General features: G+C 35.9%; 1 protein-coding gene across 1 annotated transcript; it reads right to left on the bottom strand.

The window, feature by feature from the left end:
* Positions 1-33,457: 33,457 nt before the first annotated feature.
* LOC131042305 (dynamin-2A) lies at positions 33,458-55,455 on the bottom strand. Its single transcript, XM_057975645.2, has 22 exons — positions 54,626-55,455; positions 52,347-52,397; positions 52,095-52,215; positions 51,552-51,629; positions 47,748-47,809; positions 47,461-47,578; positions 47,011-47,350; positions 46,022-46,169; positions 44,501-44,602; positions 44,267-44,386; positions 43,837-43,920; positions 40,247-40,374; positions 39,612-39,696; positions 39,385-39,523; positions 38,302-38,378; positions 38,152-38,208; positions 37,101-37,269; positions 36,821-36,984; positions 34,621-34,734; positions 34,462-34,529; positions 34,195-34,358; positions 33,458-34,049 (listed from the first exon to the last, which is right to left on the bottom strand). The coding sequence occupies exons 1-22, from the start codon at positions 54,758-54,760 to the stop codon at positions 33,793-33,795; spliced, it is 2,781 nt and encodes a 926-aa protein (XP_057831628.2). The 5' UTR covers positions 54,761-55,455; the 3' UTR covers positions 33,458-33,792.
* Between the last annotated feature and the right edge of the window lie 16,634 nt (positions 55,456-72,089).

Here is a 72,089-nt window from a genome sequence, read left to right on the forward strand (position 1 = left end):
AAGGAAATGTGACAGATGTCAGCGTATGGGAAGACCTACAAAATCTGATGAAATACCATTATATCCATAAATATCAGTAGCACCATTTGATAAATGGGGTTTAGATTTTGTTGGCCCAATTGATCCACCTTCTAATGGCAAATCCTCTATTTTGGTATGTACAGACTATGTAACCAAATGGGTGGAAGCTCGTGTCATGACACATGCAAGAGATAATAAGGTGGCTGATTTTCTTTATGAAGAGATATTTACAAGATATGGAGTACCAAGGGAGATTGTCTCCGACCAGGGACTTCAATTTACTTCAATATTGATAGCAGCTTTGGTCAATGAATATAATATAAGGCACAGAAAATCAACTCTATATCATCCACAAGCTAATGGACAAGTAGAAGTTACAAATAGGGAGCTTGAGGCTATTCTTACCAAAATAGTATCTATTCATAAAAAAGACTGGTCTCATAGGCTTTCAGAAGCAATTTGGGCATACAAAACAACTTGGAAAACACCAATTGGTTTCACACCTTTTGAGATGGTTTATGGAAAAACAGCAATGATGCCTATTGAATTTGAGCATAAAACTCTGAGGACAACTTTGGAATTAAATATGACATTGTTTGAAGCACAGAAAGAACGTATTCAGCAATTGAATGCTCTAGATGAATGGAGGAAAATAGTTGTCCAGCAGACATAACTGATTCAAAATCAAAGAGCAAAGTGGCATGATAAGTATATCAAAGAGAAGAAGTTCAAAGCAGGTGACTAGGCACTACTATATGATTCCAGATATAAATATGCTATGGGGAAGCTGTAAACGAGGTGGTTAGGTCCATATGAGATAGAAGAAGTTTTCAATAATGGAGTTGTTCGTTTGACCATAATTGATCCTATTCGGTTTAAGTTTTTGGTGAATGGTCACCAACTACGTCTGTATCATAAGTCGGACACTAAAGAAGAGTCCCTACAGCAATTTGACCAAAGGGATGAAACAAAGGTTCCTGCAGCAAGTGATAAGGTTCCTGCAGCAACTGACAAAGATCTTGCAGCAACTGATCAGCTTCCTGTTGCAATTGAGCAAAGTAATAAAGGTAAAGTTCCTGCAACCACTACAATGAACATGCTTGCCGCTTCATAATTCTTCTTGCATCATTTCACAATAAATATTTCCATATCTTATGGGAATATTCTTCTTCGTAAATAAAATTTGATCCACGTCATTCCATTCCACTTTCTTATCTTCATTTCACTTCATTTTGCCATCATTTTTTGTACGACTGTGGATATGTACATATTGTGTTTTGTTTTAATTATGCATTTATTATTTCATTATGATTATGCCTTTTTAAATCCGCTACACTCCCCAAAATCTCGTCAGTTGTGTGGACACGTGCTAGGTTAAGTTGGGAGGGTGCTTTATGGTTTGGTTTCCAAAGTTATTGATTATCCATCCTTTTTGGTACTTAGAATTGATTTCTTGTCATCATTTTTTAATAAGTTACTATTTCATGCAAGGAAATAATAAATTTTGCTTCCAGAATTGAAATGTTATGGAATTTTCAATTTAGCAAGTCTATCAAATATTTTGGTCCTCTGTTTCTCAGTTGCAGAGTGTTCAATACTAGCAGAGTAAGAGATGGGTGGTGATCTAATCCACCATGAGCCAACAGTTCATGAGGTGTTGTTGCAAGATGCTCTTTGTGAGCATCATTTTAGACACCATAGCTGGTTGGATTACTTCTTGAAAATCAGAGACTTTAATGAAGAAATAGCTGCAAAATTTATGCATTCCTTCAATGAAGGAGAAGCTATGGTTAAAGGCTTAAGGGTTATTGCAACGGAGCAGCGAATAGCAGAAGTAATAGGGTTGCTACAGGAAGGGGATTTCCAGAATCAAAAGACGCAAGGAGCGCCAAAGCAGAGTTCACAATTCCCACGGATGGACCTCTAATGGTGGACAAGCAAGGAACTAGAAGGGTTTCCCTGTCAGCAGAGTGGCCTCAAGTAGCTTTGTATGTCATGAAATACATTACTTGTGAAGGGAGATATTCAAATCTACATTCACCGCATTTTAAATTACTTAGTCATTTACGACATGGTTGGAGGGTGGATGTTCCTAATTTTCTATACCACCTCATTTCTACAAGCGCTAAGGAGACACGGAAAAATGGAAATTGTCTTGTTAGCCATCATGGATTAATTAAACTGCTTGTAGAACATTCTCTTAGAGACGTTTCACAGATGGAATGGAGAGTATTTGAGGATATATTGTAGTTTAGGGTTGAAGATGCCCCTATTGAAGATGCTCCTATTGCAGAGAATCTGTCGGTTGAAGAAGAAAATGTTGCAAAACCTTCTTCCCCCGTAGTTGCTGTAGAGGATGATTTGCTTGTTGCTGAAGGAGCTACGGTTATTGTGGAGGAAGATATGGCTGAAGCAAATGAGGAACAACCCTCTACTTCTCTTCAAAGAGAGTCACCAATTTCTAGGAGAAAAGGGAAGGAGTTGGAAAGGAATGAAATAGATGAAGAACCCATGGCCCAACCCCAGGCAACTCAAATTTATCCTGCGCCCAAGAGACGTAGGACAAAAAGAAAAACTCCTGCAGTAACTGAAACGATTCCTGCAGCCACTCCAAAAGTTTATGTAAGAAGAACACAGAGTAGGACCCAGAAGGCTCATCCAGCATGTGATCCAAAAGAGGTTATTGAAGTGGAAACATCAAAAGAAGTAAGCCCTACAAATATTGAAATACAAGAAGAAGGAAGCCTTGCAGATGCTAAAATCCAAGTAGAACTTGATGAAGATAGATTGTCAAATCTTGCTTTTATGGCACAACATCTTGAGGAAACCATTGAAGAAAATCCACAGCAACTTGAAGAAAGTGTTGGAGATATTTCACAGTAGCCTGAGGAAATAATTGGAGAGATTCCAGAGCAATTTGAAGAGACTGTTGGAGACACTTCACATCAATTTGAGGAAAATGTTGGAGAGATTCCAGGATAGATTGAGGAATTTATTGAAGAAATCCCACGGCCTAAGGTAACACCTATAAGACCTCCTTCATCCCTAAGCAGTTTATCTATTGCTTTAACATTTTATAGACAATGGGAAATAGAGAGGGCTAGGTTGCAAGCGATTATTGATAAACAACAAAAAGAAATTGAAAAGAGGGATAACAAAATTGAGGAATTAGAGGTTAAGGTTGAAACAATTTCTAGTATGGCCCCCAAATTGATGCAATGTAGGGCACCTCCAAGGGTTTATTTTGTGCATTTGAAGGAGCGGTATTTAAATTTCAAATTGAACCACATTGTTAGGGACCTTAGCCCCTCTTTAGAAATCCCTGAAGAATTCTTTTATGCTTACCAAACCTCTCCACCAGTTGTGAAGAATTTTCTATGTGAATTCTATTTACATAACTATGTTGTACCCTCAGACAGTGAGTGGAACCCTTTATTATATATTGGGGATATCCATATCAAGGCTTTAATGTCATGGATCCAGAATGAGATTAGCATGGGGACACAAGCCAGAGCATATAAAGATTTAGAGTTTGACTGTCCATTTCCATTAAGGAAAGAATCAAAAGAACCAAGAGTTCTTTATTATGAATGGTATAAATTATTGGTAAGCGATGATGTTAGAAAACTAGTGCTTTCAATGAGAGAAGAAATCTATCAAGTATATGAGCATCTAGTTCAGACTGATAGAGCAACTGCAATAGATGGGTTAACTCAATGCCAGAATAACTTACCAGAGCAATTAAAGTAGGGGGAACCTTATTCATTGCAAAATTTTCAAGCAGTTATGCAAAGAGCCCCCAAATATATATAGCTAGGCAGAGAGAAAACCAACAACTGGCTACCACTAATCTTTCAGCCTCCTATTCTCATGTGGCCACTATTGGGATGTCAGCCTACAGATCAGCCCTATTATGCAGTCACAAAAGAATCAGCTAGATGGTCTAGGCTAGAAAAAATGAAGCGATTTTATTGGAATTTAGCTTCAGGAGGGATAGGTCGGGGCACCATTGGTGATTTGAGAGTTAGTGCAAGAGTTAGAAATTTTCCTTTTGTTGTAGGATCAGCAAGCTCTTAAAGTTGGGGGGAATGATGAGTTGAGACTTTGTCATATTTTTATCCTTAGAACTCTTGAGTTTTTGTTATCTTTTGGTTTGCATAGTAGTAGTGATGTATTGGAAGTCGACTATATATATTCCATATGTTAAGCTTAAACTTATTAAATCATGTTTTATCTTTGCCAGTCTATTCCTACAGCCATGTGATTTATTCCTGTTGCCATGTGGATTATTTAGGGTAATATCATATGTGAAATAATAGATGTGTTAATTAAATAAAATGTGTATGTATGTCCTTGTATGTTAACTTTGTTGTAGTGCAGGTAATAAATGATGTTGCGGTGGATATTCTCCTATCACGCCTGATGAAGGGAATGATACGTAAGAGATAACTGAAGATCAAACTATAGAGGACCTGAGCAAGCATGAGGTACGGCATAAGCAGAGCAGTCAAGTGACACTACCAATGTCTAACGCCAGTGGGCATTGAATTTTCAAATACTGCCACAGCATGCAAAGACTGTGGTTCAGTGTAGATCCACGTTTCCTGCAACATAGCTCCAGTTATCTTCTTTATCGGTCAATCATCTGCCTCTTCTTCTAGGCGTGATTTGTGTGGTCTATTGTAGTTGATTTCTTTTTAATAAAGAGCTCTTCTTCTTCTCAATGTTAGTTAGACATAAGGGAGAAGGATAGAGCAGAGGATTTTTTATATTCATTCTTGAGTTTCTTTTTCATATTAAAAACTATGTAATCACTTTCAGAAAGCAATGAATAAAGTTATGTTATTTTGATCTGTTAAGACTTATTTTTCGAGAAGTCTGGTATCACTCATCCAAGGGGGCCCACTTGGTGAGTGATCCCATGTGTTCATTAAAATTAGTTCTCTTTCCTTAGATGTAGTAGAAGTTCTTGCATTGACTGTTCCTGTAGCCACTGGAAATAGATCCACTGATTGTTCCTACAACCAAGCCAGAACAGAGTAATTCCTGTTTATCCATATTGAATTTATCTAGCATTGCTTTTATGAATTTATGCAGAAGTCTTCATGTAGCCTTTCCATAGTTTTCATTATTGTTTACATTTTCCCGCATAATGTTAGTTATTGTAGTAATGCAGAATAGTTGTTATAGGAACTTAGTGCAGACCCATTTCAAGTATTGCGTCTCTGGGTTGACAATCAAATGAACACTAGCTATGGAAGTAGTGACTTTACCAAATGAATGTCCAAACTTTGGACTGAAACTTCAATTAGAGTTATTATTCTTATTGTTGGGGTGAACACCCATTATAATGGGAAATGAGAGGTGACCCCCACTGGGGAATCAACAACAACTGAAGTGGGGACAACAAGATGATAGAGTGGAAGATATTCATTGACCATGGGAGAAGACTGGGGCTAAGAGGAAGCAGTTGACACAACAAGAGTTGAGCACATAGTAAGAGTAGCCATGGAAGAAAGAACGGTACGGGGTTGGCATGACAAATCCATACCAAGGGAAAGACACTCATTTGAACCTAGGAAGAGCTACCATCAAAAGAGGGTGGAGTCTTCACAATCAAATTATCTTCTTTAGCATTCTTCCACCGAGTAGCAGTTCCTTTCCAACATGAAACAGGTAAATTTCAAGCCAAGTGACAAGTAGAAAAATAGTGATGACATCTAAAGGGTAGGTTGTCATAATAGAGTGGCTACATCCAAGGCTTGTCCCCTACCATCAAAACCACATCCCCATGGACAAGTTCAGAGGTGTCAATGTCTACCAAGATGCAAGCAAAGGTGGGACATCCATGTGTGAAGTGGAAGAATCAACTTTTAAAAATCAACCAATTGAGATGGCCTCATAACAAGAATCATCACAAAATTAGAGGGGAACATTTGAAATTCAAACCCAAATTGGACACACATATAATGGTCACATAATGGTTTAGTGAGGGGGTTAAAAGAAGAAGACCAAGGTTTGACTAAGAGAGAGTGTTCTCCCCAATCTCAAAGTTGACCCAGCACCAAGTTTCTATCCTTAAATGAGGAAAATTAATCAATGAAAAAACCTTTAGCACAAGGGAAGAACTCAATATTACCAGCCAAAATGGGCTTCCAAGAACCTGAGACACAACTTTGCAAGTCAGAAAGAGAAGGCCAAAGTTTGGAGAAATGACACACCAAGCCTTGACGCTAGTAGAAATCTTTATTATCAGCAACATCCACACCACAAACAACTACAAGAGATGGCTTGGCACAAGTGAGAGGCATGTGCACTCACTGAGGATGAATAGGACTAGACTTAGTAGCTTGGAAAAAAATATTAGTCCCTATCAAAGAACGACCAATAGGGACAACAACCTTAGAAACCTTGCATAGAACTAGAACAATAGCAATAGGAAAGGTGCCAAAAGGGTGAATAAGAGCCTTCACACATGAAGAATAGGTCCAACAACCTTAGTGGGATATCGAGGTTGAACAAGAGTAGCACCAAACAAATAAGGCTCGTGAAGAGGGGAATCCACCTACTTAGCCTTAGAAGAAACTAACCTAGGAGCACCAATAATAGAGGAGACCATGAGCATAAGAAAAGAAATCCCTTTTGAACATGCAGCAGACCCTTTGACCAACATGGAAGGCATAGAGACAAAGGTCATGCTTAAATTTACTAAAATACACATTCCCCATGTAGGAACAAAGTCTGTCTTACTTGACTGAAATGCATCAAGTGTAGCCAAACATAGAGTTGGAGTAGGAGAAACATAGTCTACTGAAGCAGGCATAGACACGTTTGAAGGGGCAACATGACTGGGAGAAAGAGCAAGAATTTTTTTATTTGGATACCCATGATATTGAGAGATACTTATTATCAGTTCTCCTTATTGACTTGCAATGGAATTAATTGAGGTAGCTCATAATTGTGGTAGATAAAAACTCATCTAAAGACATTCATAATAATTTTGAAATCTTAGGCACTAGGAGAGAGTTATGGAGTGTATTGCATTGCTCAAGAAGGTCCCATGCATGTTGGTGGAGGGAGTTGGTCATCTAGGATTGTTTCTCATATGGAATAGTTATGAGGCAATTATGTCGTCCATTATTGTGATTTACTATTTTCAAATAATGTTCATGTTGGTTGTGGGTTTTGGTTCTCCTCTCCCATTTTTCTATAAATTGGAGGCAAAGACAATAGTTTTATATTTTATTTTAAAAGTTCATGTGTGTTTCCAAAATGCTATCATATTGAAGAGAGAAGTGTGTTGTTTTTGTACTCTTGTTTGTTAAATATAAATACATATTTGAGCCTCTCTTTGATGCTATATTTTATTCTCAAAAGGGTTTCTCTGCATACACTAGTGTTGGGTAATAAAATATTTTGGTTTTCTAAGTTTATGCTTTCTCAATATTTATTTACATATTGGTTAATGTAAACACAATAAAGTTGAATATTATTGCTACAAGAGTTAACTCTATTTTTTACACCTTCCATATGAAGCCCATTACAAGTGGTTCTCAAAGTGCAAAGAATGTGATGAAATTAAGGTGTACCTTATAGATGAATCTCACTTAAATATTATTATTCAGGAAAGAGTTATGATTAGATTCCTAGATGCATGTGTAAAGGGGTCCAATATTATGTTGTGTATCCTTGATATTGCACAAAACCTATTATCAATGAGCACATTGAATTATATGTATATGAAAGATACTTTTTATGGTGAAGGGTTCAAGGCGGTGTAAGGAGCTATGGTGATCATAAAGGGTTCCCATGTGCATAGTATGTTTCAACTAGACACAAGCACTATCCAATACAATCATTCATTTGTCTTATAGTGAAGAGATCCATGGAATCTACACTCGGCATCAAAAATAGGACTAAAGATGAGTTTGTATCCACTTTTGATGACATTCTTTCTTGGTATTCAAGCAATCTTTTTATTTAAGGAGCAATTTAGCTATGGAGAAGATAATGCTATGGAACCACGGGATGGGTCATACAAGTCAAAAGGGTCTCAAGACTCTAAAATCTAAAAAATTGTATATAGAGGTGGAATTATTGTGCTCCTAAGTTTTATTTATATGAACATTGCATGAATGGTAAATAAAATCCTCCACAATTTTACTCAAGTTTTCATAAAGTTTTGGTGTGCTTCATTTGATTAATTACAATGGATTTGATCCTCTAAATATTTATTCTATTAATATGTCTTTTCATTCTATATCTTTTATAGATACTTATTCTAAGATGACATAGGTATATTTTCACATAAATTATTCAATTATTTCAAGGAGTTTAAAGCCCTTGTAAAAGATTAGACTTGTAGAAGGATTAAGGTTTTGAGAATTGATAATGATCTTGTTTTGTTCAGTACATTTTGATAGATTGTGTCTGAATGACATAATCAAAAGACACAAGATAGCTCCATATACCCTTTAGCATAATAGATATGTCAAAATAATGAATAGTACACTAATGGAGAAAGATAGGAGTGTGCTTGGTAGAAGTAGCTAACATGTCTCCAAAATTAGCTCTTCTTGAAAAGACACATATTGATTATTGCATCTTGCATATATTGAATGTAAGGCATATGTACATGTTCCTAGGGAAATGAAATCAAAAGTAAAGAATGAAGTAGTGAAATGTATCTTCATCAACTATGGTGTTAGTTTGAAAGCATATAAAAATAGAGATGATATGACCAAGATATTATTAAATAGAAGTATGATTTTTACATGTAAATTCAACCTTTTTCATAGTGTTTCAAATAAAGGAAGATGGAAATAAATATGTCATTCATCTACCCCAAAAAATTGAGAACATTGAACCAAAAGCTCATTAAGGACCTAAAAAGAAAGAGAGATCATATAGTTTACAACTAGGTATGCTCCCCTTGATTAGAGATGTATTTCTACTTTTGAGTAATATAGTGATGATCCTAGAACTATGAAGGAGGTAATGGATGCGAGTGGTTCTGAGTCCTAAAGAGTGGCTATGGATTTAAAGATGACTACATTAATAAAGAATGACATGTGGAACTTGGTACCATTTTTAGAAGAAATTTGTTGGATGTAAATGGGTATTTATAATTGAAGATAATTTTAGATGGTAGTATTGAAAAGTATAGGGAAAGGATGGTTGTAAAAGACTATTATCAAGTTGTGGAGATAGACATTGATGAGATATTTCTCCAGTTGCAAAGTTGACATATGTTGTGATCATGCAGTAATGTTTGATTTAGATATAAAATAGATAGATGTGAAAATAGAAATTTTACATGGTGACTCAAAGAAAGAGATACAAATGACATGACTAGTGCATTATATGGAGAAAGATAAAGAAACTTTGGTTTTTAGACTAAAAAAATTTGTGTGGTCTAAAGAAATCTCCTAGAGTATGGTGTCAAAAGTTTCATCTTTTCTATTGGGATTGGGATTTCTGAGATCCAAATTAGATTGCTATGTTTATTACAAGATATATAGTGATCATTTTCTTACTACCATATTTTAGGTAGATGACATGTTAGACTTAGGTAACAGTAAGGAAGTGATCTTGATATAGTCTCATTTGATAAGTAGGAGATAAATTTCACAAGAAGTTAAATTGTGATATTACTATCAAGATTCAATTATGTAATTTTTTAGTCAAACTCATTGACCCATGATTCATGATTAGTGGTTCACAAGAACCCATATCTCATGAGAATGAATAGAACACTTAACACTCATTGCATCTAGGTGATGCTCATAGAGGTGAAGCATTGGGCCTTCCCAAGAGGTCACCCATCCCAGTACCACTCCGACTCAAGCATGCTTAACCATGGACTCTCCTCCAAGGTTACGCCCACTTAGCTTGTAACCCCATTTGCAAAACCTTCATCAAGTATTGTGCCTTATGAACCATTCAATATAGAGCCCCTTTAGCTCATCATTGATAAGTAGGAGATATTTTCCACTGCAAGACAAATATGATATTGCTATGAAGATTCAACTATGTAGTTTTTGAGTCAAACTCATTAATGGACATGATTTAGGAGTAGTGATTCACAACAACCCATCTCTCATGAGAATAAAGTAAACAAATTAACAAAATAACTTGAAGCACTCAAGATCATCCAAGTACATTTTGGACATAGAGATCAAAAGAGATAAAGTAAACAAAATCTTTGGTTAGATCAAATCCAGTATATATATTCAATGTTAGTGAGATTCATCATATCAATTTCAAAGTCTTTGAGTTTCCATATTTTACTAGGGAAAAAATTATCTATAAAAAATGACTATCTATACCTAGTGAAATAGAGGTCACGTTTGAACTACCTCATGCTAGTGCTAATGGGTGTTTGATGTATGTTATGGTCTAAACAAGACCAAAAACTGCACAAGTAGTAATTCATGGCTAATCCTAAACAATATCATCGGGATGCAATTAATATGGTCTTAAAATATTTGTGTGGTACATTTAAGTAATCTATTTATTAGCATGGTGATTCTACAAGGGATCAACACTTTATGGATATTAATGGATTTGTCAATTTAGATTGGCTATGATTTTAATAATAGATGATCCACCAATTACTATGCTTTTAATTTATTTGGTGGTGTTATTAGTTGAATGAACGCGTGGCTAGCTATGATTGTTTTTCACTACAAATGTTGAATAATGATAATTATTCACACCTAAAACAAATACATTTGGCTCCCTCTCCCTCTGGTTTGAATTGTCTCATTCCCTCCTCGTCTGGTCCGCCTCCTTCCACTTCTACTCGCTCGGTTGTTTTGTCTCCTGTCCTACTAGACCCTTTTGTGTTTCACTCTACTTTAGCTCCCTTGGCTTCAATGGAAACAATGGGCTCTTCCCTCCCAGTTGGAGAGTCCCCCTTGGATGCCTATTCTGGTGCTGATGTGACCACTTCTCTCACCAAGCGCCCTCCTCCCATGGTTTCTATGTCTTCCGTTATGGCCCATGGTGCAGTGGCTTCTTCTGGAAAGAATACTTCTGATGTTGACCCACGAATGCCCTCACCTGCTAGCAAGCGTAGTTTTTCTCGTGTGGCAAGATCTGCAGCCCAATCCTACAAAGGTGTTTGTCCTCTCCCCTATGCCAATTCATCCCATGTGATTGTATGTGGGTAGGACATTATGGACAACATTGGTTTCTATCAATGCTTTTCCCTGGTGTGCATATTTTCTAGGCTTTGGCCCTCCTTATCGGACACACATCGCTACGTAAGTGACTCCTACAAACCCTTGGTTTCTTACAATATTGAGTTATTTATGTGCGCTAAAGGCTTTTTCATTTCTTCCTTTACCTACTCGGTTGATCGAGATTTTCTTTTGGGAAACTTGTGGACTTAGGGTGTCCATCCTCTCTCTATCAGTCCCTTGACCACTACCATCAACCCTCTTACAAAAACACTTAACGTGCGTCCAGTGTGGTTTTATCTCTTGAATATTCCACTTAATTTTTTGGAATAGTCCTTCTATAAGGCCATTGGAAACTCCATTGGTTGTTTCTTGATGGTGGACAATGACACGTCCTTTATAGGCCACTCTACCTTCACTTGCATCTTGGTTGACATTGGCGTTGTTTTGCCTCTACCTAGAGATGTGGTGCTCATGGTTGGGGATAGGCCCTGGATGTAACCGCTTGACTTTGAAGGCCTCCCCTTTTTCTGCCAGAAGTGCTTCAATGTTTGGCTTTGCATTGTTCAACTTCATTACACAAGGGGTTGCAACCTAGTGGAAGGATGCTACACTTGATTATTTAACTATATATGCTTCGGAGGAGATTTCGGATGGCTCAAGTGAAGAGTCACCTACTAATCCTATCGACCTTTCATCTGAGCCTTGCTCTTTGGCTCTTGTGCAGCCTTCAGATGCTACCAAAGTTGCACCTAATGCAGTACTTGTTCAATCTTTCATGGCTTCTCTACAACATGTTGATGTCTCTACTGGTCATTTTCCCATGAACCCCCTTCCAAATGATCTCTCCCTTGATGATCCTAAGGATTGTATTGCATGGACAATATTTTGTTGTAGGCAGAAGGGCAGGTCCTTCCCCCTTCCCCAAACCTTCCCCAATCAAGGCTTGGATGGCTTTTTGCCTCCTTGATTCAAGTCTATTTTGTTTTTGGTCTTGTAGGCCCCTTTGTTTGCCTTCCGAACAAGTTTTGTTATTTTTGAGTTGTTGATAGTCTTTGACTATGTTAAAGGGTTGGTTCCATAGTCAACGCTGCTTTTTAATATTAAAAAAATCCGTTTGGCTTGAGAGATTACATTTAGGTGTGGGGCTGAGTCAATGAGTTATTAGAGTTATTTATGATGGTCAAATTATCATACATATAGCAAGGAACCAAACGTTTCATGTGAGGACAAAGCATATGGATGTATGTTACCACTTTGTTTGTGATGTGGTAAAAGGATAGGACAGCACGATGATGGAGAATACTGATACTTTGGAAAATGTTGTAGATGCATTGACAAATCTCATTACCGCAAGGAAGTTCAACAGTGGTCAATGAATCTATGGTTTTCATATGCCCTCAAGGTTAATTGACATTATTAGTGTTCTCCTTTACTCTTGTAAGGTATACCAAAAGTGAGAGAATGTTGAGATAGGTTTTCATACATCTTATAATTCTAATGTTTAAACATTTGTATTTAAGTTAGAACAAATGGATGCAAAAATGGTGTTTGTGCATAGTAACTTGGAGTGAGATAAAGATAAGGAAACTTTGGTATGTAAATTGAAAAAAATTATGTGATCTAAAGCAATCTCCTAAGGTGTTCTATCAAAAAATTTACTCTTACATATCGTGATTTAAATTTTTAAGATACATATCATATCACTATGTTAATTACAAGATGGATGGTGATCATTGCATTGCTATCACATTTTAAATATAGGTGAAATGTTATTTTTGGGTAATAGTAAGGAATTAATTTGTGATATAAAGCCTCAACTTTTGACATAGTTTGGTATTAAGGATTTGGGAGCACCCAAGTACATTTTAAGGGTGGAGATTATAAGAGATTGAAAATAGAAAGTTTTGGTGGGGCCAAAATAATTATATAAACTTAGTATTGGAGGGATTTAGCAGGTTATTTTTCAAGCCTTTGACTTATTCTTATATTGATGGAGACAAAGTTATTTGTAGAGCATTATTTTTCTAAAATAAATGAGATGGAGGACATGGCTCAAGTACATTATGCTAGTGTTGTTGGGAGTTTAATGTATGTTATGATTTGTACAAAATTAGACATTGGCCAAGAAATAAAATTCCTCAGCTGATTCATGGTTAATCTATGATGGGATCATTGGGATTTAATTAAGAGGGTCTTCTAATACTTGTGGGGTGCCTCCAAGTACTCTATTTGTTATCATAGTGAGACTACAATGGACCAACACTCAATGGATATTCTTGAATTTTTGGATTCAAATAGGATAGGTGATGTCAATAGTAGAAGATCCACCAATGATTATATTTTTATTTATTTAATGGTTCTATCAATTGCTTTAAGAAGTGGCAAGTCATTATCACTTTTTCCACTATAGGGGATAAGTACATGGTAGATACTCAAACTTGTAAGGAATCCATCTAGTTCAAGAGTGTTTTTATATGTGGAGCTAATTCAAGAAGCTATCAAATATTTTTGTGACAATCAAAGTCTCACATGTCTAGCAAAGAACTAGCCTTTCATGCAAGGGTGAAGCACATAAATGTCCAATACCATATTGTTCATGACATGGCAAAGGGTGGTAGTGTGATGCTGTAGAAATCAAATTTTTTGCCAAATATTGTAAATACATTGACAAAGCACATGAGCAAATGAGTTGTGTAGTAAATTAATGAGACTTACAGCTCCTAGAAATTAGTTGATTGTGTTAATGTTTCCTTCAAATATATATGACAAGTAGAAAAATATTGGAATGGGTGATTTATACACCTAGTAATTCTAATGTTTGAAATTAATTAATTAATGTTGTACTTTTTTTCATTGAGCTCACATAGAAAAGGGCATCCCACCTAGATGACTTGCCCATTATGTCATATACATGACTTATTATGATGTGTATGATTGTGGATAAAATAGTATATTAGGAGGATGTGTAAGATCACCTATCATGAAGATAGTGGTTTAAAAGATATTATGACACATAAGCATAATTGTAGACAAGTTAATATTGTTGACTAGGAACCTTGACCAACTATATAACATGTTATGAAAAATGATAGAGCTCTTTTAAGGGATATAATGAATCCAAATAGGAACAATCAATTTAGTGAGTGTATTATGGAATTATTGAGCATTGTAAGAGCATCTAATATTCTTAACATGTTGACTTCTCATAAACAAGGCATTGGATTGGATTTTGAGTCGTAGCTTTGGTTCCCAAATTTGATTCATTGTACTAACTGTTGGGTGAATATTTTGTCACCAGCGTACTAATGAAAAAATATATGATTCACACACAGCTATGTTGATAAATTAATCTCTCCTCTCATCAAGGGGAGGTTCCCTTTGAAATTTCTTCTCTAATTAATAAGAAATCAAAATCTGTGGGTTGGTGTTGGGCATATAACTCTCTTTTTTCAGAGTCTATGTATTCTCCCTTCACCTTGTTACAATTTCTCTACCTCTTTAGATTTTTAAAGAAAAGAACAAGGAATCTAACAAACTACACTTAAACTTACAGTCAAGTAGCACAAAGTCTCTCTTGAAAGTAATCTTAACTCAAACTGATTATTACAAAAAGTTAGAAATTTAACTTGCAGCTCAAAGTCTTCAAGTATGAATTCCTAATTCTTTAAAGTAAAAGTAAGTGTCGTAATACAAAGCCTACCACTAATCACCTAATTTATTAGAAGATTTCCCAAATATGCTAGGAGCACACAGTCTACTTGCACAATTCAGGGGCCCTTTAACCCACATAACAATATCTTCAATATCAAAGAAGTAAAGAACATATATAATTAATGGACATAAGAACATTAAATCATATAAACAATTTTCTTGATACAACACAAAGTTTGAGATCAACAAAATTGTTCTCTTTATTTGCTTGATAGAATTTTCACAACAAAAGCCCAAAGTCTTAGTTGAGGTTAAAATTCTGCAGAGTTTTGCTAAGCATGAAAAAGATAAATATTTACAAATGAGGTCCTCCTTAAATAGGAAAAGAATGGAGAAAAATGTGGGCACAGTTGACTTATTCAACTGCACAGTCTCACTTTACTACAACTACAGCATAAGGAAAACGTGCAGCTGCAAGAAAACTAGCAGCATCTAATGATGCAACTGTATAAAAAGAAAAAAGCCAAAAAGGGGACGTTTTATTCATCTTTCTCCTCTCCTGGTTTTTGGAAATCTTTGAACTTGGCCAGGATGGCTTTCATCTCTGCTTCGTCCGGCATTGGGATAGAACTTGTGATCACTCGAACGCAGGAAATTGCATCTTCAATCTTTACCTATTTCTTTTGCCCATCCTTCAACATGGATGCAAGGACTTCAAAACTAACTTGGATCTCCAATAGCTTATCAAATGTATCAAGTGAGAAATCTTGTCCCATAGAGTGATCTATTAAGGCAAGGAATCCTTGTGTGATAGCTTCGCTAGTAACGAGATTCTGATTGCCATCATATAAGTAACAAGGAAGATCTGCAACTTTGGCAAAAATGAGATCAATCTTGTCTTCAACGTCTTTCTTTTCTCGGTCCAGCTCCACAATCATCAACCTTATTGTCTCTTGCTTATGAGACAATAATGACAAGATCTGGATGTACTTTTCCCTTGTAGGAATTACCTTATTTTCAGCAAGGATATCTATCCTGAAGTCCTCCATTTTTCTCCAAAAGGTAGTACTTTTCTCAACTTCCTCAATCTCCTGTGATAATGAAGTTTTGAGTCCTTACATCTGACTCTGGATTACTTCAAAATCTGCCAATAGTCCCACTGTTGAACTTAGAAGATGAGAGCCTTCTGACCCTAGCCCTGAAATCCACTCATCCATCACTCGGCCTTTAGCTCCTACTTGTTCAATCTTCTTTAGAGCTTTGGTGTCCATTGAGGATCCTATGGGCTCAATTTCTTGAGAAGATTGTGTGACCTTTAGAAGAACATTGGTCAATTGTTCACACTTCTTCTTTAATTCATTTTTCTCGTCCCTCTCCTGGTCCAATCTTCTTAACAAAGAATCAAAGGTTGTCTGAGAATCCAATTTAACACTCTCATGTGTTTCCACCCCAAGCTCTACAATCTGCATGGTATAATCCTCAGATCATATGTTGCCTTTGTCCTTATCTAACAATGGCACCATGACCTCAGCATACTTTCTCTTAGAAGTCGGGTCTACTAACACCTGAGATACCATCTTTGGCTTCTTTGTTCCCTTAGGCTTTGGAGGAACCAACCGCTCAAAGTCAAACTCATCTAGACAAATTACCTGTTTTTTCCTCTTAGGGGCCACTACTTCCATCCAAGGGGGTAATTCTAGATTGGCCAAAGGAGTAGTAGCTCCTTGTTTATTTTCAGTTAAAGTTTTAGGAGCAGGCTGACTGGAGCAACTTCAGTTACTGATAGGAGGGTTGAAGGCGTTGTGGATGCAACTTCAGCACTTACCAATGGTGGAATTTATGTTATGGTTGTAGTAACAAGTAAGTTCACTATATATTGTTCTTCAAGTGCCCCTTCCAAGGCTTCATTAAAATCCAGCATCGTAGATTCAATGGTGGATGAAGGAAAATCATCCAAATTGGAGAAATTGGTTAGTGTGAAAAACTGCTCAACAGCCTCTGACTGCTCCATGCCCATACTTAGATCTCCATCTTAAGAATCTACATCCTCCTTATCAGAGTCAAAATCAATAAAGTGGATGATCACCTCAGAATGATTCAGTACCTTTGAAGTGATATGGGCATCAACTCCACCTGGATGTGATGTTTCTTCAACCTGTGCTTCCTCTTGTTGAGGAGTTTCGCCTTCTTCAACCACCTTCTCTTTTTCAACTTCAATGGCAGGCGATTGTTCTGGTTCTTTTGTCACTGCTTCCTGTACTGCTGATGATGATTCACCCTTCTTGGACCCTTTAACTGTGAATTTAATCTTGGGCCCTTTCCCCTTAGATTGTATCACCAGAGTTGAAGATAGTTCTTGTGGATATGCCCTGCTCTTTGTTCTTGTCTCAGTTGTAGTTGTCTTGCCGACCGGGCCATCACTATTATCATCATCCCCTGAACTAGCAGGAAGTTGTTTCATCCTAAGATTTTTCTTTATCATCCAAGCATTGGTGTTTGCCAGGATGGGAGCAATCCTTTTAGTGATAGATTTACTTTCCTTCTTTGACCATTACACAGGAGGAAGCAGAGAATCAGCAATCTTCTTCTCATAATAGACAGGGTCTATTATGTCATCTGTGTCTTCCATGGTCATTGGGATCTTTACTAAATCCAAGTTTTCAATTTGTTCCAAGGTAACACGGTTGAAATCCATCCTTCTTATATCCTCCTCATTTTGACAGTCTGCCCAAACATCTTCAAACCTATAGACATGGGTATAATTCCTCTTGAGTTTGTTCTTTATGCCACGAAAGTCAAAAAAATTTCGTGCCTTGAATCTTTGCATAGTATTCCATTGCATTTCTTCCTCCATGTTCTTGGCTTTAGGGTTGGTTAGGACTGAGTACCTATCGATTGACTCTGAGAACTTCAACCTAGTCTTATGTGCTTGTGATTGTTTTTCATGCACATAAATTATATGTCTACACAACTCCATGAGAATGATCTTGTCAGAAGGAAATCTTGGTAGAATAAAAGGCTCACCTAAGAAACATCCAATTAGTATGTAAGTGAAAGTAGGAAATTGAAGGAAAACACATCCAAAATGAGATACCATGTTATAAGGAGCCTCTAATAATATCTGCTTCTGTAAGCCCTTATCAAATATGCACTTCCATACAGCAAAGAAGTCATCATTAACTCTTATGTAGTGGCTACCTTGATTCTTGATGGTAAGTTGATCATAATATTCCCAAACAGGCACCAATCTTCTATCACCCTTGGTAGGCAAACCTGGATATTGCCTCATAGAAGCAGCTGCATAAACCAGGTATGAGGTCATGTAGAATTTCAGTGTTACTTTGACCTCCTTCAATTGAGCATAGAGCGCATCACTGATATGTTCACCCCAATCAATTCTTGCAGCCCCTTTCCTGATTATATTCATATAGTAACACATCCAAGTTTGAAAGTAATGAGAGTCTTTTAGCCCCTTTACTCTTGACAACATGGTAACCATGTCATTGTATTCCTCATTGAAGTCACTCCTATAGAAGGACTTGGGCCATCATGAGGTAGTAGAATGTCTGGAAGCAAAGAGGTACACAGTGTTGACCACTTTCTTGCATTTAACTTCATTTTTCTCATAGTACTCTTGAGCACTCTCTTGAGAAATGTCAGCTACCTCTTCAACTGGAGAGCCTTTGAAGACACTATTGAAAAATACATTATCCAGAGTCATGATGATATTCTAATCTGCATCCTTCACTTGTCTTGTATTTGGATCAAAGTGATCCGCTATTGCAAGTACAAATTCTGGGTCATGAGCTACAACTGGGAAGGATGCATATTTATGCAACTCAGATTTGATCAAATTGGTTAAGCGAGCGGGAGCTTTCTCAACTCGGTCAATAAATTCTTGCATACTGACATGTCCAATCTCAATATCTTTGATTTCCTTAATATTTGAGTCTACTGAACTCTCTGGGTACATATTTAAGTACTTATCGTACTTGTACTTCATCTTTTTTGTTGATGTTTTACCCAGAGAAGATCCCAATTGACTCGTGGAAGGCTCGGGTTTATCTTGAGGGAGCTTTGACATTCACGATGACTGCATTCAACACTGAGGATTAGCTCTTTTGATAGTTATCATCATTATCAAAATCAATTATTCTCAATCGGATCGAAAAACCAAACTCAAAACAGGCTTAGGAGTAAAACTGCCAAAAACAGCAGGTCGGGGAAAAAAGTCCGACATGCTATTTTTAAAACAAAATTTGCACATCGAACTTTAAAGTCCGATGTGTAGGGATAAACATCTTAATTAGCACATCGAACTTTAAAGTCCAATGTGCAAATTCGGGGTAAGTTTATTAGCACATCGGACTTTAAATCCGGGGAAGATGAACAACACATCGGACTTTAAAGTCCGATGTGTGAGGGTAAAACCTTTTGGAAAAACTAGCACATCGGACTTTAAAGTCTGATGTGTTGTTGGCAGAAAAAAAATTTATTGACATGTCGGGTTTTAAAACCCAACATGTCAATCAAATCCTCAATCCTTCGCATATCGGACTTTAAAGTCCGATATGCAAAGAAGTTTCTATCCAACTGCAGATCGGGTTTCAAACCCCGTCATGCAGGTTGGAGAAGGATAAGACTAGGAGGGCAATCGGAGTTTAAAGTCCGATTTCCCTCTTGACACACCAAGCAAAACCAGAAAAAATAAAACAAGACAGAAAAGGAAAAAAGAAGACAAACAAGAAGAAAAAACCCGAAAAGAAAACACAAAACCCTACCTTCTCTGCCACAATGATCGAAAAAACCCGATGGTGATGTGATCAAATCTGAGTTGCGGCAAGCAAAAACAGAAGAGGATGCGTGGAGAAGAAGAAATCACAAGCAACAATGAAGAAAATGAAATGAAAAATCAATTTAATAAACCCTTAAGTAACCATTAATGCTGCATTAATTGCTAACTCGCAGTGAATGTCAGACTTTAAAGTTCGACATGCAGGCTAAAAAATTGTGCAAGTCAGACTTTAAAGTCCAACATGCACTCTCCAGCCAAACAGTCTGCAGTTCGGACTTTAAAGTCCGAACTGCAGGCCTAAAACCAAACATGTGCACATCGGACTTTAAAGTCCGATGTGCACAAAATTTTGCAAAGAAGGACCCTACAGTTCGGACTTTAAAGTCTGAACTGCAGGTAAAACTGCAAACTTAGAAAAGCTTTGAAAACACTAAAAATGAAAAGCATGAAGCTAAATGAGCTAACCGACGGAGTTGATCAAGCTCTCCTGAAGGTCGTAATGTACGAAACGGATCAGTTTCACAGGGTTGCCTCACGATTTTGGTTGTGTTGAAAAGGACAACACTAACCCATGGTTTATGGTTTACCACTTACAAATTCATCTATGAATCTCCTATATATCGGGTTCTTGTGTTGGAGTTGTGTATGCCTTGTATGTTTGATTTGCAAGTACTTTTTTGCTACCAAAATTGCTCTAGTTTTACATGTTGATAATATTCTTGAAAAGGTATGTACTTAGATATTTAATTGTAACCTTTGTTGCTAATAATACAAAAAAAATATGATTTGCACAATAGACTTTTCTCAAAAAAAAAGGTTTTCACCATGTAAATCATTTTTTTATGGTATAATCTTTTGTATAGTATTTTAGGTAGCTATAACATTGATTGTTTTTGCACATACTTCCTCCCAAATTTTAATATATGAGGTGTATTATTCGCCCATACTTCCTTTGAAATGAAAACTAAAAATGAGGCAAAATGGGAAGATATGGTCCATGATCCCTCACTGGTTATCTTTATTCATTATTGCATGTTGATGATTGATCTTGATTGAAAGAATATTGTTGATGGTTTTCATGTGGCTCAAGTCCCAATTAAAAAATTTGAAGCCTATTGGAAGAACCTAAAGGTTCATGCAATCATTTTAATAATGTTAGCTTTGATCATTCTTTTATATTAAGAAAGCAGCAAAAAAAAAGGATGCTAACCCTTAATACAACAACCTGCAAGCAGTAAGAGAACAACAAATGCTAGGAGAAAGCCCAAAAAAAACAAGGTTGGATAAGCGAAAAGGAAAACACATGTCTAACCATCAACAACCCAGACCCAACTCAAGGAGGGGGAGAGAAACACCTAAGCCTTGACAATGAGGAGTTTGGGGGATGGAGGAAACCCTTCCGCCTATGACAAATCAAAGTCCAGGCGATAATGTCATTAGGACCATCAAGAGATAGATCAAGAAGGAAGGACGCCTCAAGGTTGCAATCAGTTGCGCAGTAGAGTGTTTTTGTAGAACAACAAAAGGTTGACCTAGAACAATAGCAAGTTGTTGTAGAGGAACAATGTCAAGAGCAAAATCAGTAGGAGTAGAGTGGAGTTGCAAAATAGGGGCAACATGAGTTGAATCCTCAAGGATGGAAGACACCACAACAGTGGCATCAATAACAACAATAAGAGGCACTTCATCTCGAGAGGAGAACACATCCTCCTGAGAGGAACCAATCAAATCAAAATCAAAAGCATAGATAGTCAACTGATTAGGTGTAGCATCCTTCCACCAAGTAGCAGCACCTTTATTGTGCGGCATAGAGAAATCCAAATCTAAATGACCTATAGAGAAGCATATTGAACAACGAAAGAAGCCCTCAAAATACAATGGTTGTGTCCAAGGATTGTCCCCAACCATAAGAACCACATCCCCCATGAGAGGCTAAGAGATGTCAAATCGACTAAGATGCAGGCAAAGGTGGAGTGGCCCATTAAAGACGTGGCATCATCAACCTTCAAGAAACAACCAATAGAGTTACCAATGGCCTCGTGGCAAGACTACTCCTATAAATGAAGGGGAATATTCAAAAGGAAAACCTAAACCGGATGCACATTAAGTGGTTTAGTAAGAGGGTTAAAATAAGTAATGATTTTCTTGCCAAGTAGGTTGTTTATCAAGTATATTTTTTTCCTTGTTCAGTGATTGCATAAACACATGACAAGATCTTGAGAAATATATTAACCGTACACATCCACCATGATTTTGTGTTTTTTATGTTATTTATTGTTGTCCATCCATCTACTTAGTACTATGTTGATTTTGTTAGTGTATGATTGTCTTGTGTTTAAGGTTGTTAATTGAGTATGTCATGTGTAGCTTATTCTCAATGTATTTGCTATGATTTATTTCCATTGGTGATGGTTCTCTTTAAAAGAATTAGTTGGTTCATTTATTGCATGCCAAAGATCAACCCCTTTTAAATGACTAGGCATCCCAATAAATAGTGCCAACACCAAATTTGATATATGTTGAAATTGAGAATTGATGTAAGTCATTACCTTAAAGTGTGGCTAAGAGAAAATTCACTTTGCAAGGAAGAGATGTGCAATTTGCATTTAGAAATAAATCATACCTAAATAAATGCATACATGATATTTCTTTGACATTCAAAAATGAATGAAACATAAAAAAAAATCTAATAGTTATTGTCCAACAAAATTTTCCCAAGATTGATATGGTTTTGATTCCAATATCCATTAATTTTTCAAAGCATATGCATGTAAATAAGTTGTGTAGGTTGAGAACTTAGGGTGTTGAATAATGTGGATTGTGTGAGGATACACAAAAGCTAGAGCAAGGTGTCAAGCTAAGATGCACATAAACAATCAACCACCAACCAAGAAGATCTATGCAAGGCCAATGTGCACATATAGAATACATGAGACATCAAAACTAACTAAGAAAAATCAAACAATAAAATAACACATACATACGTAAGGTCGTGTGCAAAAAATTGTCATAAAGATCAATGCATAAATTAAGCTTGCATGTGAGGAAATACAAAGAACACAATAGATATTTATGTATGATACAAAATTGCACCAACATAGATGCTCTTACATTGACCAACAATTATTTATTGAACACTTAGAACCCTCACCTAATTTAGAGGAAAACCTTAACCAATCATTCCCCTCACAATAACTATCTTGAATTTAAAGGAACATATTTTAATAATCCATAAAACTGAATTTAGATAATTTTTCTGATATAATATAGTAATTTTTTCATGTATTTGTAATACTAAGCTTGTTTAGATTACTAAACATAACAATCTTGTTTTTGGAATATTAATCTATATTGTCCATAAGACAACATTTGCACACTTTTTGAATATAACTATGTAGTAATCTTTCATCAATAGTTTAAATAGTTAATTTCTTATTATCCAACAATAGATTAATTGCTCAATAAATTCACACAAAGAAGCAAAACAACTTTAGTCTATCTGATTTATAACAATTAATACACTAGGATAATTAATAGCTAATAATAGCATAAGCAAAAATAACAAGCCAATCACAATAACATAGATAACACCGATATACCCAGGAAACCCCAATTGGGGGAAAAACCTGCAAATGTTGAATCTTCTATTCAGCCTCAAGAGCCAACTTTCATTCCAAATCCTTCTCCCTAGTTGCTACAATGATATTACATATATAGCCTTCTTGATGAAACATCAATTATGCAAGAGAAGAGAAACTTTCCTCACATGACATGTCCTAAGAGAAACATTCCTTACAAGATGCAAACTGGAACTTTCCTTACATGATGCAAGAGAAAGGAAACTTGTCTCACATAACTGAGACTATCTCACACATAAAACCACTATTGGTGTTAACCTCACAACTCTGAGAAATATTTTATTTACAAAATAGAAAACATTTTCTTGTTGAACATTCAACCTGAGCTGCACTTCAGCAACTTCCACAACCACACTTTTTGAACTATAGAAAACTTAACACTCCCTCTTAGCGAGGAAGGCGTTTTGCAAAACACACAGCTTATCCCTGAAGAATAGAGACTTAATCTTCATCAAGGCCTTCGTCAATATGTCTGCTATTTGCTCATCCGTAGGAATGTATTGTAACTTCAATGTCCCCTTCTCCACACAATCTTTGATGAAGTGGTACTTGATCTCAATATGCTTTGACTTGTCAAGAAACACTAGATTATCAAAGAGTTTGATACCACTAGCTGCCATATACTCGGCCTCCACAAGCTCAATGCAACTGACTTTTTTTTCCTGTTGTACCAAGGGATTGCTCTTGATCCCAAACTGAAACAACACCCTGAAGTGATCTTCCTATCAGTTGTATTGCTTGCCCAATCTGCATTGGTGAACCCCCTCGAACTTCACTCCACCCTATTGAATATACGTCAACCCATAATCAACTTTTCCTAGGAGATACCTCAAAACATGCTTCGCAGCTATCCAATGCACACGTTTAGGTTCCACCATAGACTGACTAAGTGAATTCACTGCAAAACAAATATATGGCCTTGTGTTGACCAGATACATAAGAGAGCCTATCAATTGTCTGTATAAATTTGGGTCCATTGCCTCTGATTTAAAATCATTAACCTTCTTCCAGTTGGTTACAAGTGGCGTGGACATGGGCTTACAATTTTCCATCCTAAGTCGCTTCAAGATATCAATTATATACTTCCCCTATCCAAGGAAGATTTCTCTTTTTTTTTGCCACAACTCAAATCCCAAAAAGTAGTGCATCAATCCCAAGTCCTTCATCTCAAACTCTCTTGCAAGATCTCGTGTGCAGTGTGCTATGAGCTTTTTTGACCTTGTAAGAAACAATTCATCAACATACAACACCAATATGTGAAGCTTGCCCTTCACCTGAACATAGGTACAGATTTGGATCAGCCTCACTCTTGGTGAAGCCCACACTCTGCAAGTAACCATCAATATGTGCATACCACGCCCTAGCAGCTTGCTTGAGCCCATATAGTTCTCTATTTAACCTACATACATGGGAATCCCTCCCATGCACCTCAAAACCCTCTGGTTATTTGATGCAGTCAAGGGACTGAAATCCAATCATGCACAACATATCGTTAATCAGTAACAAGATGCCAGAAACAATAAAAAGAACAACCGGTAACAAGCCAGAACACATAATCGGTAAACAATATGAATGAATCTTATTACAATCTAAAGAGTTATACATGCCACATGTTGAATCGCAGTCCAAGATACAATTAATGCTTACAACACAATTATAAGATCCATAGATCATCCACATATCAAATCGACTTTCGGGAATAGTCTACCAGTTCCACCCTAATCCGGACCTCAGCCTTTCGACCTCAGTCCTACCAGATCAAAATCCTACTGAATCTACATCTTCGCTCGATCTCATAACTTTGTCCTCTATCTTCTAACTTTTGTATGTCCAAATAATTCACAACTTCCATATATATCATCCACAATTAATTACAACTTAATCAAGTCGGCCCAAAGACCAACCGGTTTATGAAACGTGCAACGATAACATGGCGGCTCAAATTACTAAGAACAAACATGAAAACATAAAACGATGTGCATATCTCTAAAAATACCGGCCAAGACCCAAAGAAATATCTTCAACGATCTGCAAGTCATGGAAATCAACTGCAACTCGAAATCATCTTCGCTCAACATATTGCTAGACTAACCGGTAAGAACATATCAACCGAGACAATACCGGAAACCACATCTCACCGGAAACAAAGCCAAATACTATGAATCTCGAACATGATAATGACCACGAACGCAAGGGAATAAACCCAAAACCACAATGCTAAACACTCAAACATGAAGAAATGCCACACTCTCAAGCAATTCCACTAAAAATTGCACAACCGGTAAGAACTAGACCGGTGCTCATGCATCTTCCTCAATTACTCCATTGAGAAAGGTTGTCTTCATCTGGTGAATCCTCCAACCCATCTGTGTTACTACAGAAATGATAGCCCTTATGGATGAGTACTTGGTGTAGACACCTAAAATTGGCACTGCTAATTAAATGGATTTTATTCATTTAATCATCATTAAATCGTCTATTAATTAAAGTAAGACTTAATTAATATCCAATTTCTTCTAATTGAGTTTTTTTGTTTTATCGGTAATTGGTTGAAGCCTGAATAGCTTTTGACTGGAGCTATGAACCAGTGGGGACACGGTAGGGGGGCCCATCCCCATTACATATCTTTGAATTATTATTATTATTATGTTTGATTAGATTGACCCCAAGACCTTCCCCATCCTATGGAAGGCCAAGAGTCACAGCTTAGAATTCCGCTTCAAATGTCCCTATTGGGAATTGAACTTGGGTCTCCACAGTGAGAACCCAGTGTTTTAAGTAGTTGAGCTCAACCCCTTGGACTCTAATTAAACTAAGATTTAATTAATATACCCTTCTTCTATCTAAGCCATTTAATTAAATACCCCCTTCTAGCCATTTTAATTAAATTCACATTTAATTAAAAATATCAATTTATTCTCTTTCCCATTTTAATTAAATCTACATTTAATCAAAATCCCCTTTGCATCTAAATAAATCAAGATTTATTTGTAAATTCCCCCAACTTGCAAAATCCTACAAATGCAAGTTGCATCCCTTTTGGCTAAATTAAATTATTTTAATTTTACTAAAATTCCTATTTTCCCTCACCCACTTGCAAAATCCTACATATCCCACTTTCCTCCTAATCATCCTTCTAGAACCTATCTAATCCCTTCATTATCCTAATTATTCCATTTTGTTTCTTCCTAGGTTGCTCACACATGTGTGAGCACATATCCCCTTTCCCAAGGTGGGACCACAATGACTTTTCATCCCACTCCCCTTTGTGACATTTGTCACAAGGCTAAGCCTTTCAACTTGGGACCACATTCCTCCTTCAATCTTAGCCTTCCATTCCTAAGCCTTCAACTCTATAAATTAAACCCCTATCTCTTATCAATGAATCCACTTTTGATGCATCCTTATTATAGTTGTTTTGCAGGTTATCAAAGAGCTCTCATTGTGCCTCTCTCATGCAGTAGGCCATCTTAATTGCATCATATCTAGATTAATCTAACATATGATGGAATCTAGAACCTTTTTAAAATTATCATTTCATAACATTATCATTTTCATCTTAGCTTAATTAGATCACTTACTTCTTCAATTTGGAAACACAACTCCATATTTCATGTCATTTTCATATCAATAGTTCATATCATTTGATCATATCACTAAGATCTTAGTTGTATTCCATTTAGATCTTAGAATAGTCATCTTAGGGATCAAGTGCTCTTCCAAGCTAAGAGCCACCTTGATTTGAAGGATCCTTAGAGATAGAGGAACATGAGACGAGCTTGGGGTTTTTGATTTCGAAACTTAGTTTAGTTTCTATTTTAGATTTCTAACTCTAACAATGTTTCATGTGTGCGCTTGTTGGTTGTTTTCTCCTCTTGCAGGTTGATTTCACAATTTGGAGCTCACACTTGGCTACCAGCGCAAAGGTCTCATCATAGTCGATCCCTTCCTTCTAAGAAAACCCCTTAGCCACAAACCTTGCTTTGAACTTTTCCACACTACCATTTGTAGCATGCTTGATCTTATACAACCATCACGACCCCACCATTGATTTATTTTCAGGTCGTGGTACTACCTCCCACACACTATTCTTCATGATGGAAGAATACTCTTCCATCATGGCATCCCTCCATACCTAGTTCTGGGACGCCTCCTGAAAGTTGGAAGGCTCCACCTCAATCAGTTCACTCATAAGTGCCATATAATCAAAAAAAAAAATTGGGACTCTTTCTATGTCTGACCTGATTTTGAGGATCACCAACATATTCTTGGGCTTCTCTTAGCATTTACTCAGTTAGCCCATTTCTCCTCCTTCCTGTAATAAGAGTTTGAGCTTGAGGAATCCTTTGTTCCTCCTCTTGTTCAACTTGCTCGGCCTACCTACCCTACTCTCCAACTTGCATGACTGAAATCTGAGGAATTTGTGCTACCTCAACCTTGGGTGCCTGCTCCTCCTAAACCTTCATCAAGCTTCCAAACTTCTGAAGAGCCTTTTTCTCCTCAAACTTCATGCTTTTACGAACAACTATTTTCATGAGTACGGGAATGTAAACACGATAGGCCTTAGAAGTTTCATTGTACCCAACTAGGATACCCTTCTCTACAATTGGTTCCAACTGTAGTACCCCTACTCGTTTGAACTCATTAGACTCATATTTTTTATTGTTTGTTTTCAGTGGATACATTACCATGATGTGTTATTCATAATGTTATGACATTATTTCATGCTTTATCTGGTTATGAGATGCATAATTTATTTGCAGTATTTCAGTACTTATGATTTATGGCATTTTATGGATTATTGCTATGTACTGACATTTTACTTTATCTATGCAATGTGTAATTATATGTTGTGTGTTTGCAAGTGTATTGGATGCAAGGGGACGATTTTCCTTCACTCATTTCGGTGAGACAGGGAACACCGTGATTCTCCTTCATCGATGTGTATGTCGTGTTTTCTATATTGTATATATGCATGTGTGGTTCGGTGATGCAGGATATTGCAGGTACAAGTATCGGGTAGGTACGGAGTATCATCTCCACCTGGCTTCACAAGTCTAAGTGTGCCTTATATTTTTCGATGGAAGTGGAGGAGATAGTAGTTGACCCTATTTTACTCATTTACACTTGTGTGAGTGTCGTCAGTTAGTCGTCATGTCAGTTAGTTTGGCCTTCGTATTTTGCCGTTTTATCTTTTTATGAGTATTTGCTTGAGATTTGTTCAGTTTGTGTTGTTTTTCTTTAGGGTTCTGATGGGGCATTACACCAACTTGGTTCTCTTCTCCACAGGAATATGACAATACACAAGTCATCCAAAGATGTGAATGTGTTCCAAATCTAATTTCTTCCCGGTCAACACCTCTTCTGGAGTCAATTTGCCCAACACTTTGTGTGGGCTCCTATTCTGCAAAGACACGGCTATATTGCAAGCTTCTGCCCATAAAAACGAAGGCAAATCCTGATCATGAAGCATGTCCTCAGCTACGCCAACTATAGCCCTATTTTTCCATTCAACAACCTCATTCTATTGAGGGTTGTATGAAACTGTCAACTCTTTCTTGATACCTTTTTTAGCACAAAAATTTAAGGTATTCAAGTTATACTCACCTCCATTATCAAAGCTCAATATCTTGATCTTCCTCCCTGTTTGGTTCTCCACAAGAGCCTTAAACTCTTTGAATCTGCCAAAGACTTCATCTTTATTCTTCATTAAATATATCCATGTCTTCTTGGAGAAATCATCAATGAAGGTAACATAATACTCGTACCCATTCAAAGATCCTGTTCACATCGACCCACACACATTTGAGTGTACAAGATCCAAAATCCTTGTGGATCTAGTGTCACTGCTTGGAAAATTGGTCTTAGCATATTTCCTAAGAGCACAGCCCTTGTGGACCTCATGGTTTTCGATCTTCATCTGAGGTAGCCCCATCACCATTTCCTTGAGCACATTAAGTGCTCCATGGTGAAGATGAGCCATCCTCCTATGCCACAATTATCCAAGGCCTCTACAATTGCTTACAAACACATGTGTTGGCTCAAACTGTAACTGAAACAAGCTATCATGCCCGACTCCAATCACTCTTTCTACCTTGGAAATCTTACGACGGATATAGACTTTGCCCTCTTCAAAGGTCACAATGTAACCCTTGTCCTCCAGAGTAGAAACGGAGATTAAATTATTTATCATGCTAAGGATATACAGCTCGTCCTCTACCAATAGAGGTTTGTTAGACTCCCTCTGAAACTTGATTGTGCCAACCCCAATTGCATGGTACTTGGCATTGTCTCCAAGCTCAATACAAAAGTCCAACTTCGTCTCCTCCAACTTGGTGAAATAGTCTCTTGACTCCCGTCATGTGGCAAGAAGCTCCAGTATCAATATACCATACACTTTTGGCAATTGAACTTGAGAGACATGCAATGAGTGAAAACTCATTCTCAAACCGTGTTGCAAACTCGTCCACCTCTGCAATAGCCACAACTTGCTTCTTCGACTTATCCTTGTTTTTCTTATTTAAACACTAATTGGCATAATGACCCATCTGATGGCAACAAAAACATTTTATCTTACTTAGATCTTTCTTCTTCCCATCCTTGGAAGAAGACCCTCCAGTTTGCCCTTTATTGAGCTTATGCTTACCCTTGCTTGCAACAGCAAAATTTTCTTCGTTTTCAACCTTGTCTGGCCTCCCCGATGAGCATTTTCACGGATCTCCTCTGAACGAAATCATCCAAAGCCTCGCCCAATCAAGTAGGCGATCTCTACCAACAACACACTTGACAAACACTTCCCAATGCTTTGAAAAACCATTCAAGGCTATCTGCACCAGCTCATCATCAGTAATCGTCTCTTCAACACCGTCAACTCGTCCTTGACCTGTGTCAATCTGGACAAGTAAGAGGTCACGCTTTTGCCCTTGGACATCTTGGTGTTATGCAATTTGTCTTTGAGCATCATCTTACGACTTACGACTCTGATAATTGCTCTAATAAAGTTTTGTGAGTGTATCCCACATTTCCTTAGTGGAGTCTTTCCTAGATAAATGAGGAGTCAAATGGTCTTTTACCCCATCAAGGATAATCCTTTCTGCCTTGGCCTATTTGACTCATGCGAATCTAGGGCAATAGGATCATTTGTTGGTGGAGCCACTTTTGTACTATCATAGCCTATTCCCCTTGAGAATGGATGTAATTCGAACCTTCCACTGTAAGAAAGTTAGATGCACCCGAAAGCATGTCCTCATATCAAACGTCGGTTAACATTACGAAATAAAACCCTTGAAGAAACTGGAAAAATCTATGTAACAAATCTAGGCTTCGTATTTAGAGTTTAAAGTTTTGATACCATTTTAATTTCTTATTATCTAGCAACAGAATAAATGCTCATTAAATTCACAAAAAGAACCAAAACAACTTTAGTCTATCTAATTTATAACAATTAATACACTAGGATAATTAACAACTAATAATAGTGGAAGCAAAATTAGCAAGCCAATCACAACAACATAAATAATACCAATATACCCAAGAAACTCCAATGTGCAAAAAAACCTACAAATGTTGAATCTTCTATTCAGTCTCAAGAACAAACTTTCCTTCCAAATGCTTCTCTCTAATTGCTACAACGATCTTACATATATAGCCTTCTTGACAAGAAGGCAAGAAAAGAGAAACTTTCCTCACACGACATGTCCTAAGAAAAACATTAATTACAAGATGCAAACTGGAACTTTCCTTATATGATGCAAGAGAAAAAAAACTTGTCTCACATAACTCAAATTATCTCACACATAAAACCACTCTTGGTGTTAACTTCATAACTTTAAAAAATATTCTATTTACAAAATAATAAGCATTCTCTTGTTGAACATTGAACATGAGATGCACTTGAGCAACTTCCACAACCACATGTTTCGAACTACAAAAAACTTAGCATAAATCACAAATTTCCAAATGTGAAAATCAAAATATTTAATTTCACCTTTACAATACTCATGACTTCAAATGGTTGTTCAAGAAGCTAAGGAGATCAAATGGTATATTTGACTTGGAATATCATAAAAAATAGTTTTACGATATGGTGTTGAGTGGTTCAAATGTCAGTAGAAAGATAATAACTAGCACAAGAGAGACAAAAAGCAAGGTAGAAAGGGAAATGAGGATAAGTAATAAAATATTGGAAAAGGAAAATCAATGAAGTGAGGATCAAATATTGGAAAAGGGAAGAAAGAGAAAGGTGAAAAACATATATATAAATTGTGGGGTGAGGAAGGAAGAAACAAAATAGAAAGAACAAAACAATGAAAATTGACTACTAAGAACCCAAAAAGTGATTTGACCCTAAATAAGACGTAAAACTATGAAGACCTCAAGATAAGAGCTTCATTATGAAGTTTCTTTGGGTATCAAAAATATACCTTTCCAAAACTTTGTTTGATGATCTTAAACTACTACTCACAAACATCTTATAAATAGTTATTCACATCTTAAAGTGCTTGTGATTTTTTCCTTTTTTTAATTATCAATTTTTCATTCATGATGGTTTAAGGGGGCAGAATAGTTAAGCAGGTTCTAATACTTAAGCATGTTCACATAGTTGTAATAACATTCATTAATCTTACATCCAACACTTCTTAATGTGTCGCACTAATAAGTTGTAACTTTAAAATTGCTAGTGTTAATTCATGAATACTCATAATTGAATAAAATTTACTCATAGGATTTAGAGTCTTGCTCTTGCAATTCTCATTCCTTTTAGAGTCTTGCTCTTGCAATTCTCATTCCTTGCATACTGTTGACACTGCTGCTTAAAAAACTTCTAACCATGTTAGCAGATTCCTTACATCCAACACTTTCTTAATGTGTCGCACTAATAAGTTGTGACTTTAAAATTGCTAGTGTTAATTCATGAATACTCATAATTGAATAAATTCTACTCATAGGATTTAGAGTCTTGCAATTCTCATTCCTTGCATACTGTTGACACTGCTGCTTAAAAAACTTCTAACCATGTTAGCAGATTCCTTGCATACTGTTGACGCTGCTGCTTAAAAAACTTCTAACCATGTTAGCAGGTTACTTCTATGGTTATGTATTTTAGCAGGGTTCTGAGCCAACAACTATAAAAACTGAAATTTTTATGACATTAAATAATATGCTGTTTTCTCATTTTTTTTCACATTCATGTTGCTAATTAGTAATTCCCCAAGTTCTGAAAGCGAGTTTGATTAGTAAACATAACATATGCAACAAGTTCTAAAAGAGAGTTTGATTAGTAATTCACCTAACTTCCTTCACAAACTTTCGAATATGCAAGAGCTTTTATTGTGCTTCGCCATTCACTTTTTTCTACATTCTCAATTTAAAAGTAGAATATAATGCGTGACAAAGTATACACTGATGACGTCCCAACTCCATGACTTAAACCCATTATCCTCACCCAATGCATGAAAGATCTTATCACTTCTACATTGGATTCAAGCAGCAACACTTGAAACGTAAAACACTTCAACTGTTTTTTGAAATGTACATATATCCGACAACTGTTATCAAGAGCATAATATAACCACACTGGATTACATCATGTTTGGTAAAGAGCATATTTTACAAAAAATTGAAGATAGCAAACGTGAAATATTATCAAGTTTCAACAAATAGGAAATGACAGCATAGCTCGCTAGCATATCAGATTCTAGCATAACACCGTACTAAAAAAACAAATATTATTATGTACATAAAATCAGCATAACAGAGAAATTTTAATGATGTAAATTTCAGTTAAAAAGGCTCCAATAATGTCTACAACACAAAAATCACTTATTGCGTAAAAAGGGCCATCCTGCGACCCATAAGTTGCAAACATGTGACAATCCTTCCGTTGATTCAACATCGTAGTGATAAAAAGCATCAAAGACTACTTTGTCAAACTGTCAAAAACATTAAGAATATGTGATTCAAGAATAAACATCTTGTTCAAAAATGAGATAGCTTGAGACAACAAAAAAAAAAAGCAAAAAGAAATTGTATCGAGTCTTGTAGAGTGCAACTAAAGTCAGGGATATGTCAGCTTTGTATACTGCACTCAAAAAATTGTTATCACTTGACAAATTAGAATTGTTTAGGATTTAAAAAAAACCACTCAATGCAATTAATGCTATCTATGCAGATAAAGAGCATGCAAATTGATATTCCTTGATATACCATACATACACTAAATACATCTATAAAAATTCAAGTAGTAAAAAATTGGATGGATTGAATAACAAATGCAGGAGGACAAAAGACCTGCTAAATAACAGCCAACCTGATAAGATTTCAAGGAACCTTGAAATCTGTAGTGCTATAACAGATGAAACCCTAAGTACCGCTATCTTGGATTAATTTCACACAGGAAAGCTCTGATGTTATATTCAAATGTTCGAGACTAGGGGTATTACTGTGGAAAACCCACTCAATGCTTAGGGTTATCTAAATGAATCACAAATCCCAAAAATGTCTAGTATCTATACATGGAACTGGTAGAAGATGGTGGCGGTGGAGGGAGTCTGTTCGGAGTTCGTCGACTAGAATTTATTTCACCATTTTGTGCCGGGTCACTTAGCCTTCTACTGTGACCATTCATCCTTGAAGAATTAATACTTGGTGAATCTGCAACAGAATTTGAATAATCACTGGGCCCATTTGCAGCGGTATCAAATGCAACTCTCCAGTCCTCATTTGTTGAAACTGGTGTGCTAGGTCCACTTCCCGAAGCTGTATATGGACATAAACAATATAAGAAAATTAAATCTGTAATTCTAATACGATGAAAAGAAACATGCCGCTTACCAAAACTAATACATTAGATCCACTTCCCAAAGATTTAATACAATGAGAATTAAATCCGTAATCCTCATACCTCCATTTGCAGAAAAATTATCACTTGATGCTCGAACATCATGGACACTTAATTGACGAGTAAGCCTCGACAATAAAGATGCCTGTTTTTTGAATCTCTCACGTTTCCTTTTCGCATTCTGATCTTCTTGGAGAAGTTCTTCAATCTTTACTGAACTCTGAGAGCTGATTGAAATAGAATTGAAAAATCATAAATGAGGAATGCAGAGAAAGGTATATGATATAACTAATACCATTATCATATAAGCCACATGCAATTAACCTTCACCTGATAGAGCTATAAAGTTGGGTCAGCATTTCCTCCTTGGCTTTCTCAACTTGGCAGAGTACCACACACTGCCAATCATCGAAGGGAAAGTTAATAAACATGAGAACTGTAAGAAGAGTTCTTGTTTTCTTAAGTACATTAATGAAAGAATGTTCTTACTTTGGGAACATTTGCAGCAAGACTATTTAAAACAGCTTCCACATAACCACGTACTTCCTGAGCCATCATTCTCAGCTCCTCCTCTGGATCAACTGGACGCCTGGCCATTGTATCCTAATTACAAGGAATAAGAATAAACTGAATATTACCTTTGCCTCAATTTGTAATTTATGTCTTGTTAGATACACTTAAACCCATCATAATCAACTCTGCTAATCAGACAAAACAAAACAGACATTCCTAACTTTTCACTAAATACCTAATAGGGACCCAGCACAAATCTCTTCTACTGCACTACACAGAGTAAGTTTAAAAAATGCAGACTGTTAACTGAAAATAAGGTCTCTGGACATCAAACTTTGTAGAGGTGCTGCAGTTTTATTATATAGCAGCTATGAAATAAATAAATTGTTATATGGCTGAGAATTGATGCAAGTTCCATACAACAGATGCAGTCATCAACAAATATAAATGGATATCCCGAATAGTACATTAATCTGTGTGCTCATCTCGCATTCAAACTCAGTGAACTTCATAGCCGAACTTGTTCATTACCTATCTTGTAGTGCTTCTAAGATGTAGCAACTATGAAATATAAATTTTTAATGGTTGAAAATAGAGCACATGCAATCTTCAAGAAATATAAAAGGAAAACCCTATTAATAGGTGAATTTGTATGTCCATCTCCTGTTCAAACTAGGTGCTGGATCCACTTTGATGGTTTCTGTTTATTACTTTGGCTAAGCATCGCCATCATAAAGTTGCAGGGATCGTAGTCTAGGTATCTAGTCCATTACAAAATTTATAAACTTAAATAAAACACTTAAAAGAAAATAAAACAGTTAAAAGAAAGCCACCTTACACCTGAATCAAATTCAGAGGTTTGTCCTGGAAAGGATAAAAGAATAGCAACTCTATTTGGACATATTAAAATCTTGAATCCTTAAGTAAAGTTGAAGATCCAACAGATATAAATGATTTTGTTTGTATTTTATTTACACAAGGAATTGTACAATATAAACAGCACAAGTAAAACTGCAATTAATTCGGATATATGCTTATAGTGAGCTATCCTATAATTATCTTAAATACCTATGTTATTTGCAGTGAAAACTGTGTTCCAGTTGACATCAAAAGAACTGATGAAATATAAAAGCTCATCATTTTTTGGAGCAAATAGCTGCATTCCTTTAACATCATTCTTAGGTAGACGAGGGAATTCCCAGTTTTATATATATCATTTAGATATGAGATATGCCCATAGAAAATGTGATGAGGGGAGGCAGTTATGGGAGGGCTCGATATCAAACCATAGTAGAAAGATTTATACCAAAAAGGTTTATTAAGACTCAGATAATGCCTGTCACCAGAACATGGTGAACTTACCTCAAATGAAAATCAGAATTCTATTTATTACATAAGAGTCATTTTTCTTTAAACATTAAAAGGTGTCAAATTATTAGATATCAAGATGGATTTATTTGTTCTATGTTGCCAAGGCTCAAACAATACTAAAAAACAGAGCACAGGAATTATCAAGATTTGAATCAGAAATTGTTATTGCCTCTGAGAAGTGCATTTCATCCATCTTTAGGTAATATAGATAAACAATCAACACTTGTATAAATAATTAATGATCCAGTCTATTAAGAATAGCAATCCACTTGACCGATCAAAAACACAATAGCAATCCACTTGACATAATTTACTACTACAAATATTAGGGCTTGTGTCATGCAACTTGATTTTCCATCGACATCAGTTTTTAAGGTGTAAGTATTAACAAATATACTATTAAATAAATGTCACTTAAACTCAAGTGTATGCTGCAGGGACTTACCAACTTAAAAAAAAATTTAAAACATTTATGAAAGCCAAAATACAATGCAAGTATAAATCATGCACAGACACAACTCAGGAAATAAGAAAACTCGGATTAACAAGCAATGGGATCCACATAAGAATAAATGGATGATATGCAGTAGAGATATTCAAACATCCAATAACAAACATTTATGGAATATTTCCTGAATTAACTTTGAATACGATAAGAATCCTATAATTCAACCTATGCAGCCAAACAGAAATAAAACAAAGATAAAAATTCTGAATTATCATGCCTGACAATGACACAATTATGGTATCTACTAATTAATTCCCTCCAACCCGATCTCTCAAATTTAAAACACCAGTTACTTACAAGTGAACCATCTGAATGACTTGAGCGCATTGTTGAACCAGAATCAGAGGGTGACAGTCCTTTTGTCGATACGTTTTTTGATGGCTGAATAATATTCCTGATTTTGCTAACCCACTCTGTTTTATCAGCTATACTTTCTGCTTTCAGCAGCAATGCACTATGTGCTGGAACAAGAATGCCATGAAACCAATCAATGACCATTTAAGAATAGAAGGTGCCAATTGAATTTACATGTATGTGCATCTCCTGTTTGCAACATGAACCCCAAAAAGAAACACACCTTTTAGTACTGTTTTGTATGAAACCTTGTTGGTGATTTTGAATGCCAGACTTACAGCTACAGCATCAGCACCATTTGCCTTCTTTGAGTCTTTAGAACTTGATTTGGCTGGGGCTGGAGCTGGAGAATCAGAAGTACCATCTTCTGTTACCTCCTCGATAATACATTCCTGTAAAGTGAAAATGTTCATTCAGTAACAATTGCCAGCAAAACTTAGGAAAGACGTTAAATCATTAAAAAAGTAAACAGTGCATCCTAGACAATCAGGAAAAACTAATACTTGAGACAGTTTACGCAATACATAAACAGCCAAAAATATTATTGAAAAAGAGTCAACCTGTCTAATTTTTACACTTATTTGATTAGGAAGATTAAAGGTTCCAATTACAGAACAATCTTTGTATCCCAGGAGGAACTTCAGGAAAGAACCAAAAGTCCTTACAATCACAAGAAATTAAAACGTGGTAGACTTAAATGTTAATATAGATCTGCATAATGGATTTTCCTGGAATTTAATGGTGCACTCATATTTGCATTCAAACAAGTAAACTGTGAAATACATGGCAGGAATTGTTTAAATGTACAGCACACAACAATCAATTAAAAATAGAAACAGAGTGGCATAGCTGTAGTGACTGATCATGCACACAATCATAGTGCACCTGTGATCAATAGAGCTAATATGAGTATACACTTGCACAAAACTGATCCCGGTAGTTTGACTCTACAATTCCAAATCCAATTGTTCCCTTCATGTTGGCATAACCAGGAAATCCTACTTAAAGGTAACTATAACTACTAATTAGCAAAAATTTGACAATGCTTTCAAAGATGAAAATTATCAACCGCCACTAGAATGAAAACAAATTTAATTTGGGAGCTTTACAGACACATTTTGTATAAATTATACTGTTCTTCCAATGCCCTAAATAGAAAACTACTTGAATGCATATAATATTTTGGCCTTTCGATTGGTAATGCATTCAGAAATTGATAAATTTTAAAGCAAAATTCTTATTTAACAATAAAAGATTCCTTCGCAATTTTGTACCTCCAAATTAATGACTCCTCTAAAATGCCTTTCTTCTGGCTTTCTGGTGTAACCAAGCTGCAAATAAAAAGTTAAAATCAATTCACATATGATATATGACTTCCATTTTAACAATTGATAATTTTATTGCATATATATAATGCAACAAACCTTTCCAGATTTCTCATTCAGGACAAACCACCGCCGACTCCAACCATTTGTTTTTGCACTTTTCTTCAGCAAATAACCTGAAATCACCATTCTTATTTAGAAATCTTAAATAAAATTCAAGTGTATAACAAGAAACTAAATGCAGATTAGAAGAGTGATGGAGAATTTATTTTGATTCATACAGTTGTACACAAATACACACTTCTATAAAGAATGGGATAAACAAGCCCCCAACCTACCAGAACTAGATTACTAAGGGAAATTTTTTAAAATGAGAGAAAAATATCAGAACTCGAATACTTTGTATGCAGATCTAGTTTTCCAAAGCATTTGCTCTTTGGGGTTCTTGTTGCCCCTTGTCTATTTGTACTAGTTTCTTGACCACGTGTTGGTAGTCCCCTATTGTCTAGTATTTTCTTTATTTCTGCTCTTCCCCTTTGTGGGGTCTTTCTAAGTTTCTCTTCCTATTGTGAACTGCTGTACTCTTGAGTCCAGTTAACCTACTTTTGGTCATACATGGACATTAATATAATTTCTTTGTTTCTTTCTTAGCATATCCACTAAAAATCATCATAGAAAAACTAGACTTGTATCCCTATAACCTACTTTTGGAGTAGAAAAAAAAGGTAAACTGCTGTCCTCTTGAGTCCCATTAAGCTACTTTTGGTCATCCATGGACATTAATAGAACTTATCTCTTTCTTAGATATCCAATAAAAACTATTCAAGAAAAACTACACTTTTAATCTCTTGCTTGCTGAAGGTTTTGCAGATGGGAGGGGAGCTAAGTGGGCTTATTCTTGGGGTACACTCCATGGTTAAGCACACTTGATCTTGTATTGGTAAGGTTGATATCCCGAGAAGTCTCAATGCTTCATCCCTATGAGAATCACCTAGATGCAGATCTAGAGTGCTAAGTGGACTATTCAATCTCATACGAGATAGGTTAATGTGAACCACTATTCATGACACCTTGTCGATAAGTTTGACTCAAAAACTACACAATTGAACCCTGATAAATATAATAATTTTACACACCAATGGAAAGTACCTCCTACTTAACAATAGACACATAGTTAAATACCTGCTGTAAGCTCTCCATCAGGACCAGCAGTCTGCAATACAGATGTTTCCTTATTATCTTTATCTGCCTGATTGGACTTATCTTTCATTGATTTTAAGGTCCCACCTGTCTGTTGGTTACCAGGTTGAGGACTTGTTGCCTATAGAAAAAACATGGATTAGTTTTAGGTATCAGATAAAATAGCACATACCTACACATGCAATATATGATACCAAAAAAATACTGACCCTATTAAGCAAAGATTGCTCTGCATCATGGCCTTTTTTGGAAGCTCGATTTTTCATCTCGTCTTCCCTGCGTTGCCTATCTAGCCTAATTGTCATTCCAAAAATAATTTTAAAATGTTAATTAGTCGTATTTCATGTAAGAAGAAGAAAAATTATCATAGATAATTAGAAATAATGTTAACAAATGAGACAAATAATTAGCTCCTATAGCAACATGATGTATATCACACTACAAGTCAATCACATAAGTCCAAGAGTTGCCCCATAAGGACACAGTGATGTAACCAATTCAGCACAGCCCCTTAGAAAAAAAAATGAAAATAGAATAAAGTAGTACAGGAAAATAACACTACAGAATTTGCATGCATTTTTTTTTTGATGATTTACACTGGAAATAGCTTGGTTGAATAGGAAACTACAAAATCCCAAAAATTGTTTGTACACCAACTCGCATTCCCCATCATATAAAAAAAACAATAACATAAATGATGATAAAATGCATACACCTAACACGTTTATAAATATTCAAAATGAAGTTCACACCTGCTGACAATGCCAGACATATTCTTAGGACAAAATGCATTATCCAATTGCCTTAAATATCTAAGGCTTCTCACGTTGGCATAGAAAATTACCTTCTTTGAACAAGCCGAATGAAGTGTTGAGGGGGAACAAATGCCCGTTCCATATCAACAAGGGATACCACCATTTTTTTAGCTTCTACTCTGAAGTTATCCAACGCAGTAGAAGCAATTGCAACAACCTGCTCAAAAACCCAGATAAAATGACAATAGCTCATATCAGAAAACTTATTCTGAAGTTATAAAAATTATGTCAACACTATCAAAACTTTAAAACAAGGAAGGCCGATATTGAGCCAAAAGAAGTTGCTCTCAAATTTGAACATAATTTGGTTGTAATAGCTAATGTCCTCCCCAATTGTGATGTCTACTGAAGGTTGTGCTCTAAAACATCCCAGGGAGTTGATACAAGTTGAGGAAATAGAGTATATTCTTGCCCACATGAATGGTAGCTTTTTAAATGTCACTAGATGTGCATATTGAATTTCCTGATGTGCTTTGTTTACAAATGAAAAAAAAATCTTTAAATCTAATATTAGGAACTCCGCAGGAATACCTTTCTGATGTATATGATAATGCTTTTCAGAAAGGTTTTCTTGGTGAGGATATTCATAAAGGAATTACAAAACTCCTTCCTAAAGATGCATAAAAACTACAGACCTCCGAACTTGCTCAATGTCTGCTATTGGCTAAAGAAGCTCTACAGTTTCTTCTCAAGGAATCTTCATTTGCCCTCCCCACCCCCATGAAAGGTTTTAGAATTTTATTTTTTTACCTAGCAAAGATTTGATTGACATTCAATTTGCTCACAAGACATCCATCTTTCTATTAATTCATGAAAATAATGTTTCAAAATTGAAGAGCAAGTTGAACTTGTACTACAAGGCTTCTGATTCTAAACTATCGGATAAAAAATCTATGGTCATCAACAATAACAACCTTCCTCCTGATTGTTTTACAAATATTGGATGAGCCTGGCATGAACCTAATAAGGTTGAAAGATATTTGGCTATACCTTTTAATGTGGCTCACTCTCTAAAAGACATTAAATTGGGCGGTTATGGAAATTGAGAAGAAATTTGACAAATGTCAAGGACATATGCTGTCTACTGTAGGCAGATTTTAAAAATGTCGGAAAGTTTATTTTTCATTCAATCTCTACCATGCTTTGGAATGGTTAATTGGAAGCTATCAAGTGGATAAGATTCATAAATTGATAAGCGATTTTCTCTAGTATGGGGAAGATCTCTGGTCCGATGGGGAAGAAAATAGGAAGAGCATACTGAGTCACGGAGGGTGGAATGGAGTGTAAAAACCTAAAGGTGGATGGTATTGCCTGTAAAAAACTAAATTGATTATTAAATCTTTTTGACTGTCATGAACCATGGAAAGTTCTTACCCGAAATAATATTAGTAATTCAGTCTCAAAATCAAAAAAATCCTGTAATGGATTTTGCATCCACATGATATTTTGTTTTGTTAATTTTCAAGTTAAACCTTCAAAAAATCCTGTAATGGATTTTGCATCCACATGATATTTTGTTTTGTTAATTTTCAAGTTAAACCTTCAAGGTCTACTGTTTTCACAGCATCCTGAGGACCTGCAAATCTATCAAGTGGTTTTATGGGGTTAGGATCCTTTCATAAAAATTGGAAATTAAGGCATATGTGTTTGGGTGTATATGGTGGTCTCTTCGATATAAAAATAAACCTTTAGCCATTAATCAAAAGATGCTCTTCAGGGGAATGGTTCTCTAAGGGTATACAAAATTTTGATGATATAGCTAAAAATAACAAAATGGTATCTTAGAATGAATCTTAAAAGGAAATTAATATTCCTGACTCGCCAAAAAGATTTTTATTCATTTTCACTAGACCAGTAGAGGATTGTTACAACAAAACTCATATGCATTTTAATACTTAAATTCTTGAATAAGATTTATTGGTATAATGGTACTACTCTACCCAAGATTTCTAGTAAGATCGCTTATGACAAGTTAAATGATACTCGGGAGATATTATTGACTCACCTCAGTGTTAGATGCGATGAGGAATTTAGTGATTCTAAATGGTATAACCAATAAAAGCCTGTCTCAGACTGTTGTTGCTGCTCAAAAACTTGTTTTGGCAACTTCAGAAGCCTTACTGGTTTTGTCTCTATATAATGCAATATTTATAATGTTAACGAGTCTTACAAACACCCATTATTTTTACCATCCTTATACAAATAAGGTTTGGAACTTATTTATTGGGATTAGAGATAGTTGGGATAAAGATATTTCTATTGCTTGCGAGTATTGTCTTTGATTATGTCCATGGTTAAATAAAGCCTGAGTTGTCTTATCCATAGAAATTTTATGGTTCGTATGGAAAGCTAGGAACAATGAAATTTTTCAAGGTGGAGTAAGAAAGCTTTACCGATTTCATACATGAAGTTGTCCTACTCCTTATTCTTTCACAGGTAACAATGACTTTCCATATTTCAAAAGAGGAGTTCTCCAAACAGATGAATATAGGATTCATAAAACTTAACAAAAAGGATGTCATTCATGCCAAGTGGTGTCCTGAATTTGATTCAGATGATGACAAGAATGATACTCAGAATAACTATGTTATTCCTGGTAGTTATAAACTTATAATGATAATGCTGAAAATGTCCCTTAATAGATCTGAAAATCAGACTGCTAAAAAGATAAAAGAATGGTTTCAAAGGAAGTTTATTGACCACCAGACTGGACTTTCCCTTGCTGAAGATGTCTCTCTGGACAAGGCGACTCTAACTTTTGATCTGATTCCAAAACTGTGACTGACCCAACCGTTAATATTATTAAAAATAATTAATCGTTTGGCCTCTGTTAACATAACTTTATAATATGTTGTCACAGGAGTCCTTGATAGCATAAACAGTTACTTTGAGGGTTTGATTCAGATGATGTTTGATCTCGTAGTCTGCTTTGCTAATCTAGTCCATAATAACTGGGTATAGCTTTTGCTACCATATTATAACTCCTTTTTTGTAAACTTTTTGTAATATAAAAAGAAAAAACTTCAAAACCAGAAAATCGTCACAAAAATAAGTTAAGAGCTGGTGCTAAAAAGTTATTTTAGTTATAAAATCATGTGAAAAGTTTAAATATCTTATAAACCTGATAGCAGGAGTTACAAAAATCAACCAAACAAACAAAAACATTCCACACTTAATATTTTTTAGGAGGATCTAAATATTCTTTTCCAAACTGTTTCCAGACAGAATTTCCAGTTGCCCCACTTCATTTCAATAAATATATAAAAAAATTAATCTTGCTTAAAAAAGTTTACTCAACAATCCACAAATTAACACAATAAACAAAGTTTTCCAGATATTCTTCATCATAAACTCTAATAAGATACTTCAATTAACATGAACCACCACCTGCTTCAAAAAACAATAGCACAAAGGTGAAGAAATAAAGGAAGTGGATCATAATTTTAACTAAATCTGTAAAACTACTTTGGAAAAATTCATCCAGAGCAAATGCTGAAAATTCTATCATAACCAAACAAATCATTTTTCATTAAATCAACTATAACAGTCCACGTCCATTACCATGTATGCCCAGATGAAAATAGCACAATCCAAAATCTTGCATTATAGTTTCTTTTACCTCTCGCTTGAATGGTGGATATCTTCCAAGGCCTGGAGTTGATGATGCCGCTGTAGACACTATGTCAATGAGTACACGATGCACCTATTTCAAAAGAAATTCCAACAAATGATTTAGAATCGACCTTTTAAATGGGATTAAAAAAGATAAAGGTCATCAAGACATCCCGGAATGCAGACAATCAAAAAATGCAATCATTAAAATACCAAAGTAACTCAAAAATCTACAAGCCTTTCAGATCAATTATTAAAACAACAGTCTACAACCCACCTGATACTCTTCTAAAAAATATTTCAGAAAGAAAATTAAGTTTTTGGATTTCCTAAATTAATTTCAACTTAGCTTCCATGCAGCATTGATAGATTTGCTCTCAAATTCAGCATAAATAAAGCCAACTGAGATTAAGTAGTGTCTGCGACTGGAAAGATACCTCATCAACACACATTCGTGCAGGTTCCTTTGCTAGCTCCAGAACTCCCTTTATAAGGGCCCTTAATCCTTTTTCAGGGGATATAAGATATGGTTGGTAACCATCTGCTTCTAAAACAACCTAATACATATAGAAGGACTAAATGTCATTTTTTTAGATTTTCATGCAAACTTATTTCAAAAAAGTGTTAATTTTCTTAACAAATGTTGTAAACTACCCAAAAACATGCATTACCTTTTTCACATTTACGATATCAAAATGTCTATCTAAAGGTAGTTGTTTGATCCTGTTTGGAAAATTTCCCTCAAAACATGCTACCACTTTCCAACCCCCACCCTGTAAAACAGAACATTAAAAGAAAAAAATCAAGATGGTTAATGATATCAATTAATAGCTTTCAAAATCAAAACGTATACAAATTACAAAAGATTTCAAAAAACTTCCCCAAGGAAGGTGGTTTCTGTAATATTCTCTTCCTTGGAACATTTTTCATTACAACAATTTTCTTAAATTGACCAAACCCAAAACCTTCCTCTTTTGTGCAATAGATTTATTGTTTACCCTAAAAATAACAAAGTAAACTTCAACTTGTCAAGTGTACACATCTTTTATCACTTATAATAAATGGCAAAGTTTAAACTGTGATAATGTCCATTGCTCTTATACTTATAATCCTTTTTTTCATAAAAAAATTAAAAAACTGATTAAACGTTAAAGATGAACAGGATTATCCAATAACAAGAGAGAGAAAAATATCTGCCAAGTTTGATCAGTTTAAACCTAGTGATCAGTCTATTGATATTATTAAAGGAAGGATTAGCATTAGCATGAATTTTGTCAGATGGCCATTAGAATCAGGAGGCAATTTCTGTGCCAAAATAAATGAGCCAAGATCACTAGGTTTAATTGATATCAGTGATTTACAACTTACCAGCCTTTTTAAAATCAAGATTTCTACAGTAAGATTTTCGCACATAGAGAAAGCATCTAATCCCAAGCAAACTCAGCTAAACCATTTAAAGTCCTAATTCACACAAAAAATCTCAAATTCCAAGATATTGATCTTGCTCCACAACTAGTATTTAGATGGGCAACTCATTTTTGTGTCACAAAGATAACTATTCACAGTATAGAACATAGTGGTTATGTAAGAGTATATTTTAAGTTCCTTCAAAACAAGTAATCATCTAGCTGAACAAACACTGTTAACAACTTTAATTATTTGATGCCAACTTGGAGGCATCCAGGTACAAAAAAATTACTCTTTTTTATTTCTTGGAAACCATACAGAATGGTCTCTTCTGACTTATAGCTTATTATTCACATAATTTGCAAACCTATACACAAATTATAAAAAGAAATGTGAAGGCACATACAGTGAATTCCCTTTATACAATAAAAATAGACTGAGAGTTGCATACTCTTTAATCCAATAAAAAAAGTTGACAGAAGAAAGAGAAAATTGTTAGCTAGTAATACGGTTAGGAAAGAACAAAGGAGCCAAAAGCCCAGAACACAAAAAACAAACAATAAGATTCAAGATAAGTAACATGAAGCCACAGGTCAAAAAGAAAACAAAAAGGTTTAGGATAACCACACAAAAACCCAAATGATGTGTCTTGAAAAGAATTTATGATTCTCCATTGACCAGGATTGTTAGAAGGGCAAATAGTGACATAAGATCAAAACCATACCTAATTTTTAGAGGGGGGGCAAATTCTAAGAGTTATCTTTCTACTTTAAATGTTCATGTACCTCTCCTGTGGCAATGTGTTGAAGAAATTTATCTTCAAATTCTCGACATAGTTCTAGTGCAATAGCTCGAGTTCCTTCAGCAGATTGAACCAATTGCTCGCCAAGCCTTACTAATTCATCTTCAACAACTTGTGATCTACCCTCCAACCTACACAGTTTATGATCACATTTGTCAAGTTTATTTCAAATGACATGTAGTTGACTCTGACCAAATAAATTTTCAATACCTTTAATAAACTTCATGCCACAACTTCCCAACTAAAATATTATTTTTTCTTATAATCCTCTAGCCACAATATCTCTGTGAACTTTGATAATATCTAATTCAATGTGAACCACATCAAAAAAACCAAGAATATGTACAATGTAGCACAAATTCAATGACCGAGAACCATCAGGTAACAACTAATAGCATCAATTATTTATAAACCTATCAAAATGCTTGGTAAGAAGAAATCTGTAACTCCCTAAGGATTTTGAGCTCACGTACTATGGCAAACAAATAAAATGTCTAATGTAGTTGGGGAACATTCAGGAATGTTGACCAGCAATTAATTAATTCTTCATCACCAGTTTCAACCTCCAGGATTAATAGAAGTGAAATCATTCAGAGATGCAACCAGATTCATCTTGCATTGGAAATCAACTACAGTACTAATACAAATTCACTATCAAATATTACATTGTGCCCCACTAATACGAAGGCTCACTTGACATTGGCATCCATGACACAACAATAAGGTTAGGAGTCTTGTTGAAAGATACACGAAAAACAAATTTGCCACTGACCAATATCACATATTGACTAATATATCTCCCCATTAAAAGCTACCCTTGTATCTATATGCAACCAAAATAGCAGTAAGTAATACTTGCAAAATAATTAAGAACAATTAATAAGATCAAAAATACATTTAAGTGCCATACTACACTTGAAAAATACATTTTAAACAAAGCTAGCATCAAAAGAATCAGTATCACAAACACACCCTGAGAGAATGCTAGGCAGTCTTAATTTCATTCTCTTACGAATCTGCCGAGCAAGTGTTTCAACCAAAGCTATCCTGCCAAGCTTTGTTTGTGGAGCCCCAGTCAAAATTGCCTTCAAACTCTCACTCTCTGCCCTCCAAGCAGTTTCCAGTGAACTTTCACCCCCTACAGACCCTTGTGCTGAAGCAATAGCTACAGATTGTCCAATTAAAGCTACCCAGGGTATATCTTGAGTAGTGCGTGGCCCCTGGCCCAACAGCAGTGCTTGAACAGCAGCAAGGCTTTTCTGGTCAGAAGATGCTTGATCAATCTTACTGATAACACCAATGGTTCGTGTACCTGAAAATTAAAATGATTAAGGCAAAAGTAAGTAAATAAGAATAGCACAAACATATTCTGCAGCTGCATCTTCCATTTCAACTCTTAAGTATAAAAGTGGCACTACAGACCGTCAGGATCAAATTCAAGAGCCATTTTAAGAGCTCGCGATGAAGAAATTTCTGGTGCCTGTGATGCAGGAACAACCACCAATAGAATCGCATCATTGTGTTCAGCAACATTACTTATCTGCATCCAAGAGGATTGTTTCAAAAACATTAATTAAGCAAAATGCACCAAATAACATCATCTAATAATTGAAATAGAGGTCAAAGACTAATCATAGGAGAAAGCATCCTTGCTGCTAATTTTGACCAAGTAAAAAATCAATGAACACCAAAGAACTAATGTAACAAACCATGGAATCATCTGCAACACGTTGATCAAGACCTGGCAAATCAATTAGCTTCAATGGTGGTGCTGCACAATACAAATCAAAACACAAACCATCTTAAGTCTTAAACCATTTAAACAAACATAAATAATAATTATGGGTTCTGTTTACTTTGATTATAAATTTAACTAACATCAAAATTAATACTACTAATCACCACAGTCAGGCTATTTTAATGATGACTTCATTATTAATATAATAAGGTATTTCATCCAAACTATATTTGTATTGATTAAAACAGATTTTGCATGAATGATAGACCTCAGATGCCAAAAGGGTTGCAGTCAAATGATGATGCTAATGAATATTAAGTGGTTATGAAGTAAAACACGTTTAAATTCTGAAAAACATGTCTGCAAACTACATACTGCAGGAGTTAAATACTCTTAAGACAAGACAAAAACCCAGCCAACCTTGATGGCCCACACACACAGCATATCCACCCAAGGCCAAGTGCAGAGCATAGCTGCAATTTAACAGAGTAGATATCCCTTGGACATAACATCTGTAGCAAAGACATTGAACTTCAGGTGTATTTTACAATAGCTGGTCAACACCAAACATTATGTTCTTTGAAATAACATTTTGTGCCTGATACTTAACATCTATAAATTTGTAAAACTTTTAAGATTTGCAGCAATGACACATAACACAAGTCAAATGAGTTGGGATCAAATGGTAAACCATTGGGGCTTTTTAAATGGGGACTGTATTTGAATCCCAAGACCGTTTTTTTGAAGCTTGAAACATACAAATGTTGAAGTTAAATGTTGAATCAGACAAACAACCACATCAATTTCCAAATCCGAGAAGGCCTGGTGCAAGTCTAGGGAGAATTTGATAGAGGTTAGGCCCTTCAAACATGGCATCTAAACCAAAGGTCATAATATAAGGAAATATTGAACCTATCAAAAAACAACAGCGTACAAAAGACAGAATAGTGTTAGTTGCAGAGCCAGTATAGGCTAAGTTACCGAATCGGAATCAGGTACGTGGGTACGGTACGCAGGTACGGCAAAAAAAATTTGAGGGAGCTGGGTACGTTTTGGGTACGTTGGTATAAAAAACATATAAAAATCATAAATATGTATATTAAAATTTAAATATATTAATTCTAAATTAAAAAAATATTGATATATATTAAAAATTACATATATTAAATATATACTTTATAAATTTAATATTATTTTAAACTTATAATTTTATTATATAACTATTAAGATATAGTTTTACGAACAATATACTAATATAATGTATAATAATTTTAAAATAAACTATTTTATATATTTCATTATTAAAAATTAAACATATTAATTATAAATTAATATTAAATATATCTTATAAAATTTATATTATTTTAAATTTGTAATCTAATTATATAACTACTAATATATAGGTTACGGGACAATATATTAAGATAATGTATAATACTTTTTAAAAATCTATTTTGTATATTCCATTATTAACGATGAAGGTTTGCGACAGCATCCATGGATTCCGTCATGGTTATTACCATTCGCACAAACTACATTTGTCTAAAACATTTTTGTTCAACTCGAACAAATGAAGAAACTATTGCCGTCGCCTGAGCATTGCCGTGAGCTGTTGCCTGAGCGTTGTTGTGAGCCATGAGCTGTGAGACGTGAGCCGAGGACAAACGAAGACAAGCGTTGCCGAAGACAAATCCGAAATGCGTTTTCTGTCTGCTGCCGTCGCCGAAGAGAAATCGTAAATACGTCTTTTGTTTTTGTTTTAGGGTTTAAATAACCCATTTTCCTTCCGTGAAAGTCAACCTAGACGAATCCAAGATGAATCGTATCCGAATCCGAATCCAAGACGAATCGTATCCGGATTTGGGGGAAAACCTAGACGTACCGGTAACTTAGAGTATAGGATACAGCTTAGACATAAAAATTGGATCAGAATTAACTAGGCATAATCGACAAAGGCATAGGATCACCCCCACCATTTGATAATAATCATGGGCATTGTATCATCCTCACCACCAACTCCCATTCTACCAACAATTCCTCAACTCTCTTGGCTATTATGATGGAGACAGCCACCAGATGATAGTGTCGATTAATAGGTGGTTAATCAGCCATATGCAGAGTGGTGCCTCCATAGCAATAGGTAATAAAAGATCCTCCACCAACAACTGATTGGATTACATGTGTGCTCAACAGGATAATGATTGCATGTCAATATACCGTATGATTACAGCAGCAGCTATTATGTTAAATGTTTGCTTACCCCTAGAGAGTAATTAATCTTATTATGATATTTTATGCTGTTACCCATCAACAATCTACAATATTAAGACTCTAGGAAGCTCCTAAAATGTTATCAAAAATTCCAAACAAGAAGAAATAAGCTAATCTTTTCTATTTCTGTAATTAACACAAGTGACCATTTTCATTTCAGCACTAACAAATACTTGAAAATAATCAAATTATAGTTTTACTAGTGTCTAATCATTCTGTCATATTTGCTGAGTACCCAACAAGGCATGAAGGATTACAGATGGGAGCATTCTATCATTTCTATAATGCTAAATAGCTTTGGCTATGACATTTATAATAATAATGAGTATAAGACTATGAGATGATTATACTTTATAGTCTTCTTACTGGTGTCATTGGGATCCAAGTTTGGACATGTAACAATAAAAAGATGACTAAAGCCCGGACAGGTAGCAGAGTTGGCTTGGACCATGGGTTTGCTCCCCATTGGTCTCAGGTTCAACTCCGAGGCCTGGAATCACCCGATGCACCTGGCTTACGAGTGGCTTGGTACATCCCCAGGGATTAGTCTCCTATCAAGCTCACCCCTTCCTGAACCCCAACTTGGCAACAAGTAAGCCCAAGGTAAGGCAGGTTGGGTGCTGGCCTTGGGTCACAGGGGTACCCTGAGTTACCAAAGAAATAAAATAAAAAGATGACTGAAGATTATGAACTGCCTAGAGAAGTCAGATTTGTCCCATTAGACTGCTACAAATCATAAAACCAATATTATCTATTCCAGCTGTTCTTTTTGTAGTCTTTCTATAAGTATCGAGTAAAATCATTTCAATAACATTTTTGTTAATATTTTCAGCTAAAATTTCACTAGCAGTACATTGCAAACTTGTTACTACTTTAAAAACCACACTTAAATAGTTTTTGGTGGGTGGGTTGGTGGGTGAATTGTCTTAAAACCCCACCTACTAGTTTATGTTGTTTCGAAATTCACACTGCCACACAGTGCTTGGATGTTAATCTCAATACATGAATGTCTTAGTGCAACATTTGTAGCCACTTTTACCATTTGAACACAGATTACAAAATCTCAGATTATAGAAGTAATTCAAAATATCTGAGCATCACATTGAAGACTACAGTTTGAAGTCAAAACTTACAGACATGTAAAACAATCACATTTCAAATAAGAATTATTTGATCATGATGACTAGGATAGAAATTCAACTCCAGTTTCTAGTTTCTCGCATTCATCTTTTAACTAGCAGATAAATACGAGTGACAACTTGTAACAAGTACAATCACCTTCAGCTGGCAAAATATTAACAGCTTCTTTCAAAATCAATGGGAAATGAGCCAGATATCAAAAACATTGCATGTTCACACTCTGTCTAACACTAACAAATCTTAATCAACCTCACATGGTACAGCTGAACAGTGTTGAAACTGAAATCACAAAGAGAGTTAAACCCTCAATAGAATGTTTCCCTCAACTTCCATATAGAAATGCACATCATAATAAGTAACATACATGTGCTTGTGCGAAGCTTCATTGGTGGTATCCCTAGCCCTTTACTCAGCTTGTCTTGAAGCGAATGTCGAAGTGCACCTGACAAAATAAAGAAACAGCCAATTTCTTAGAACTGAGTACTTGTGGTGAGACAACACATAATTTTCGTCTTAAGTTCAACAGATGAAAAAGGATAAACAACTACAAGATCACCATTTATATAAAGATCAACTGAGGAAAGAAAAGGAATTCCCTAACAAAAAGTAGCAAGCAAGCAGATCCCAAAATTTCTGTTTCCTTTAAACAAAAATTGACTAGACAATCACAAGCACGTAAAAAACATATAATGCCGCCAATTATTCAATACAAAATGCAAAAGATCATATGTTAATTCAAGCTAACCATGCGGCGGGCATTAAAACACTCCACATGTAGATGTACCCATAACATTTATTAACGTATTCAATTATTAGAGAATGTTACCAGAGATATTCTGTATCAAAGATAGCAGATATTGATAATTATTTTTACAATCTAATTATATAGTGAGGTAAAACTACTCACTGGCAGAAACTGGCTGGGTCTTGTTCTCAATTTGGAGGAATATAGCCCTGCTGTTGACACTGCTATCTCGCTGTAAATCAATAATAATAGGTGCACGAGTTGCTCCATTTTCTCCTGTTGGCTGCCACATATAGATAAATGAAATGTGGTAAGGCCACAAAAATTCATCAGATTGGGTGAAAAACTAATACTTTCTCGTTTAAATCTAGTGTCACACTCATTTCCAAGTGACGAGAAAAAGGAAGAGTGTACCAGCAAAGGATGTCCAATCAGACTGTTCAATACTGCTGATTTTCCAGCGCCCTGTAGAAAACAGTGGTCAACTGAATAACTATGCTTGCAACCAATTGTAATAAAATAGACATATAAAAGTAAGAATGCAGAATTAGTCTGAATGGCCATAACAATAAAAACTGCTGAACAGGACTAGCCTACATCCTGAAATTAATTGATTAAAAAGAAATGTGCATATTTCTCAACCTTGGATCTCAAATAAATTGCAGGAAAACAACAACGTCAAGAATACCAAAGATGGAAATTGGCACATAACACTCTAGATTTGATTCAACAGCAGAATGCTTGGCCTGTCAACTGAGGAATGTAGATATGAAAAGCCCCAAGCAAGTGTCTCCAATGGACACTAATAATAGCATCTGATAATGGCTCTCAAGTTCTTTGACAATGAAAAATTTATGACCAGAAAAAAATCTATTAATTAAATCATAAATGAAGTTATCAAAAATTTTAAAAATATTGTTATATCAACCAATGGGTTTGGGTGGTAAGGACCAATGAGTTTCACAGCCTCAACCAAGGTTCCATTCCCACAAGCCCCTAGTTAGTTCGAAGAGGCCGTGCACCCAGCAGTATGAGTCAAACTTATAACTGTGAACCACATCGGACGCTCTTGTATTGTGGACCACAGTCCACCCCACATACTCTTAGCTCTGCCCTAAGATTTATTCTTAATTTCTACCCAAGGAAATGTTGCATACTGGTGTCCAAGAAAATTTCAAATTTATAAACAAAATAATTCACTCCCCTTGGACCTTCAGTAGCATGTGTTCCAAAACACGAGTACTGATCCCCCCTTTTGTGTTCCAATGGTTTTGAAATCTGCTAAAATCCCTCATTTATCAACAAAAAATGTTGTTATTTGACAGAGCATTTACTATGGTGCTATGGTTAGATTACAGGAATGAAAACAAATCAAAGATGTTGATCTGTTTGCACTTTTGCACTTCAGATAAAACAGACAATCCTGTGGAATTAAGCCATTTGCTAGTTGATTGATTCAGTAACGCCCAATTTGTTTAAACTTAGCAGTGACTCTGTGGAAGCCACAAAATGTTTCAACTTAATACAAAGATATTATATGATTCGGAATGATAGTAGCACATGATAACAGCACCATATTGGAAGTTTTACACAAACAATACAGACCACTAATCTGTAACGATAGAGGAAAATGGCATGCTAATTATAATGTTCAAAATCGTGATAAGCTCCACCATCTGGGTCAAATTTGGGCTTGGGACACTCAGAGCTCAAGCACTAACCCAAACTCCTTTAGATGCCACATTTTATTCTCATCTGCAGAGAACATCTCCATCAGAGGATATACACCATTCAACACAGCTTAGACATAAATGACTTTGGAATTACAACTAATCAGTGGTATGATCAACCAAACCAAACCAAGCAAATGGTGGAAAGCCCAATTGTCTCAATCTACTTTAGCAGAAAGAGAGTTTGCCCTTCCAATTGGTCATCAAAACAAAGATCATCAGTCAAAATTAAAGCATGTCCACGACACCCAATCCCATGTGCGATTTGAAAGAATGAATGGTCTAATAATGGAAATTTAAAGACGCACCTACTGCCCAGCACATCTGCTTCCTTCCATGGAAACATGTACTGAACAGAAAATTCCTAATCAGAGGTATGATCAACAAAAACCAAGCAAATGGTGGAAAGCCAAATTAAACTCAATCTACTTTAGCAGAAAGAGAGTTTGCCCTTCCAATTGGTCATCAAAACAAAGATCATCAGTCAAAATCAAAGCCTGTCCACAACACCCAATCCCAGGTGCCATTTGAAAGAATGAATGGTCTAATAATGGAAATTTAAAGGCGCACCTACTGCCCAGCACATCTGCTTCCTTCTGTGGAAACATGTACTGAGCAGAAAATTCATAATTCATTCGTGGTTGTTTTGCATCAGAAGAGGTTTACAACATCTTGTCGAAATGAAAACATCAAAGAAATCATCCATATCAATTGCCACGAAAAACACAACCACCTAAAATCAACCAACGTCACAAATAAGCCCATCATGCCCATATCAGATAAGTTATACCAGATCAATTTTTAAACACGAGATCTCCCAACAAGCAATAAGACAAAGCACAAGATCTTTTAATTATATACACCCAGACCACAATTCAATTTTCCTACAGTACCATCACACAGAAACATATCATGGATAAAGGAATTACCAAAAAAACAAAGGAATAGACGAAGAATACTCACAACATTTCCGAGGGCCACAACGTTAAGAAAAGTCGACGTCTGGCTCGAGGATTCCTCCGTGTCTTCATCATTCAGCAGAGCGGCAGCCTGCTGCATAGACTCCGAAAGTTGAATTAAATTCTCCATCGCCTCCATTTCACTAGAATTCCCCTTCCTTGGATCTGCCACAGATCGAACCCTACGCCTCGCAGATTCCCCCCACAAACTCCACCCCAACCGGAAACCCTCAAACCCTAAAACTATAAGATACTTCTACTTAGATCCCGATCCCAACAGCCCTGATTTTCTGCATCGCAATGGATCTTCAAAACCGCTATCAAAAACCAGATTCGTTACAGGCGACGAAAAAACACTGCCCTACCTGAATCAAAGCTATATCTGCACCAAAATCGACCGAAAAAACACCGATCCGAGACTGATTCCAAGTCAAACACGTTATTTGTTACAACCAGAGCCTTGAGATGCAGGAAGGGCTAGGGAATCGAAGGCCCTGGTCGGGTTTCCAAACCCTCGAAATCTTTCCCCAGTTTTTCCTTTTTTTTGTTGGTCCTCGACTCTTCTGAATACATACAAAAAGGAGGGAGGGGAAATAATGGGAAGGAGGCCAGAGGGAGAATGGAAATTTAAAACCAAAAAATTGAAGATGAAAATATGAAAAACAGATCCATACGTGTGGCTTGTTTTTTAAATAATTGTTTAGGAGGAGCTGCTAAGGGGTTTCGGAGAGAGTGGAAGAGAGAGATTGTCGGCTTATTTTTGAATTGTTGTTTGAGCTTTTTTCGACATTTTACTGTGATTTCGAGAAATATAACCTTTTGGTGGTTCAATTGCGGTTGGCGTAGAATATATCTAGTGGTTCTTATGTCCTGTTTCAAAAAAAGTAGCCTTCCGATGGATTGAAAAAAAATAATAAAAATTAGAAGAGATTGGGAAATTTGATAATGTGAATAATTTGTTAATTTGAAAATGCATAATTTCTATTTATTATTTCTTTTCAACATAGTTGTCTTTAGGGGAATGATTAGTAAGTAATGTTGTCATTATATGGAAGTTGGTAAAGTAATATGAATTTACTTTCATTCGTTCTAAAGATTTAGAATTTTGTTTTTGTTGTTATCTATTTGGTGTTTTATGTTGATTTTTAGGCATAGTTTTAAACTTAAAAAATAGGAAATTTGAAAATTTAAGAGTGGACTCAAACTAAATTCATTTTGATTATCTGTAATGAACCTATTTAAGTAAAAAAAATTAAATTGCACATTCTTGTGTTTTTTGAACTAAGCATATTGCATGATCACTTGGTATGTATTTGATTGTATTAAAACTATTGAATCAAAATCTAGGGTTTGACAAAAGGAGAAGAACTTTATCTTGTAAACTCTAAAAGATGTTCCTAAAAAGTGTTAGTCATTTATCACATGGTTAAATATTAAGATGAATAAGAATCTAAAGTTTATAGCAAAAGATTGAATTTGTGCACAAAATTCAATTTATAGCACAAAATTTAAACATGCATGCACAAATATCATTGTGTGTATATAAAAATAATCCAAGACATAAGACAACAAATATACATGTTCAAAAGTGGTCATCTAACAAGTTTACAGAGTTATAGCATAAGGAAGAATTTTCCTATATCATTGCTACAATCAACTCAATGTCAAATATAGAGTTGATCAACAATAGTCCATCTTTCTACTTCTTGAGCATTCTTTCATCCTGATGATGGATCACATAGTGTGATCTGAAACGTTGATGCAAGAAAATCACACACAATCAAAACCAAGAGCAATATCTAACAGTTAAATATAGAGTTGTCTTTTTATTTTATTAATTTTGGTGACCACTTACTAACATATTTTAGTAGCATTGTTAGTATTGAATCTAATAAATAACTAGGTTGTATTGATTTATGTATGAAAAATAATTAAACATATAATAATGTGAGTTTACTTTGTTTTACACCCCTTAAGGTTTCCTCCCTGTAGTATATACTTTTACATTATGGTTTCAAAGATCTAATATTTATGATTTTGTACATCTCATTTCAAATTTGATAAGGGTCAAACCTACTCTTTGTTATTTTTATTGTTATATGTTGATTTGGGTTTGAGATTTCATTGTTGGATATCTATTTATGCTTACCCACACACCCTTTAATTATGCTCTATTGTTAGATCATTTCCATATAACTTATATTCGACATTTAACCTTACTTGCATTCATAAGGATGATCATATGTTTTCTATCTTTATCTAATCATACTCATTAATCCTTAAGGGTGTTGTATCTTTATATCAAATGGAGGTTTCTCCATGCTTCATGCATACATTGGCTTCTTATGTATCTCGCTTTTCATCTTTCATAAAAATTTTTAGAACTTTTCCATCCATCTTAGATGATTTTACTTTATTCGTATGCATGGTCTATGATGATTAAACCCCTTGTGTGAGGGAAGGTGATGATGTCACCCTACCTTACTTTGATTCATCAAGATATGATAGTGTATGTGGTAAATTTAAACCTTTTGTAGTTACTCATGATGTCATTGATCCTTGTGATGTTATTCTTCCTACATATCATGATAGTCTTATTTTTATACTCTTAGATTTGTGTATCTTCGATACTATGTCTTGTGAAGAGAAAATGGATGGTGAATTATGTGAGCTAACTTTTACATACATCGTGCTAATCAGTCTTTTTAATAGCACTTCTTTTGTATCTTATGTTTACAATGATGGAAGAGTTTGTGGTATTTTACATAATGATGGCATACATTGTCAATAGTTTGTTATCTTCTCATGATACTCTAATGATTCATCATCTTTTAGTACACTAAATGATGATATTATTACTCTTGATGAGGAGTTATTGCTTAATGAATTTTGTGGTAATAACAATGCATCCTTACATGTCAAGTCGTTTTTACTTAGAAATTATTAATTATTGGATGATGATATTGTTTTATCAATCAAGTTGGGGGTTAGGTCCCTTACCTCATATGTATCAAAAAAAATAAAAAAACACTATTTCAAAAACGCAAGTTCTAGGAAACATCATATACCAAAAGAAGGGCCTAGCTTGGAGTTTAAAACAAACATAGACAAAATATAAGATTTTGTAGCTTTCAATAGTAGGGCAAACATAATATAGAATATACAATCTGTAAAATAATAACATATAATTTGGCTACCTAATTACAAATAATTTACAAAACTACTGCAAGGACCTACTTTAATTAACCACCAAAATGACTTGCATCCAAGAATAGAGGAAAGCTTCGAGAAAATCATAACAATTAAATTTGTAGAACCTATGTTTCAATTTTACTAGTTACACAACATGTTATTCTATGATTTTAACAACTTTTATGCCTTAGCAACATTAAATCTCTTCTACATAGGACAAGAATTTCACTATCTTGAGAAGTTGGATCATATTGAGATTAGAACTATAGATCAATTTCTTCTTAGTAGAGTTGAGAAACTTTTGAAGAGCAACCACCTCTCATTCTAGCTCCTCCATTCGTTTTTTAATGATCCTAATTGAGCTAATTGATGTTAGACCATGAAAATCATATCCTATGACAAGAAGAGAACCAAATCCCTTTACTAAATATTTATAAACCTCCTCATCCACATTGTAAGTTATCTCAAATGTAATATTTTTTAAAATTGTTAGAGATTTCATTATCACCAATCGATGACAAAAAAAATTTAACAAGAAATGAAGAACTTTTAAAGTGCCCGATGTCTAGTAGCCCCTTTAGGAAATCATTCCCTAAGACCCACAATCACCTCCATCATTTTATCCTCCTTAAAAAAAAGAAAAAAAAAGAAATCTAAATAATTATGATATATCCTTCATGAAAGGTCATTTGTCTAATAGTGAGTATGGTTGTAATAAGGGCTCCATGACATGTTGAACACTATAATAAAGTGTTGGCATTTTTTATGATTGATGTTGTGATTGTCATTGATGGACACACACTTGATTTGAGATCACTTTTTGTATGTATGAGTTAAAGCTCAACCAGTATTTTGTTCCAACCGGTATGATGTATTATAGTCTTTAGATTATCGGTGTTTTGCAGAAAGTGTTTACCGGTCTGAAGCGGTATGAAGACCCCAAGCGGTTTGAGGATCTCAAGCGGTACGAAGGAACGAAGCGGCACAACTCATATTTCCCAGTCTTCATTTTGTCAAACAGGCAACCGGTATTTTTCTTAAACCGGTATTTTGTTTGAACCGGTAATACTCTATGATGAGTTACCAACCGACATTTTGCGATGAGTTACCATCCACCGATTGTTTTGCGATGCCGACACTCTGGCAGTGCTTTTTGTGTCGTGTATTATGTCTAGATGCATTGAACCTAGAAAATTGTATTGTAATCCTATTGGACCGACATGAAATCAAATTCCTTTAAAAGGACATCATGTCTAGGGTTTTAGGTTGTTGCTATGGTTTAAGGTGGTTGATGAGTTTTTGTAAATGAGATTATAGAAGAGAAGTTCATGTCTGTGAGAAAAGGTAGAGTGTGAATGTGTTGAAGACTGAAGTAATGCTAGAATGCATTAGGAACGAGCTATCAAGGATCTAACCAAGCAATCTGTGCTATTTACTAGATCACTCACTCGTTGATTACTCGCATATTCGACAAGTCTGAAGCCCCTAACCGGGTAGGCCCAAAAAGCCTTTTGTAAATCCTCTAACAAGGTGGTTCACATCTATGGATCTAAAATCCTCTAGCAAGGTAGTCTTTAATCGGACTTATCTCCTAACAGAGATTGAGATTCCTAACAGGATCTGTTTTGGTAAAGAACATTGTATGACCTTAACTGGTCCAACCTTAACCAGTCTGGTTCCTATTCTGCAGATAGTTACTCGTGAGTTTCATCTCACCGTGGTTTTTCCCATTTGGGTTTCCACATCAAAATCTCTTGTGTTATGGTGATTGTGCTTCTGGGCGAATGCATTATTTGCTATTTGGTTTACATGTGTGCTAACCGATTTGTTTGCTAAACTGTTTTACCAGTTTACTGCTAGACTAGTAAAGTGTTTAAGTACATTGATTTTTGGCATACTAATTCACCCCCCCCCCCTCTTAGTATTCATCAATTGGTATCAAAGCCAACCTTTCTATAAGTTTAACCACTTGGAAAGAGATATGGGGGAATACACTGTGAGGGAACTTACTCATCGTCTCACTCAGTCTGAGCAAGCCTATGATGAACTTATGGTCAAATACAAGGCCTCTTAGGCAAAAAGGAGAGAACATGCTGAAAAATTGATGGAGCTAACTAAAAATAGTTCCTCTGATGAAGTGGACATGGAAGCCTTAATTCAAGAAGTAGAAAAGTTGAATGACTCCAATTCCAACCTAAGAAAGGAGTTGGAAGGACTGACTATCTGAATGTGTCGAGAGCTTGAGAACCGAAGGAAAGTTGAAGATCTTGTAAAAGACAGAGATCATGAGATCTCCAAGTTAAAACAAGAAATCAGTGCCCTAACCGCTCAACTCCATGCGAGCAAAGTGGAAAAGGAAGACATGCAAGGAGAACTGAACATAGCCATCTCCGAGAATGCAAACTTGATGGAAACAAATGTTGCTATTTCCAAAGAACTCTCTGAGTCAAAGGAAATACTTGCTAAGTTCAACAAGAGTACTGTTAAGCTAGAGCAAAAGCTTGAATCGACCAAACCTGTCAAGAATACTGATGGACTTGGTTACTCCGGTCATGAGAAAGGTGAGACCTCTGGTGCAAATGCTAAAGCATCGAAGAAGCAACTGGCATTCAAAGGTAAAGGTAAGCAAAAGTTCAAACCTGTTTGCTTTAACTGTCTTAAAGAAGGACATACTGCTAATGTGTGTAGGAGCAAAGCCTACAATAATTTTCCTTACTTTATAAACAATGTACCTAGATCCAATAAGTTCAATGGTAATTGTTATGCATGCAACAAGTTTGGGCATAGAGCATCTAAATGCAGGTCTGTTATGAACAACACTGGAAGATATCCTCAGAGGACTCAAGGAGTTGGTCTGGAACCTTTTGTGAACTGGAATCCCAACCGATTTAATACCTTTAATCATCAGTCAGGAAGCGGTGGCTATCAAGCGACAATCGGATGGAGAGCAAACTGTTTGATCTGTCATTGTCATGGTCACACTGTTGCAACATGCAAGACGAAGAATGGTAACATGAATAATGGACCATGGAGAGCACCTGGAATGGTCTGCTATCATTGCAACAAACTGGGTCACATTACCAGATTCTGCAGAACAAGAAAGAACATATCGGATGACATATCGGTCACTCCGGAAGGAAAGATTGATATTGAAACTGTTCAAGCAGATATGAACAAAACCTGGAAAAAGAAACCAGGAGTGTTGCAAGAAGAACCGGTTTCTGCACCCAGTGTGGAAATTTTGGAACCGACAAACTAAGCTACAAAAAGCTTAGGGGGAGCAAACGGTGAAATATCTTGAACCCCCGGTTGACACCAGTAAAAGACCTTAACCGGTATGAGATACCTGTCAGTCGGCAGAAGATCGGAAATGGTAAAAGGCAAATTAGGGTTTACGCCCTAATAGTGGAGAATTTATTATGGTAGGTGAAGAACCTGTTTAATAGGAATTTTTAAATCATTTCTCACTTATCATTTTTTGAGCAAAGAAGTTTTTCAAGTGCAGAGTGAAGAAAAGCGAGCTACATTGCGATTCAAGGAATCTATCAAAAACCTAGAGAAGAATCTGAAGCTATCATCTGTTGAAGGAGTGTAGAACGCAAAGCGGTATTTCAATAACCGAAGGAGTGTGAAGCGTAGTTCAAATTGTGAAGCCCTAAATTTTGATCTACGAAGGTATTTTTCATAATTCTTTGTTTATCATGGCTTCCGCATCACATGATAGCTATAGTGCACCCATTGATTCTATGGACTTCATTTAATGAAAGTCGAAATACAATGCCCTGTCTCAAGTACCTACTGGAGTTATAGTGGAAGAAGGCATTTCCGATTACATAGACTGCAAAATCGAAGACCTAGGGTCTCTTGTGATCCATTCCCAGCTGAGCTTGTTATGCGGAAAGGATAAGAAGATTAAACCAGAATTCAGCATTCTGAAAAAGAAGAAACTTCACAATGCAGTTTACTTTCTTGAAGAATTTTCGGATGATCACATTCGCATTATTTTAAGCAGGGTACACGGTGATAAGATGTACTTGGAACGGACGCATGATATCACACTGGAAGTGATTCATGTCATCGTCGGTTTCTATAACACAGGGGAAGTGCCAGCCCTTAGGAAGGTCAGCAAGACTGTAATGTCCAAGCTCACCAGTTCAATGAGCGACTCACGTGGAATGACCGTTAACTCAATCAAGGACGATTTGGTCAAGTATGCCTGCATGGTGATAGGTTACCGGACGTTCTCTACTAGCAGAATTAATTTTGTCTCTGCTATAGTGGTAAATGTCGCTTATAGGATGATCAAGGAAGATGCATCATTTGATCTGTGCACTTGTATGCAAAAATAACTTCTGTTGAATCTTAATTCGATCAAACAGGACAATGCACTGAGATTTAAGTTCAGACAACTACTGGTTGGGTTGTTCTTTTACTTCCAAGGCTACTTTCCAGGAGTAGGTGACATTCAATGGTCTGCTGACCAACTGGTGACAAAGCAAATCAAGGAAAGTCTACAAGCGGTTGGAATCGGCTATCCGAAAGCACTGAACAAATACTTTGATGAGTTCAGATGCAAAATGAACCAAAGGGTAAGAATATCTGGTGATATAGTAAAAAATTACGAGGAAGACATCTGCTTCACCATCAAAGTGGATGAATGCATAATGGAGGCCCTTGAGCCCAGATAGGAAGAAGTGGAGCCTATGGGCTACGAGGTAATGTATGATATGTTGGATGGGTATGCTTCTACCCTAATCGCCTCACCCCTTGATCCTAAGGCAAAGAGAACCGACACCTATTTGGAAAGGGTTACACCGGTTGAAGAACCCTCAGAAAAGAAAGGAAAGGTAGTGCCTTCAGCATCGGCACCGATTACTGCAGCCAGTCCCAAAGTGACCAAGCAGTCACCAGCTAAGAAGAAACCGAAAGCTGCACCTACCAAAGTCTTTGAGAGGAAGCGGAAGATGAAAAGCAATACACCGGACTCAAAAGAAATTGTGTCAAAAGAACCACCTAAGAAGACTAGGCAAACGAAGAAAAAGACAAAGAATGAACCGGCAACATATGCACCGGTAAATATTGATATTTCTTCTTACAAACCTTTGACACATTGTCAAAGAACTATAAAGAATATTAGGAGAAAATTGTTGAATGATTTAATTGATTGTTTTGATGACTTTAGTGATAATGAAAAGGAAGAAGTTGAACAGGAAATCATTAAGTATTTGTGTGTTAATGACCGGTCGCCTTCAGAAATTAGATCTAAGACACCGGATTATTTGTATAATTCTTTAGACAACAAATGGCGCATTGCCATAGAAAAGGAACAGGAAATGAGGGAGGAAATATTTGCTCAATATTTTCCTGATGTATCAAATTCATAACTTTTCGAAGTTATGAATAAATACAAAGGCCTCTTCTTCATGAGAAGAAGAAGACTCTTGTTACTGAAAGGAAAGGTTCATGAAGTGATAAAAGATACACATACTCATGCTCGAGAAGCTCTAAAGATGCATCAAGTGGCTGAAGCCAACAGGAAAGCTGAGCAAGAACCAGAAACTGGCAAACCAAATGAAGTATATGACAGTGAAGGGGAACCGGTCACTGAACAAATGGAACCCATTGACGTTGACTCCTTAGATGGTGAAAAAGTTACTCATGGTACACCATCAGAAGGAACAGGACAAGAGAAGCAGACAGAAGAAGAAAAGAAGCAACAGGAAGCAAAAAAGAAGAAACATGCAGATGAAGAAGATAAGAGAAAAGAGGAGAAAAAGAAGAAAGATGAAAAGGATAAGAGAAAAGAAGAAGAGAAGAAGAAGAATGAAGAGGACAAGAAAGAAGAGGAGAATAAGAGAAGAGAACATGAAAATAAGAAACAAGAGGAAGAGAAGAAGAAGAAGGAAGAGGAAAAGAACGAAGAGGAGAAGAAGAGAAGAGAAGAGGAAAATAAGAGACAAGAGGAAGAGAAGAAATAGGATGAGGAGAAGAGAAAGAAGGAAGAGGAGAAGAAGAAGGATGAAGAAGAGAAGAAGCGAAAAGATGAAGAGAAGAGACAAGAAGAAGAGAAAAGAAAGAAAGAAGAAGAGGAGCAGAGGAAGGCTCAAGAAGATAAGCAAAGAGACAAGGACAAGAAAGCAGCAACAAAGAGCACACAGGTGGAGACCCTAATGGCAACCGGTAGTCAGGCTAAACCGGCTGACATTACCAGTCCTATTGACCTCCAGTGTGCAAATGAATCGGGGCTGCTACAGAGCATTAAGCTTGCTCAAGAGCGATTGGATGCTCTAAGGAGGAAAAAGGAGGAAGATGTTATCCAAACTGCGGTGGAAACACTTACCAATTTGATACCCGGTACGAACCTTTCCAGTACCGATTCCTCACTTGCACAATTGAAGCTCCTATGCATAGTTGTAGAAGACCAGGTGCAAAGCCTGGAAGAGGTTGCAGAAGCAAATGCCAAGAAGGAACATCAAAAGGCTCTGGACACTGCCTCGGTGAGAAAGTTAACAGAGCTCCGGTCTGATCTCCAGAAGGCACAAAAGGACATTAGAGATGGAATGAATGAGGGAAATCTACTACTCAACAATATTTGTCAACCTCATTTATTCTGTGATGATGTGCTCACTCAAAAGGACAAACTGCAAACTAATATGCAGTCATTTATTAGCACCTTCAAGATGCCATATGACTCCTTCTCCACATATGGTCAAACTGTTCACCGGCTTCAAATCCAATCTACAAGAATAGAGGCAGAGATAAGCAACCGAACATGTAATTTGCAGCAACTTCAACTAATCCTACTGCCACGACTGCAAATTCTCCAGAAATGCTATCTAAATCTTGATGCCCTAACAGTCACTCAAGAAATGAGCACGATAGATGCCATGGAAGAACATGTCTCCCAGATGTAGACAGAGAAAGAGGTGGCTACATCCCTACTTGAGTCATGGTCCTTATCCATGAAGCAATTTTTGTAGGATTTTAAATCAGTTTATGACAAGTTTTACTCTTTACTGTCATAAACACTTATTATTTTAATACTAATGAAACAGGGTTTAGTCTGCAATATTTTTGTCATTGTTGGCAAAGGGGGAGAAGTATATAAATTTTGATGCTTTGATGTATACTTTCATGTTATTTCTGTTAAGGAGTAGTATACATTGTATTTTCTGCAAAAGGGATAGTGTATATGCTCAGGGGGAGTAATTTTGATTATGGCATATTTTTTTATTGTAAAACACTTAGATGTCAAAATTTTCCTAAGTGTTGCCATCAATGCCAAAGGGGGAGATTGTTGGCATTTTTGATGATTGATGCTGTGATTATCATTGATGGACACACACTTGATTTGAGATCACTTTTTGTATGTATGAGTTAAAGCTCAACCGATATTTTGTTCCAACCGGTATGATGTATTATAGTCTTTAGACTATCAGTGTTTGCAGAAAGTGTTTACCAGTTTGAAGTGGTATGAAGACCCCAAGCGGTTCGAGGATCTCAAGCAGTACGAAGGAACGAAGTGGCACAACTCATATTTCCTAGTCTTCATTTTGTCAAACCGGCAACCGGTATTTTGTTTGAACCAGTAATACTCTGTGATGAGTTACCAACCGACATTTTGTGATGAGTCACCATCCACCGATTGTTTTGCGGTGCCGACACTCCGGCGGTGCTTTTTGTGTCGTGTTACTGATTATGTCTAGATGCATTGAACCTAGGAAATTGTATTGTAATCCTATTGGACTGACATGAAATCAGATTCCTTTAAAAGGATGTCATGTCTAGGGTTTTAGGTTGTTGCTAGGGTTTAAGGTGGTTGATGAGTTTTTGTAAGTGAGATTATAGAAGAGAAGTTCATGTCTGTGAGAAAAGGTAGAGTGTGAATGTGTTGAAGACTGAAGTAATGCTGGAATGCATTAGGAATGAGCTATCAAGGATCTAACCAAGCAATTTGTGTTATTTGCTAGATCACTCACTTGTTGATTCTCGCATCTTCGACAAGTCTGAAGCCCCTAACCGAGTAGGCCCAAAAAGCCTTTTGTAAATCCTCTAACAAGGTGGTTCACATCTGTGGATCTAAAATCCTCTAGCAAGGTAGTCTTTAATCAGACTTATCTCCTAACAGAGATTGAGATTCCTAACAGGATCTATTCTGGTAAAGAACATTGTATGACCTTAACCGGTCTGGTTCCTATTCTGCAGATAGTTACTTGTGAGTTTCATCTCATCGTGGTTTTTGCCATTTGGGTTTCCACGTCAAAATCTCTTGTGTTATGGTGATTGTGCTTCTGTGGGTGAATGCATTATTTGCTATTTGGTTTGCATGTGTGTACACCAATTTGTTTGCTAAATTGTTTTACCGGTTTACTGCGAGACTAGTAAAGTGTTTAAGTACATTGATTTTTGGCATACTAATTCACCCCCCCCCCCCCCCCCCCCCCTCTTAGTATTCATCATAAAGATAGTCTCAATATATGTGAATGAAAATAAATACCAATACTCGCCAAGAAATTATTGTCCAAACATACTTTGCTAATGCTACATTTGAGATTAAAGACAATCAAGAGTGGTCTCATTCTTAATTGTGGGTAACAACTCCAAATACCTTGATGATTATTCAGCCATCATTAACTCTTGATGTTGATCAATACCTCTATTAGAGAGAGAGTTTTCCAACGTGTTTTCCTTTGCATAATAATATTGGATAAAAAAAATTAAAATGCTATCCAAGATGGCCCAAGCCTCCTTTGAGATATTTGTTATTTTTTTAATTTGATGAGATTTGATTTCTCAAGTAGATGGTGACTACCATTGAGTCACCTTCAATAATAATTTTATTTAGGTTGCATGCTTCAATCAACTAAAGACCAAGAAGCAGAACCTTGACCTCCACTTCATTATTAGTTCTAGAACGAAGTTTCTATATCATCACTTCTAACACCTTAACAAATGAATCATAGTTGACACATTTGATGCTTGAAGGTAATAAATTACCTCAAGATGCACAATCGAAGTTTAATTCAACATGTCATGTTGAGGTTGGTGTTGGTGCCCAAAACCACAGATTGGAAAACCAAAAGACTTGCCAAATCCTCAAGTAGTCCAATCAGCCTTGGCCAACAAATAGGGATGGTCAAAGACCAAATCCCTCTGCACTTAAGGCTCCACTGAACCTTGGTGGGTGTGCCCGTTCCTCTCAAGCACAAAAGAGGTTATTTATAGTGGATTTAAACTTTTGAGCAAGTTTACACAACTGACAAATTATTGTTCTGCAAATATGCTTTATTATGTGCTTTAACTGAATGCTTTGAAAAGAAATGATTGTGAATGTATATTGAAAATGAGATTGCTTTCAGGACTTAAAAGAAATCTGCATAGATCAGTTCATATAGGATTTGGGAAGAACGTTTCTCTGTCAAGAACCTTGAATGCATGTAGATCAAAACCTTAAAAGATCAATAACAGACCAGTGCCTCTATCCAGTGATATATATAACACTTTGTGGACAAAATATCTTATCAACTAAAGAGACAATTTCTCATCAACTATGAAGGTTAAGTACGCATTACACAAATAATAAGAACTCAATCTTTCACTTAATGCAATGACATGTGATTCACATCATAGCAAATCTATACATAGATTTATCAACAGGGCAAAGATAATCATCAACACAAAAGTATACACAATATTTGGAAAAAGAAACAATGAACCTTGTCTATTAATCTTAAGGAAATAATTACATATATAAGCTGCACTTGCAGATACTCCATTATAGATTGCTTGCACAAAATGGTACTTCTTCCTATAAAGTTCTCTAATACAAAATGATATCCAATCCTTACAGCAGTATGTTGTTCTTATGACTCCTCATAAGTATGTGAATCAAAAGACATATATGAAAGGACACACCCTTTCATACACAGAAGGGAGTTACAGATAGTTGCATTCCAAAGGACACACCCTCTGGTTTAATAAACAATTACAAATGAGAACCCTAAAAAATACTAAATGATGCTTTAATAATGTGTCTTTTATTCTCCGCCTTGATAAAATTCCTCGACAAATATCCATCATCTTCTCAATATCTCCTGCACACAAGATAAGCCAATCAAATTCCTTGATTTGAAAATTAAATATATCCCACCTTAGATTTTAGTTTGAAAAGTCAATAATATTTATACAAGTACTTTTTAAAATAATTCAATAAAACCAAAGTATTTTCTTTCTTTTAAGAAAATAATGTGCAAATATAACATTCATTGACACAAGATAATAATTTACCCTAAAAAGATTGTTATATCAAATAAGATAAAAGAAAATACTTCCCTTTATAATGATATCCATGAATCAGAATTATTCTTTCGGCCAAAATTCCTCCCTCGACGAGCTGTTCACAGGTCTTATCGATTATGTAGTTTCATCGATACTTTTTATTTTATCGACGGGACCACTTTTGATTTCTTCAATGTGCTTTATGTCGATGAAACTGATGCTTTCGGTGAATCCTTTTAGAGATCTAATGCAACCAAGGTTTGTTCGATAAGTCACTTTATGAATTTGATGACGTGTCACCTGACTACCAGCTTATCACTGCCGATCTACCACCTCAGCACCATCGGACCCACCGTTTCACTTTGTTTTTTCTTTGTCGTTGATCCGCAATAGGTATTGATCGTGCAACTTTCCATAGCGGAATAGCGACAACTGTTGGATCTCTTTCAACTTGCTCACTCTTTATCTCTCTGTCCATCTGTGCCATGTGTTAGCCTCTGGTTTGCTCACGGATCCACCTGTTCGCCACCTAGACCTGCCATTTGACCTGGGGCCGCCAAGTCGTCAAGTCACGATGGGTAGCTAGCGAGCATCTTCATCTTGCGGTATAGCGATGACCGTTGATCCACCTTCAACCTGCTCGATCGTTAACTTGCCTTTTCTGCACGTGCTTTGTCGTTGATCTACGATAGGTATCTGTCATGCACTTTCCCATTACGGTACAGCGACCACCATTGGATCATCCGCCTGATCGTTAGATCTACCTGACTTGCTCGATCTTTAGCCTCCATCCTCTCCAGTCTATCGTAAAACTTTGGTTGCCTCGAGATGTGTGTCTACATGCATGGGGTCCACTGGGTTCAGCCTTCTTCACACCAAAAGCCATTTGTCTTTCGACAGTTATCATGCAAGTCGCTTTGGACTTAAACGTTAAAAGAGCCTATCCCACAAACAATGTGGGATAAATGCTTTCCCTCTTTTGGACAGCTCCATTTTCTTTAGTAATGCTCCTGCAAAATAATTTACTAATATCCGACTGGAAAGATCTTAATTTAGAATTGCATATTGTAAATTTGGATAAGTTGTATTTAGATTTGCCTTTAGAAAACATATCAAATAACCTCATATGAATCCAAAATTTGAAACGTAGGTCCTTAGATATACAAGAAATACAAAGGAATAATTAATTTGATATGATAGTATTGAGATTAAAAAGAATTATGGTTTGAAAAGGTATACCTGGCTTGATTTCAGAATTTGTGAAACATATACATACCTCAAGCTGACCTCTTGATGGATGCATCAAACCTGGTCTCTGAAAGTTAGAATTGAACAAACCTACTTGATTATAGATGTTACACATGATTGAACATAGAAATCTGCTTTTTGGCATGAATATGGAACTCTGAAATTTGAAAATTTTAGGGTTCCAACAGTGGCTCTTTCTGGGGACGTATGCTCCATGGGAGCATAGCGAGATCTCAGCTATCTCTGGATAAGCAGACCAAAATGAAAATTGAAAACATATAACAGAAAACAAGAGAAAAACTATATTACTATAATATAAGAAATACTCCCTGATCATCAAGAGAAGAAATGCTTGAGGTATTGAGCATGGACTGGAAATTCCAACAATTCGCCATCAGTACCCTACAAGTAATATGAGTTTTCTCCACCCTTTTCAAAGATGATATAAGGTCCTAACCAGAGTGCATCAAATTTTCCATGTTTTCCTTTGTCTTGGTCTTTGGCATTCCATTTGAGTACCCATTCTCCCTCCTCAAAAGTTTTGTCACGAGCCCTTTTATCACGTAAAGACTTAACCATCTATTGCCTCTGGATGTTTCTTTCCTAAGCCTCTTTTCTACATTCATCCAACTCAGCCAATGCCATCAATATGTCCCCCATAAAGTTCACTTCTTCTGAAAACTCTTCTGTAACAAATTTATAAACTGGGAGCAAATTACTCAAGGGTAATCTTGCTTCTTTGCCATATACAAGCTCGTATGGAGTGAATCCTATGGACTTCTTAACTTTCACTCTATCAGCCCATACTGCTAATATCGATTTCGAATCCCAAGCTCTTTTATTATCACCTAACATCCTTTTGATAATCTTCAACAAGTTTTTATTGTTAGATTCTGCTTGCCCATTTCCTTGGGGATGGTAAGGTGATGAATAGGACAAAGTGATGCCATAATTTTCATAGAAATCAAAGAACTCATTGGATTTGAAACACATCCCATTATCTATCACAATCTTTTGGGGTACCCCAAATCTAGTCAGAATGTTTTCCAAAAGAAACTTTATCACAACTTTGCTAGTAGCCTGTCTTGTGGGAATGGCTTGAACCCACTTAGTAAAATAATTAGTAGCCAACAAAATCCATTTATTCCCACCACTAGATTTGTTTGCTACCTCTCCTATGAAGTCAATACCCCACATCTGGAATGGTTCCTCTGTATGCATGGGTCTGAGAGGAATGGTTATACTTAAGTTTTCTTGAGAAATTTTGACATGCTTCACATTTTCTAATATAAGCATGACTATCTCTGAAAATTTGGGGCCAATAATAACTAACATTCAGAATTTTATGAGCAGTGGTTTTGGCTGAAAAATGACCTCCACATACGCCTTCATGTAAATCTTTTAAAATAGCAAATGCTTGACACTCATCTAAACACAATAAGAGAACATCGTCTCTATTTTTCCAATATAAATCTCCATTAAGTAACACATACTTAGATGTCTGAAGCTTTAAAATTCTCTTCTGACTATCATTTAAACTATCCGGACATTTCATGTATTTTAAGTAATATACAATATTTGTATACCAAGGACATCTCTCAATGCTAATTTGTACATCTTCCAACTCTACCTGATTCACCCATGCTACTTCAAAATTGGATTATGCCATTAACTTTGTCAAACCCTGACCCCTTACCAACTTTGTGGTTTGTAGATCAATATTAAATTCTTGCATCTAATTTATCCATTTGCATCTCTTTCCAGTAGTTTCTGATTGTTTGAAGATGTCTTTAACAACAACATTTGGCACATATGCAATGACAGTGGCACCAACCAAGTAGGGTCTGAAAGATTTTATAGCTTTCATAAGAGCATAAGCTTGTTTTTCATTCAAATCGTAGTTCAATTCAAATGCTTGTAAGGTTTTGTTAAAAAATGCCACTGGCTGTTCATGGCCCTCATCATTCTTTTGTAACATGACAACAGTAATGGTATGGAATGAAGCAAATGAAAACACTTAGAAGGGTTTAGAGAAATCAGGTGATTTTAATACGGGGGCTTCCTTGATGGCTCTTTTGATATTTACAAAAGCTTCAAGAGCTTCACTAGTCCATTTTATTTCAGGACCCTTTTTCAACATTTTAGCAATAGGCTTTATGATTTCAGAGAAGTTTGAAACAAATCTTCTTACAAAGTTAATTTGACCGAAAAAAGATTGAATTGCTTTAACTGTTTTTGGGATTTGAATTTTATCAATAGCAGCAATCCTTTCTGGATCAATTTTCACACCATCTTTTGAAACAATATGACCTAACAACTTTCCTTCAGTAACCCCAAAATGACATTTTTTAGGATTCAAAGATATGCCATATTCTAATGCTCTAATAAAAAATAAATTCTAAGCGGTTACAATGATCTTCTGCATTTTTAGAATAAGCAGTCAGATCATCTTGGTACACTGCTAAAATATGATCAATTAACCCTTCAAAGGCTACATCCATAGCCCTCTGGAATGTAGCTCCTACATTTCTTAACCCGAAAGGCATCCTTGCATACACATAAGTGCCCCATGGTGTAGTAAAGGTTGTCTTGTATTTCTCCAACTCCTTAACCTTAACTTGGTTATAGCCTGAAAACCCATCCATCATAGACAACAATTCATTTCTTGTAACCTTCTGCAATAGAGCTTCCATGTTAGGTAAAGCACAATTATCCTTCAAAGATGAAACATTTAGATTTATAAAATCTAC

This window comes from Cryptomeria japonica, chromosome 3 (genome assembly GCF_030272615.1).
Source record: "Cryptomeria japonica chromosome 3, Sugi_1.0, whole genome shotgun sequence".
In the NCBI taxonomy this organism is placed as follows: Eukaryota; Viridiplantae; Streptophyta; class Pinopsida; order Cupressales; family Cupressaceae; genus Cryptomeria; species Cryptomeria japonica.

Coding starts and splice junctions, on each gene's coding strand:
- LOC131042305 (XM_057975645.2), bottom strand. CDS start 54,760: ATGGAGGCGATGGAGAATTTAATTCAACTTTCGGAGTCTATGCAGCAG. Junction 52,216..52,346: donor TGATTGGACATCCTTTGCTG/GTACACTCTTCC, acceptor TATATGTGGCAG/CCAACAGGAGAAAATGGAGC. Junction 47,579..47,747: donor GTGTTGCAGATGATTCCATG/GTTTGTTACATT, acceptor TCTTGGATGCAG/ATAAGTAATGTTGCTGAACA.